The following is a 72089-nucleotide window of genomic DNA, read 5'->3' as shown; positions in this document are numbered from 1 at the left end:
ATCATTAAAAGGGATGTGCTAGGCGAAATGTCAATCAGCCATGAGCGAGAGACGAGCCAATGACCTTTTCATATATAGGCCGAGAGGCGCGGTGTACAGTCGGTCAAAGGGGAAGTTTTGCTGGCGTATGCCCTCCCGAATTGAAAGCGATCGGATGCAACCAGACGGAACAAAATGAAAACTTTTCTTCCGTTATTTGACTTTCTAATTTAATACTTTTCATCTATTGTTTGACTTTCTAAGTTACGAATTGGGATGCACAAAAACAAATCTAAAGTCGAAAGAGGGAGATGGTAATCTCCGAAATAAAACTACCAACCGAACAACTTTTCTCAACAGGTACCTTTCGAGAGGTAGGCAGCCTCTTTAAATTAAATGCAAAAATCAAACCAATTATCCGTTTATACCTACCTGAGAGGATAGGTATTCAGTAGGAGTTACCCATACCTAATACACGAGGATGCTAGTAACCTCATAAAATAATTACTAGAACCGAATATTAACATACAGACAGTCCTCATCCTAAATTTGGCATTTCGAGTAGACCTTACATATATCTCACATGATAATTGGCTGAATGGGTAGGCACACAACCTATCGTTAAAAAGCAGGCTAAATGTCGACAAGATCGTCGTGTGTTATCTATGTATTGACCTAGAAAGGGATGTAAATCCCCGACGGCGTGGGAGTTACAACGTTTTCTAGAGGTGGCACGTAACTTAGGACCTTGCGTGTCACATTTTCGCGACTAGATTCGTGACAAGGGATGTCGTGGTTTTCCCCTTCTACACTCAGTAAAGTAGATTTTCCTGGAGGTGTATGAGATTGGGGCAATTCTGAAATTGGTGATGAGACCTGGTTTTCTTTATTCTGGCGTGACGGTTGCCGATTTGGAACAAGGGGAGACCCGGCCGGTTGTGATATCCAGACACGCAGATATCGATCGCCTTGCTCAAATTATCATCCATCAGTTTTGTTTGGTAAGAGGAGGAGTCAATCTTAGCTTGAAAAAAATTCATTTCCTTTCCTCTCCTTCCCCTCCTAAAATATATACATGGATGGCGCCGACAACTAACACCATAAATTTATCGTATGTATATCACATATATAAAATCTAACACTTTATTATATTCACATTACCCTACGATAGGTAGAATCGAGTAGCTAGTGGGGGGGGGGGGGAGCAGGCGACTTAGAAGATAAGGTTTATAAAATGGTTTTAAAACACAGCGGTAATGGATTCAACTCACTCTATCTCAAAAGAACCAAGGGATACCACACATACATAGATAACTAGGTTTCTAAACCGAGAAACAAAAAACCAACACAACGTTCGGTGAAGCCTTTTTATACTGAACCGTCACGTGAAATGAGTACGTTCAAGGTCGTACGTCACGTAGACAAACTAGGATGTACACTCTTGAAGGGGTGTGTAATAAAGAAAAGACGGCAGGGAGGACCTTCCCTCCCCGGATATATATATAACCAAAGCCTTATGGAAAAGTTACCTACGGGACTTAAGGAAAATTTATCGTAGAAAGAAGAGAAGGAAAAGTTTGAAGTAGAAAGGGCGGATCATTACAAGGTCTTGGCATGCGCAATGCGCATGTGTGTGGTATTTATGCTACTGGGGTAAAAGTGCCATTTACATGGACTTTTTATCACTGTCAGACTTACCTCTTTTTTTATAGAAAAAAACATTGAATTTTATTGTTTTTTGCTTTTGATACTCTCACTAGGCCCTTTTCAGATTTTGATTTTCCCACGTATCTCATATGAAAAGTAAAACCGTATTTTATAAGCAATAATTATTACCTTTTGTGCTTTGCATAAAAAATCTTGTCTTTAACATTAGTTTACCAAAAAAATAATAATTAAAACTGTATCATCGGCAAATAATATTTTTTTTTCCATTTTCAAGGTCTATTTTGCATAAATCGTTTATGTAAGCATGAAAAAAGTATTGGTCCACGCGTAATGGCCCTGGGGTACTCCGAAGGATTTTTTTTGCGAGTTACTTAATTTATTATAATTTTTTACCACTTGAGTTCTTTCCGAACTAAACCTTTTCCAAACCATGCGAGTGAGATGCCTCTCACACCCTTAATTTCTAGTTTCGTCAATTGATTTTTTTGTGATATTGAATCAAACACTTTCTGTAAATCTAGAAAGATTCCTAAGCATTTCATACCTGCTTCTATATTCATCGCCAGATATTCTGTTATAGCTTTAATCGAATTTTCGATAATTTTTTTCTGTTGGAAGTCGAATTGTTGTGGTGAGATTAGTTTGTGCTTATTGAAAAAAATCATTAATATTACTTTAATGAGCTTTTCAAGAATTTCAGAAAGACAACTTCGCTATCGATATCGGTCTGTAATTACTCGGAGAAGAGGGATCTCCTTCGAAATAGCTCAAAATACAAATGTATAATAGAGGTATTATTATACGTTATTTGCATTTCTTCATGAAATTTGCAGTGATTCCATCTATTACAGGTGCTGAGTTGGGTTGCATTTCAGCGCTGTAGTTGAAAATTAGTTGTCTTTCTGTTGTTTTCATCTTATTTTGGGACGTGTGGGCAAGTGTCTGTCCAATTATCGAAAAGTATTTGTTAAAAGTGTGAAGTCTATTATATCAGGGTCGGTGTTATTTGTTGAAATTTGCTCCATCTTGATTTGCGAGATGTCTGTGATTTTATTTGGGGCCATGTTAGCCTAGCATTTCTTTGAGTAAGTTCAAAATTTTCTTTGGGTTCTGTGAGTTATTTTTGATTTTCCTTTTGTAATATTCCTCTATTACACAATGAATGGTTTTTTTTACATATATTTCTAAATCTAATATAATTAAGTTTCATGGTATAATCTTGTGGCTGTGTTTTACATTGTATGTGTATATTATTTCGTTTATAATACATTTTACTCAGCCTATGTTAATTCATGGTTCTAGTGCTTTATTTTTTATTTTTTGTTGTTTTATGGTTCGATGTTTTTTTATTGTGTTTTGGAGAGTTTGAGAAAAATATCCATTTCAAGATTTGCGCTGATGATGTCAATATTGATGACTTTATTGGTTTTTTCAAAATTCAGAAGTATTATATATCGCTAAATGATTTGTGATAGCAGTTTTGCAGACAATCGCATTGCTTCTTTTACGAGATGTTATGATAATGTGGTCCCTTGAATGAATGTTCCCTTATTGGTAGGAGAATAGCACATTAAGGGCCTTTCTCAGTCATGTATATATCATATATAGTATATCCAGCCAGTTGACGGGTGTACTAGACATTGTATGGATTGTTTTTGTGTTCAATTCGTTTTTGTGATTTATTGAGAAAGTATTTGCGGAAATAGATTTTTCATTCTGTGGTGTGTTTTCATGTCTGTTTTCCCCCTACTTGAAATGGTAATGTCTTCTTAAATGTTTAATAATGACGTGACTGCTATTTATTTAAATGCGTTATATTGTTTAGGTCTTGTGAACTTACTAAATGGGGGATAAATCATTTTCCTTACTTTATTAATTAATAATAATAATATAGTTCATTGTAATATTAATTTCATTGTTTGAGCAGGATTAAGAGAATGGATTGAATTGAATAATAATATCTATTTTAAATGAAAAGTGTTACTTTATTTAGTCTTTACATGAGCTTAATTAAATGCTGTTCGCGAGCGCGCGATTCGATTCAGAATGACTCACATCAATGCACGAGCATTGCCGAGGATTACCGAATCGCGCTCGACCCACACACCTGCACAGTTTCTACCTAACCGTGCATCCACACATTCGCCTACAGAAACATGCAGAACTCAGTTCGCCTTAATACTACCGCCGTTCGAGTGTTTCTCATTTCTCGTTACCATATTTAGCTTATAGCATAGATCCTGGAAACGGTCTCGCGGCAGCGCCTTCGTAAATATATCTGCTCTCTGATTTGCAGATGGAACATATTTAACTACAATTTCTTTATCATTCACTTTCTCGCGGATAAAATGGAAGTGTATGTCTATATGCTTCGTTCTTTTGTGAAATACTGGATTTCTGACTAATTGAATTGCACTTTGATTGTCAACGTAAAGCGTTGTTTCTTCATTACATGGACATCCGATGTCCGATAACAGCTTTCTGATCCAGACTACTTCCCGAGCTGCTGCCGATGCAGCTACGTACTCGGCTTCCGTTGTACTTAGCGTCACCAGTCTTTGACGTTGTAACGACCACGTTACGGCCCCGTTCGCGAGACAGAAAACGTATCCTGTTGTCGACCTTCGCGTTTCTACATCCCCGGCGTAGTCAGCATCCGAGAAACCTATCAATTTTGGTTCACTACCGCCGCTTTGATATTCAATACCGTAATCAGTTGTGCCTTTTAGATATGCAAATATTCTCTTTACTGCTTGCCAATGCGATGAATTGTGCTCGTTCAAATACTTGCTTACTGCATTTACTGCGAACGCGATGTCTGGCCTCGATACAGCCGCTAGGAAAACCAGAGACCCTACTGCTTCGCGATACGGTACATTTTTAGTTTTATTGTTTTCCACAACTGGAATCAGTGCTGCGTGCGGATCCGCTGGCACGCACACTGTTTTCGCATCCGCCATTCCGAATTTTTCAATTATTTTCTGCGTGTACGCGCTCTGATGAATCATCAGTTTACCTCTCTCTCTATCCCTTTTTATTTGTAAGCCGACAAAAATATTCGAGTCCTCGACTGTTATTTTAAATGTTTCGCTTAGTCGTTGAATAATTTCCTTAAGGGTCTCTATATTGTTCGAGGCTACTAGCCCATCATCGACGAATAGCGCCAGATATACTTTGTTGTTTTTAATCCTTCCAGTAAATACACATTTGTCTGCTTCGCATTCTACGAAGTTGAATTCGTTCAAAAACTTGTTGAATCGTTGATTCCAACATCTTGGGGCTTGTTTGAGCCCGTAGAGAGCCCTCTCGAGCTTGCATGCGACGTTCCTTTTGTCTTCTTTCAGCTTCAGTCCTTCCGGAACTTTCATGAAAATTGTTTCTTCTAGTTTGCCATACAGGAATGCAGTTTGAACGTCAAATTGCATTACTTCAAGATTTTCCGCGGCTATCGTTGCCAGCAAAATTCTCAGCGAGTCATATCTCACCACTGGGGAAAACGTTTCCTTGAAGTCAATCCCCTCTCTTTGCAGGAAGCCCCTTGCGCACAATCGAGCCTTGAAACGATGTGACTTCCCGTCGACATCCGTCTTTACCCGAAACACCCATTTCGAGTCAATTAGTCTCATCTCCGGCGTTTTCTTCACGAGTTCCCACGTACGATTTTCTTCATGAGCTTTAAATTCGTTTTTAATAGCACCCGCCCACTGCGCAGCTTCAGTGCTAATCGTCGCTTCTTCGTACGTTAATGGGACTATGTACTCCGCCACATTTGCATTGTGTTGATATCTTCTAGGAGTTTTAATCAGTGCTCGATCTCGCAGGATTCTTCGATCTTCACAGTCTTGATCGTCCTCTTGTTCGTTTTGGTCGTTTTCCTCGTGTTGATACCTTCTAGGAGTTTTAATCAGTGCTCGATCTCGCAGGATTCTTCGATCTTCACAGTCTTGATCGTCCTCTTGTTCGTTTTGGTCGTTTTCTTCGTTGTTGATCACATTGTCGTTCACGTTCTCGTTCTCTCGTGCCTCGTTCTCTCGTTCCTCGGGTCGTGAAAGAATTGTTTCGTATTCCTCCTCCTTCTCGTTTTCTTTCGCCACTGGCGCCCCGATTTTTTCGTTGAACACAACATTTCGAACCACACTGACCTTTTTCTTTTCAGGATCATACACCCGGTAATTCGTCGATTCTTCCGTATATCCGACGAATATCTTTTTGCTCGCTCGTGCATCGAATTTTCGTGTGAATTGTTTGGGAGTGTGCACATACGCGTCTGATCCAAAGATTCGAAGATGTTTCAGATTCGGAGCTTTTCCAATCCACGCTTCGTACGGCGTTACTGCACCACTTGTCCACACTGTTCGGTTGAGAACGTATACGGCACAATTCACTGCTTCCGCCCAAAGGGTTAATGGAAGATTCTTCGCGATTATCATTGTACGAGCACTTTCAACAATCGTCCGATTGTCGCGTTCAGCTTTGCCATTTTGCTCCGGATTGTATGGCGCTGTTGTCTCTCGCCTTATTCCGCATTCTTCGAGGTATTTATCCATCTGGTCATTGCAAAATTCTCGGCCATTGTCGGAGCGAAGAGTTTTCATTTTTCTTCCGAACTTATTTTCGATCATTTTTTCGAAGATCTTGAATTTTTCGTACACCTCGGATTTCGTTTTTATGAAGTACACGTGTCTGTAGCCGGTAGCTTCATCTTTAAATGTCAAAAAATACCTCGATCCTCCGACAGAATTCGTTGACATCGGCCCACAGACATCTGAATGCATTTTCTCGCCTGGCTTTATTTTCTTATTTCGCTCCAGTTTCTTGTTGAAGGGCAGCCTGTGCGATTTCCCAAATTGGCACGGTTCACAGAAGACGTCACTTTTGTCTGAAAATGTTACTCCACTCACGAGCCCCTTTTCTGCTAATTCACGAATCGCTCGTTTCCCGACGTGTCCCAATCGCTCGTGCCACACAGTTAAATTTGTCGTAGCTACGTTAGCTTCTTCTGTGCTTCCTTGTTTCGTGACCTTGAAGAACATGCGATACACGTCATTGTTTTGTTTCATTCCCGTCCCGAGCACTTCACCGTCGCGATCCACAATAACCCGATTATTTTCGAAACGCACTCCGAGTCCCTTCTTTGTACATACTCCGACGGAGAATAAGTTTTTTCTCAATTTCGGAACGTGTAGCACTTTTTCAATTCTCGCATCTTGCCACACTCCATCGATCAATTTTTTAATTCGCACCGTGCCTTCACCAGCGACGTCGCATATCTGATTGTCACCAAGCGATACTGTAGCGCCCGTGTTATCCGGCTTGTAGTCAGTCAGCCAGTCACGTCGGTAGGTTAGATGTTTCGATGCGCCGCTGTCGATCAGCCAGACCTCGCTTTGATCGATCGCCATTACGCCACTCTCCGTCCACGGTATAAGCGCGCTATTTTTCATGCCCGACGCGATCGAGCTGCCTGTCTCTCCTACAAACGCGCAATCACTTGATGTTTCGCCGTCGTCACGTGGCTTCCGCTTATTCCGACACTGACTCGCAATATGTCCCATGCCTTGGCATTTATAACACTGCACTTTTTTCATGTCATTTTCAGCACTTTTTGTTCCTCGCCTACGACGATTTTTGGCTATTGCAGCCAGCGCTTCCGACGCTTCTTCTTCTTCGCCGCTGAGCCTCGTGTCCTCTCTTATTAGCCGTTCCTGGAGATTATCAAGAGTTTGTCGCGCAGGGTCTACGCTGTCCCACGCCACCTGCAGCGTGCTAAACTTTTTGGTGAGACTCGCGAGTATTTTTGCCATTATCGTAGCGTCTGATACATTCTCACCGACGTCCTTCAGTTGACTCGCCATATTCATCACCCTGGCCACATGCTGAACCGCAGTGTCTGCTTCGCTCATCCGATAAGCGTGAAATCTTTGTAGCAGACCCAGCTTGTTTGACGCGGTTTTCTGCTCGTGAATGAGACACAATTTGTCCCACATCTCTTTCGCAGAGATGCACGACAACACACACACTTGTTGAGCCTCGTCAAGATTTGACAGAATTATGAATTTTGCCGTTGCGTCATCTTTCACGTTTTTCTTCAGCGCGGCCGCATGTCCATCGCCGGCAGCAGGCTTCTCTCTCGTGCCATCGACGACATCGAGAACATCGTTCATCACAAATAGTGCACTCACTTGAGCTTTCCAGCCCTGGAAGTTTGTTCCATCGAAAGGCTTCACACCCTTCACCGAGATGCCAACCGACATCGTGAATTTTATTCACACTTCACGCTCGTTTTCAAACAGTTAGCTCTGACACTAAAACAATGGCCGACTTCCGTTCCGCACCACGTGAGACTTGTCGAATAATTTCACTCGCGTTCTCTTAATTTTTAGTTATACGTTAACTGGGCCCATAACCTGTTTGAGCAGGATTAAGAGAATGGATTGAATTGAATAATAATATCTATTTTAAATGAAAAGTGTTACTTTATTTAGTCTTTACATGAGCTTAATTAAATGCTGTTCGCGAGCGCGCGATTCGATTCAGAATGACTCACATCAATGCACGAGCATTGCCGAGGATTACCGAATCGCGCTCGACCCACACACCTGCACAGTTTCTACCTAACCGTGCATCCACACATTCGCCTACAGAAACATGCAGAACTCAGTTCGCCTTAATAATAGTAGCAGAAGTCGAGGTTTACTGATAATTTATGGGACCAAGGATGAGTTGAGTTTGCATTTATTGTTTTATCTTATGTAACTTCCAATTATTAGATTAACATTTTCGAAATCTGTCTTATACTGAGGGAGGAATCACATTTATGAAAGTGAATTCTGATCGAAACCTTGTACTGTAGTACAGCCCAGCATAAAATGTGATTTTTCTTTAGTAAACATGCTCATTAAAGAACATAAATATATACTATCAAATACCGGAAATTCCGTTTTTGTTAAATTTTCCAATTATGACCTAAATCCTGTATCTAAATTTCGCTAATAAACAATAAACAGTGTTAATCTCATGTGACCTACCAGGTAAGTATGGTACTGTATATTATCTCCATATATAGTTAGTAATAACATAGATCTTAGTAGAAATGTATTATATATTTGTACAACGCCCTTGAGGTGATTTTTCACAAAAACGGCGCTAAACAAATCATCCAAATATTATTATTATTACTATCGGCAAATGGTGGGTTTCTAAGTATTTCTAAGGTACGTCTATTATTACTTTTACCAATTGTTAAAAGGTACAATCCAACAATGTGAAGAAAAACTCGGAAAATTTAATGATAACATTATTAAATTTGATTTAAATTAATTTTTTTTAATGACACAAATAAAAAAGGGTATACTAGAATTCACGACCTCAAAACTGTTCCCCAAACTATTCCTAAATCCTCTAGCAACGCCAGGTGCACGTCAGCTAATAAATATAATAAAAATTTGATTGTTTTCAGATATGAACATCATCATTACGTGAGGGTTGGTTCCGCAGCTCACAACAGCGGTGGTCAAGTGATTGATGTGGTCGATTACATCTTCGATGCTGACTCTTCATTGAGATTTATTTTGCTGCTTGTATTGGAGACAAAGATCACTCTCAGTTCCTCTGCTTACCCAGTTGCATTGCCTTTTAGTAATTCGGTATTCCCCTATGGAGGAGACGGCACCGTATCGGGATGGGGATATTACGATGTAAGTTTGTTTATTTATTATTCACTTATTGTAATAACTTTTAATGGATGTACACATTAATGTCATATTTAATCATTCAAGATAAATAAAATATTAATAAATCAAAAATGAAAGAGAACAAGACACAGTAAATAAAAAGGGTAACGGTCGCAAATGAAGATCGAACCCAAGACCTTTGCCATTTTTGTTTTTACAATAAGCCCACACAGGAGGACCTGAGGAAAATAATTTCCACTCAGGGCCTATGGAATCTTAGGGGATGCTGGATGGAGGGCCCTTTTTAAGGAAAGGGAGGAGAGAAAGTTCTGGAAAGGTAAAAGCTATTAGGGTTGGGTAAGGATCTACGCATTTGTGTGTCCAGAAGTGACGGACGTATGAATATATCCTCCCAATACGGCGCAAGACGATGGGTTGAGAGACCAGTTGGAGAGGTCAAAGGGTCTCCCCATACCAGCATCTCCCGGTCTGGCACGCCACGCAGCTGGTGGGCAGGTGCATCCTGAATACAAATCTTCTTCTTTATACGAGTAAGCCTTCTGACCCCGAAAGTTTAGACTGTCCAGTGTGTCCAGTTCTGCCAATTCTTGCAGTTCTCACCATCCGAAGCAATTAGATCTCGTTAGTTCGGCAGCCCGTTTCATTTGTGATGTTTTCTGTTCTTCTTTTGCAAACCAAGGATACTGAAAAAAATCTAAATAATCATATTTTGGAAATGTTGGTTGGTCTTTTGATACATTTATTTATTTGTTTCCCCAAAAGAAGATACCACGGTTCCTTCGTAGTTCTTGTAATGGTAGTGTTCATTTTACAACATTAATAGATGAGGATGTTTACACTCGACACTAGACTTCTAGTTTTTTGTTATCGTTGAGGTATCTTTATCTTTTTAAGAAAAGTTGAAAAGTTTTCTAAAGGCGGCCCATCCCGTTTTTGTTTTTTTAAATTTCACCTGTCAGGTTTTATTATACTTGTGTCCTTGTGTAGTGAAATTGTTACATGGATTTAGCTGTTTTTTCTTCGTAGAAAGTTCAATGTTTCAATACATATTTTATTACTTAATACTTTACTGCATTATTTAATTTCTACCCGGTTAAAAATACGGCTAGATCCTCCGCTAGTTCTGTGGATTTTTTTTTGCTACGCACACCAAAATACTTGATTACTATCTTGAAGTGATTCTTAATGAAGCTACCCACATTTATACAAATTGATTTAATTAACACAATAATAAAACAGACATTGACAGAAGACTGTGTTTAGTAACTACCGAGCAGTATCCTACCTTATCAATAGATTAAAACTGCCATATCATATAATCAATGAAGTCTAATCAATGAAGTCTAAAGGATTCAGACGAGCTTCAAACCTAATATCATAATAATATAGAGGGCAATAGTAGTAACTTTTAAAACATAATTAATTGCTTTTTAAATGGTTCAATGGAACCACCTCTTAAAATAAGCAACGCCGGCCGTAACCGATTTTGTATGGTCACTTCTTGAGGAAGATTATCGATTTACTCTGGCCGGAATCACCAGCAGCCAGACTGTTCAATGATCTTCATTAACAAAGCTTTTTTTATGTTTGCAGGAAACTTATCAAATCTCAAGCAGCGTGAGACGCTTGAAAACATACATTTGGACAGTGAAGGAATGTACTGACTACAGAGAAAATAGTTTCGTAGACAGTTTTATACTGTTTTGCGCAGGGGGTTTGGGTGAATTGAACACCTGTGATTACGATGGAGGTGCTCCACTTGTGGTAGATGGAGTCTGGATTGGTATCGCAACTCTACCTGTTGGTTGCTTTAAAGGCATGACTTCGTATTACCTGTCTATCCCGAACCAAGTCCAATGGATAGAATCCGCAATTTCTAATTACACTGGGATATAAGCCATAAAACTATACCATTATCAATACAAAATATTCGGTGTTTGTATTATTTATATGAAGGAAAATGACATGACTCGTTGCGCTAGCTAATAATAAATGTGTTGAAATAGAAACCGAAAATGTGTTGTTTTTCTAATTCCCTTAATTATTAGTCAGGATTTACACTGGTAATCATCAGTCATAACCCAACAAACCATATTGAATGACACTAAATTTGTATAACAAATAAAGTGATTAGGAAGAGTTTTTCACTAAGTACTTTATCTCATTCTAGTGCAGAGATATGCAAAGTTTTCACCGGGCATCACCGACTTCTTTTACCATTCAAACCACCCTCTAAACACTTTTAACAATAATAAGAACAAACTTTGAAATTTTCAGAGAAATCGGTCCAGCGGTTTTTGAGTCTTTAGGGGACAAACAAACAAACACACAAATATTTATTTTTATAAATATAGATATATTATATTAAGATAAGATAAAGTAAGACAGATTTCTGGGGAAATTGAAATTTTCAAATATTTTTTTGCTGTACGGATAATCAATTTAATTTTTCTGATTTGAAGTTAATTACGTAAATTGGCACAAGGTTTTTTTTAATCAATGTAGAACACACTCGAACTGTTTTTTTGTTCAGTGACTGTATACATTATCTTTTTAATAATACTAATTAGATATCTAATCTGATTACAAAACATTCAAGGTATGTAGTATTTATTGTTTTTAAAGTTCAATCAAAGGATGAACAATCTTCAAATATGCTGTTTTATACAACAATTCTTTGCTGTTTATTTTCAATTTCTGGTGAGTTTGTTTTGGTAATTAAATTATAATTACATATTTTTTTACTTTGTTCGTAATGATTAATCTATGTAATTAAATAAAAAGGTAAAAGTTCGTTTGTTCAAAGTCTTAAATCTCCAAAAGTTCTTCACTGATTTCTTTTAAATTTTGTCACAATGTTGCATTCGAATACGCGTGTTTTTAGTACCTGTATAGATGTCACCAGTGAAACAGTAAGCTATGCCTTTTTGAAAAACAGCGTAATTTTTTGGGCAGACATGTTTTTCAATATTTTTTTTTAACCGCGCCATCTGTTGGACGTAAAAGCAAAATTGTTAATTTTATATGCACAGACAGACTGAGTTACAGCAATTAACTTAAAGTAAATAATTGTAATTTTGAATGTAGATTTGTGGATATCCATTATAAATAAATGAAACAGCCACGAATTTTTGTTTGTACCCCGATCGGTTTCGGAGCAACCGTTCCTTCCTCAAGGCAAAATATACCAACTTGACATTACAAAAAATTGGGTGAAAATAATAAATTACTAAGTGTTGAATTGGGGGTGGAGGCGTGACTATGGATTAGTGATCAACACTTATATTATGAACACTCAATGTAATGTCAAGTTATTTATTATTTATTTATTTTTCATGTTCTTCATGAAACGGTTATACACCAATATATCATGGAGAAGATTACAAATTAAAAGGTTTACACAGGTAGTTTTACTATTTTGTCACATGCGTTATAAGATAGTTACTGAATTGTCTGTTAGTATATTTGGTTAGTACATATATGAAAGTGTTGCGATTGATACAAAGTTACTTCGTTTATTATTAACTATATTTATAAATAATTTTAACCTCCATTTTAGTAAAAAAAACGAGTGAGGGAATATTTGGTTCCGAAATATATACATATACTTTTTTTTAAATAGTTCTAAAGCAATTTTCATTTAATTAAAATGGTATCACAAAGTGAATTTAAAATTATTATTTAAGTTCTAATCTATATATAATTAATATTCAAGTTCTGTACAAATCCTATTCAAGTTTTGTACAAATCCTATTCAAGTTCAGTTATACCTAATCTAAGTAATAGAAAAAATGGTCCGTGATGAAATAATAACAGGATTTGAATATAACTTGAATTTTAACTCTGAGATTTGAAGAAATGATCGAAATTCCGTGAAAAAAATCCGTTTTATAAATTTCTTCATCTATTTATATTTTCATAACAATATAATCAGCAATAGTTCTAACAGTAAAGTTCTTCGGGGAACTGAAGGAGTGAACATTCTTCAACGATATTCCCTGTAGTTTAGAATATGAATGTGTCCAAATTCATATAATACAGAATAATTGAGGTTCCATTTCATTCTACGGAAAGAGAACTCTGGAGGTTTAGCAGTTTAGTTTACTTTAAATTACTGGTTATTCTTCCATGACCTCTCAATACCTACAGCCTCCAATATTGGTGAAATATGTAAAAATCAATAGCTAATCCTTACTGATCCTCAATTTATCTCAATGCTTATCACACCTTCTAGTCAATTAATGGAAATTTATGCATACTTACATTTAATTTCAGTTGGAAGTCCTGCTATAGAAACGAACCAAAATGCGAGGATTTTCGGAGGATTTAAAATTGATATCTAATATTGATAAGAAACACCCTGGACGGTATCCATTCACGACACTGATTCTTTTCCAGTGAGTTTGGTCTGCGCCGGGAGTATCATCACACATAATCTAGTTGCGACTTCGTATTATTGTAGAACTCAGTGAGTATATTATATATATCACAACCTATCCTTTCCCTCCCACTTCTTCCAGCGCCTCACACGTATCCCAAATGGGGCTGCCATACCTACACCGGCTTCGGGAAGTTGAAATTCTTGTTCGGAATTTAAAAAATAATTCCAGTTTTCTCCTTACCTCATTTATGAGCGACATCACAAGGATGCCATTTATGTATTATTGATAAGTAAAAATACCCCAAACTAGACACATAAACATTAACACCCCTTAGAGCACATAAATTACCTACTGTTTATGAAAATTTTAAATATTCCATCTTTAGAGGACAGACGAAAAATAAACGACCTGACCTTTTCATTAAAATTTATAAAACTCTAAATTCGATTGTTATGAACTTCTGCGTTTAATAAATATACTTGTGCCTATACATTACACATACATCTCATTTCAACTATAGTTTGTGTAACGGACGTAGTTGACCACATTATTTAATTTCATAAAACTATATCATATTGTCACACTTTTGCGAGGTGCAGTCCAATCAAGGACTATGTCTCGCGACCTGAGGGTAAGTCACCTGGGGGATAGTTTTTTTCTGCCCTAATGCTTGGGCTGCCTTGACAACTTGGGGGCTTTAAAATACTATGATTTTTTGTATTTTATACTATATTTTTTGTATTTTCGACTGAATTTTTTGTCGGTATTAGTTTAGGATTTAACTAATCGAATACTATATTTTTTGTATCGGTTGTACTTGAATGTTCTTTTTTTAGAGCCAGCATTAGGGTGGGTAGATGATGGATACTGGGTGGGGGTAGGAAGGGTTTTCGTAAGGGCTAGGTTTACCTAGGCACGAGATGCTAGGGTTCGGATGGGAGGTTAATTTTTTATAAAATGGTATGGCTAAATCCACCATGTGTTTGCGGAGTGGGGGGATATTCGAGCCTTTATTAATTATGCTGTCACGTACGAACCAAGGGCTTTTGGTGTACCGTCTGAGTGAGGCATTCTGGAATTGCTCGAGTCGCTTTGTGTTTCCGCTGGCCCATATAGGGCTAGCGTAGGTAATGATGGGGCGGATTTGGGATTTGTATATGAGGAGTTTATTGGATAGTGAGGTTTTTGAGTTTTTGTGTAGTAGTGGTGATAAAGCGCCGGCGGTTTGCCGGGCTTTTGTTAATGTGTTTTTGATGTGGGGTGACCAAGTTAATCTCCTGTCTAGTGTGACTCCAAGATATTTGGCGGTCTTTTGCCATGGTATGACTTGGCCGTACATCGTGATGGTCCCTCGCTGAGCTGTAGTTCGTCCACTTCTGGAGAAGTAGACGGCTACGCTCTTTGAGGGATTGACGTCTATGCGTCAGCGGTCATACCACTCTTGGAGTCTGTTTACGTCTTGCTGAAGGCGATGTGTAACCATCCTGGGCGAACCGTGGGTAACCATGAGGGTTGAATCGTCGGCGTAGAGCATTACTTTTGAGTTTGGGTTGTCCGGGAGGGGGATATCATGAGTGTAAATGTTGAAGAGGGTGGGGGACAGCAAGGAGCCTTGGGGTACTCCTGCTGTCATGAAACGTGGGGATGAGATTGCATCGCGGTATTGCACTTGAAAAGTGCGGTGCCGAAGAAATGATTTTAATACACCAAGCAGTTGGGGATCTATATCTGTTTGGTGGAGTTTGAGTAGTAGGCCGTTTATCCATACTTTATCGAAGGCTTTGGCTATATCCAGGAAAATGGCGCCTGTAGATCTATTGGAGTTGAAGCCACCGATGACTTGCTCGGTGACCCGTAGTAGTTGGTGGAGGGTTGAGTGCTGGGCTCTGAACCCGTGCTGTTCGTCGGGTAGTGTGGATTTTTCGTTAATGTGCTTGATGAGCCTAGTGAGGAGGATTTTTTCATAAATTTTCCCAATGTTGGAGTGGAGGCTGATTGGACGGTGGTTTTCGCAGAAAAGTGGATCTTTGCCCGGTTTGGGGAGAACTATGACGTGCGCGTGTTTCCAACTTTTGAGGAAATAGCGCAGTCTGAAAGTTGTATTAATAAGGTTGACTATGGCTAGGATGCCTTTTTGGGGGAGGGCTTTAAGAGCGAAGTTTGTGATTTCATCCGGGCCGGGGGCTTTTTTGTTTTTGCGGCCTTTTATGGCGCTGCGTACCTCGGCCGGGGTAGTGAAGTGGATGTTGTCAGGGGGGAGGGTGTCAAAAATGTGGTTTACGTTGCGGTTGACGTCGGCGATGTGGTCGGGATCTGCGTGTTTGTAACTGGGGCTAAACTGTTTTTATAAACTGTCTGCGAAAGATTCGGCTTTGTCGAGTGCGTCAAAAACTAGTCCGTTTTCACCGTGTATTGGGTGGTTTGGGGTCGGTGTAGATTTGAGTTGTCTTGATAAGCGCCAGAGGGAGCCGTCCTTTGGGTTAATTTCTTGTATTTTTTTGTTCCAGGATAAGTTTGTGTTTTCGGAGAGTCTTTGTCTAATTTGTTTTTGTAGTCTATTAATGGCAGTCTTTATTCTAGGGTCTGGAGTTCTAGTGAAGCGTCGTTTGAGAAAGTTTTTGTTGGAGATAAGGTCGGCTATGTCTTTTGGTAAGTCGTCGGTCGGGCTGTAGGGGAGGCGTACGGGTAAAGGTTTGGATGCGTCATTTATGGCGGTGCGTATTTTGAGGGCTAGATTGTCAACCGCAGAGTCAAGTTCGTCGGTGCTATTAATGTTTGATTTTATAGTGATGTTTTCGTCCACTTTCTGCATAAAGGCCGTCCAATCAGTTTTTTGTTTGGCTTTTGAGGGGGGGGGGGGGTTGGTGAATTTATGTAGGGTTAACAGCACGGGGTTGTGGTCGGAGGAGAGTTCGTTAATGGTTTGTATGCTGTACGCCCAGGATGATTTGTGTATGAGGGCGATATCTAGTACGTCTGGGGTGTGGCCGTGTGACGGGAAATGTGTGGGAGTCACGGGGCCGGCGACTACTAGATCGGGATGGGAAGCGGCGAATTTGTGAAGGATTCTTCCGTTTTTGTTGGTGCGCCTACTATTCCAGTCTGAGTGCTTCGAGTTGAAGTCCCCGGCTAGAATAGTAGGGGTTGGGCCATCAAGAAGCAACTCGAGGTCTTTAGGATCAATTTCTTTTTGGGGAGGGTTGTATATTGAGTTGATTCTTAATGGACCGGAAGATTTTGTGAAGATGGTAATGGAGGTGCTCTCTAGTGTAGAGAGGGTAGGTGTAGTATTGTGTTGGTGTGTGATTTTATTGTTCACGTAGATGGCTGTGCCACCACCTCGTGAGTGTAACCGGTCATTTTTGTACAGTGTGAAGTTGGCGATTTTTGGTGCTTGTGCGGCTGTGAAGTGTGTTTCGTTTATGAGTAGTATGTCTAATTTGTGTGTGTTGGTGAATAGGCGAGCTTCGAGCAGGTTTTTGTCGAAACCATTGGCATTCCAGAATGCCAAACGGAGCGCGTGGGGCTGGGTGGTGGTGTTAGCCATAATTTAATTTGAAAAAAGGGCAATAATCTGGGGGGCTGCAGAGAGCAGTATACTGATATAATCTGATGGATTTTGAGCTGAGAGAAATTTTGGTAAGAGGTCGGCGAGGAGTTCGCCGATTTTTTGTAAGTTTAATTTTTTAAGGAAATCTGTAAATGAAAAGGGTGCTGAGTTTATTGGGGGGGGGGTGTTTGAAGAACCTGAGGGGTTGCGGGTGGGGGGCGGGTTCATGGACTGGGCATAGGAGATGGAGGGGTTTGTGGGCTTGGATGTAAAGGTGACTTGTGGGTTTACCTCAGGTCGGCGAGCGTGGCGGGTGGAGGGTGCGGGGCGCTTTGGGCAGCCCTGGTAGTTGGCGGGGTGGGGTCCGCCGCAGTTTGTGCAAGTGGCGTCACCGTCCTCCCGCTTATGGGAGCAGGTGGCTGAAAGGTGATTTTCGGGGCACTTAACGCAGCGGGGGGGCAGGTGACAGCCCCTCGCGGAGTGCCCGAAAAGCTGGCAGCGGTGGCACTGGGAGGGGGCGGCTTTCGGGTTTAGGTATTCCACCTTGATGCGTAGCTGGAAGAGTGTTTCCAGCTCGAATATTTTTCGTCCAGCTTCGCCGTGGTTTAACTGAACGAGGACCAAGGGGGCCGCAACTCTGTTGGGTCCTGAGCGCATGCGGGTGACGCTGATGACAGGGAGGTTGAGCTCTTCTAGCTCCTCTTTTATATCCTCCGTGGAGGTAGACGGGGGTATCCCGCGCAGGACTGCTTTCGTCGTCTTGTCTTCATAGAGTTGGAAAGTGTGGAAGGGCACATGGGATTCTTCGAGGAGGCGGGTGGCTGTGCGAAAGCTTGTGGAGTCTTCTGTGTTTAGAACGTAGCCTGTAGGGATTGCCTTCAATTTGGCGACTTTCACACCGGCTGCCTGAAGTTTTTGGCGCATCGAGTTCCAGTTGGTAGTGGTTCTGATGATGATTGGAGGGATTTTTGCCTTGAAAACTTTCGGGGCGGCCGCGGCGGTGGGGTCTGAGTCTGTGGTCTTTGAGCCTGCAGTCGTGATCGTGTCGTTAGTCGTTGAGGCTGGGGGTGCGAGGGCCTCAAAACGGTTTTGAGAAACGGATGCGACGGGAGAGATGGGGCGAGGGGAGTTTGCCTTCCTCCTTTTGTTGTTTGTTTTCCCGTAGGGAGTGATCCAGGGTGGCGGCGGTAATCCTCCTGGGTGGTGACACGCGAGGCCTGGGACGGGAAGAGGGAAGCTACGTCCCCGATGTTGAAGTTTTTTATTTATTTACAAACATTTCTTTTTTTTATCGTATCTCGACAAACAAAAAATCTAGTTGTCAAGATACACATTCTTATAACTACTATGCATTTAAACTATGTAATTGTTATTCATGTAAGCGTTCAAAATCTTTTCTAACTCGCAAATTTAAGCGACTACTTTCACCAGTGCTGCCGACAAAATGAATATGCAACATTTTGTCGGGGCCTATAAACTCATTGTTGGCGCGGGTACAATCCCCCACCACTTTTGGGCTCCCAGCCCAATGTCGGGCGCGAGTCAGGCTAATCAAATATAAGCAGCCACATAATTGAAAATAAATTAGTTCATCTTTACCACCGAAACCAAGCGTTTTATTATCTACAAGTGACTCCTGCCCAACATCTGCCTCACCTCGCCAAGTCTTCTGCTCCAAGATCTTCTGGTGTTACCTCTTAAAGACCAGCCGGCCCTCCTCTGGAAAACCGCCAACGCCAGAAGCGAGCAGAGAAGAGAGCACACCCAGTGCCCACTATTCACCAAGCCTGGGTGCGGGAGGCAGATTTCATCAAATATACTACTATCATCATCATCATCGGCCGTAAAGGAGCATTCTCATCGGTTGAAGACACGGTTTGGACCCGGCGCCTAAATCTACAGTCTTGTGCGGACTCCCGTCCAGTACAGTTTGCACTCTCCAATAAAACGCTTACGTATTCTTGGTAACAAAAATTTAAATGATGTGGATGTGTTTGGTAATAATTTGAACTTATCAAACTTCAAGCGACGTATGTATGAACTAATTCTACCCAGTATATCACTGTTAACAAAAATTTAAAAAAAATATATGATAGTTTATTTTGAGGACATTGGCAGATGATCTATTTTTACGCCAATGATTTATATTTTATTTTACTTATTTTTTGTTCGTTGTAATATTTCAAAAAAGATCTATAAATTTGAAGCCATTTTGACAAAAAAAAAAATAAAATGTAAACATAATACGAATAAGAAATAAATATTAACGAATAAATATTGACAATCCGTGAGAAATAGTTAGGATGCAGGCGAATTCTCAAGTTATTCTTTTATAAAATTATCTATTAATTACTGTCTGTATCTGTGTTTTCTAATAAAATAAATTTAAAAAAAATCGACGATGTTTTAAAATTCACAATAATATGACCAAAATAATAATTATTTGTCATCTCCGTTTCATTATTTGGGCATCTGGACTCAGGATTGGTGGCTCGGTAACGGTAGGCAAATCAGGAGAAGTCGTGTTGAATAACTGCAGACTCTGAAATATCTGCTTCTCTAAATCTAGTCTTCTTCGTATAATTGTATCCTTCACGTTCTCAACTATCAGGGTCGTCTCGAAGTCAGGGTCGATCGATTATGGGGTTAAAGACGGTATAAAGGGTAATTTTTTCGCCGATTTTCACATTATATATTGTATAAGCATTGTTAGTATAGTTATGTCTTATTGAACATTTAACTTTTCAGGAATGAACAACTCACCTATGTCAGGGTAGGTTCCAACAATCACGACACCGGAGGCCAGATCATCAGATTACAAAAATACTTATACGATGACGACGTGAAGTCGCAGTTCGTACTGCTACTTCTACTCCAAGACAGCATCACATTTGGACCCACGACATATCCAGTAGCCTTACCATTCAGTGATGATACAGTACCATATGGAACAAGCTGCGAAATTACAGGATAGGGAATATTCGAGGTAAATAATTAATCAAATTGGAGGAAAATAGACTTCATCAACTTGGTTTAAAATTATCGACCCTCCTGCACTTATTTCCACGGCATTTGTATTTTGACAAAACTAAGTTCATTTTTCATATCAGAGTTAATAATACTCTTCTTGTGATAATTAAAGCTACACTTCAGCAACTCGTAAAGCCAGCAGAATGTTTTGTGACTCATGTTTATATATTATTGGCGTTAAACGTATAAACAATTGATTACTCCAGATTTTGAGCAAATTTGTAAATAATGAAAAATATTAATAACATTCAAATAAAACTAAATAGTAAAAATAAAGAAAACAAGACTCCGAACCTACCTCTACCTGCGGATGTATCTTGTAGTTTTACTACCAATACAAATATTCTTTGCCGTTTTTATTAATCTCATAATTTTTGAAAATCATTGGCTTATTTATGCAGTTTATGTCTAATTTCACATATTCAGCATGATACCAGCCAACTTTCTGAAAATTTGAAAGTCTTGAGAACGAATATTTGGACACTGAAGGATTGCAAGGACTACAGGAATAATCCCAACGTTGAAAATGAAGTGTTTTTCTGCGCTGGAGGATTGGGCGAGATGAACACTTGTGATTATGATGGTGGAGACCCGCTAGTCATTGATGGAGTATTGGTTGGGATTACTGTGTATGCTCTTAGTTGCCAAACCAACGTGACCTCATACTACCTTTCTGTCCCTAGCCAAGTCCAATGGATAGAATCTATTATTTCCAATCACATCGAAACACAAGGCAGATAACATTACAGGTACTGTTTTTCAGAGGGCTTCCGAAAAGACTTTGATCACGATTTAAAAAATCCCAAAAAGTGCTACACATCGTTTGCCATTTACAATAAATAATGTTGGTGGAAAATCAGCTGTAGTGAAAATTGGACTGCACTACAGAAAATGATCAATATTTAGACCAACAATTTTAATATGTCATCGTTTTGTTTCGACTGAAATTGAAACAAACAAACCAATTTTTAATATTTGTTAATAAATAAATTAATAAAAATATGCTTATTATTTTTATTGTTATATAAGAGGGTTTGAAAGGTAAAGATAATGTTTTATATTTATTACACAATGTCTTGCGTCATGATTACATTATTATTTTAGTTCAGCGAGGATTTACACTCTTACGTCATGATTAAATTCTTATTTCAGTTCAGCTAAAATTTATACTCTTACGTCATGATTACATTCTTATTTCAGTTCAGCAAGATTTATAAGACATTCAGAATTCATATAACTTTGTGTAATATGCATTATATTACATTCGTTTTACCTATTTATTAAATTGGTAAGATGATCTATTAGCTACTATAGGATTTAAAGATTAAATCGCCAGTGGCGTCTTTAGCATATGTTCATATCCATTACAAAATAATTTAAAAGCAATGAAGGACACCTGTTTGTATACAAATTGTATAATATCTACTTTTTGTACATTTATATAAATTATTTACACGTTTATTATTTATATCTACAATATACGTTATGAAGATAATTTATATCAACACGTAGATGATGTATCTTGTTTTAAGCTTATTTTTTCCACCAAAAAACATTTGGACCCTACGTGCATTAAAATGCAACAAATAATCTTCTTGTCGGTTCTAAAATCGCCTTGTCGATCTTGTCCCCAGGACAGAAGCCCGCGATAGTGTAAAATAGGAAGAAGCTTTTCGGATGAAGACTCCAGCTTTATAAAATTAATTATTATTAATTAACACCAGCCAAAAGGATGACTACTGCTCTGAGCTGTGAACAAGGAACCAATCCTGGTTCCATTTGATCTCCTCAGATTTTGTGATCCGATCGCATGTGTGGCAACCGATGTGTTCCAAAAAAATCCAGGGTTGGTAATCTAACCAATGCACAATACGCCAATTATACGTTAAAACACTACTAAAATAAATTTTTGATAAAAAAAAAAAATTTCAACGTACATAAAATAACACTAACAAACCAGTTAGACAAGCGTACAAAGAAAACATAAAAACTCCGACAGTAAATTCAAGCTTTGGACAAAGACACTACCAATACCATGCTATAAAAGCTTTCAACAGTGTAAAAATTGAAATTAAAATTGAGGAAAATATAAATAAATTCACCCACAAAATTACAAAATGGATTAAAGAACAAAAAAGACAATATTACCAAAATGTCATAGCATAAAATAAAAATAAAACCTATACGTAACACACAAAACCAATATAAACACACATCACTCACAAACACACAATTTTTTTATTTTTTTATTTAATATTTGAAAACATATATTTTTATATAGATAAGTATACAGGATAAAAAAAGATATAAAACAATAGAAATTAAAGTAGCCTTTCCTCACCATAAAGAGACAATGCTCTTGTGTTTGGTGAGGGAATTCTAGTTCAATTATGTACATGTCAATATTAAGGTAAATAATTTATAAAGAAACAACACAAGATTTAAACAATATTACTTCTAGATGTAAGTAGTAAACGTATTTTGGACTTATAATAGTTTAAGGTAATTTTTTAATTTAAGGTGAAATTCCTGAATATTTTCGATATTTTTTAAATTTAATGGAAGGTTATTAAAATAAATTATGCCTAGATAAAGATGGGTATTTTGAATAAGCTTAGTGTTAAATTTTGGGATTTTAATAGTTTTCTGGTATCTTGCTGATGTATTGAATTGCAAGTTATGAGTATTTGACTGCATTTCTTTGTAAATTTGAAGTATTGAATATTTTTGATACATTTTGTCTACTGTAGGTACTTTGAAATTGTAAAAAGAATTTCGGTAGAAAATTTTGAACAAATTTTTGTTTTAGAAGATTATATATATATATATATTTTTTTTTTTTTTTAACTTTATTTATTTTCATTTCTTTACACATATTATACATATCAATAGATAATATAAAATAACATAATATATAATACCAAATAGTTTACAAAGAAATGAAAACCCACTAAGGCACTGACTGCCTGAGTGTGGGTAATATAAAACGATTACTATATTTCAAGTACCTAAAGTATAATATACATTAGTAGAAAAAGTTTTTTTTTGTTTATAGTTATTATAAAAAGTAAAGATATTAAATGTATTATTTTATCTTATATTGTAGATTGTATTTAGATTATATTTTCATATTATAAAAATGAAAGCCTCAGTGAGGCCAACATTACTGGAAAACTTTGAAATGTAAAAAAATATTGTACCAAATAAAAAAAAAAATAAAAGAAACAATGGTTAATGCGTAAATACTGGAGGTGCCACATACCGAAACAATCAATTAATCTATAAGATGGGTCGAGATAGTCGGGCTAGTCCGGCCTCTCCTGATCCGGTCCACCACGCAGTTGGTGGACCCAATAAACCTGGGCACCCCTGCTAAAGCAACAAATACATCAAACTACTTGAGGTGACCTATGGCAGAGTTGTTGGTCCTCCAATAAATGGTTTCTAGTGCGGCGGCACCCATACACGCGTCCCAAATGGAAAGATGATATTAAATAAAATTATATTGAGTATTCAGGGTTCTTTCCGACAGTTATTTTGCTTGACCGCCCTAGCGTATTACTTATGCCTAAACATTGGAATAATTACCGCCTAAATTCCCAATTAATAATTCATCTTGAGGTAAATTATACAACTAATTCTGTGAGTCTGGAAACTAGGCGGAAAGCAAACCTAGCCATTATATCTTTCAAAATTTGGAACAATTTTATTGATAGCTCATTCCTCTTGGGATGCTATGATTTATATGTACCAGACCACTACAGCCGAAGTCGATACCATGACTTATTCAGAGTACCAAAAGGCAAAACCGACGTCCTGGCAAAGCATAGCATGACGAGGGGAGTGGTGCTGTTGAACAAACTAGCAAATAATTTGGATGTAAATGACTGTTCTCTAAACGACCTAAAACAATTATTGAAGAGTCACTTACCCAAATGCTGATAAGATGTAAAATTGTACTGTAACTGGAATGAATGTTCTGTTGTACAATAAAAAAATGAGATTGCGTTTCTTTGTTTATTTCATTGCTAGAGAGGTAATTGTGAATCATTTGTCATTTAATGTTGTAATTTATCTATTTATAAATTCACGCCCGGCAGGGCTTTTACATCTTATTTTTTTACAAAGAACACAACAAAATCAAAAAGAAAACAAAGTCAAAGTAAAATCAAAAAACAAAATCAAAAAGAAAATAGAAGACATAATAAACAACAACCTATTAAACAAAGACAATGTCAAAATGAAATAATGTTGAGCTACTTAGTTTCAATAGTTAAATTATATTATATTTGATATACACTTGGTAATCACTCTTGATTACGTAAAAATCATTTGCAAACATGTCCTCAAACGCACGATTCAATTTTACTTACCTGTTTTAGATTGTGATCATTAGAGTAATGCATCACACTAGAAGTCGTACGATACAATCATGAACTCAGACAATATTGGATTATGAAATAACATTTACAGTATGTTTCGAATATTTCTAGGGGAAAAATGAATAGCCAGATTGATATTTCAGTTTCAGCATTGTACATCAAACCTAACGATACAGTCTGTAACACACGTATCAAGAAGTTTGTCAGCAGCAATAAAAGAACACTGTATTAGACAGATGGATTATAATTTAAAGAGAACTATGGCAGACCATGAAACCAAATACATAAACAAAAATGCACTTCCAGCTATAGAAAACAGATCAGTTGCAATAATAAATTAATATCTATTAAAAAGGAATTTTTCCGCATTCATTGAAAACTTTCATTATAACACAAGTGCCCAAAATAATAATGCAACAAATTTTGAAAGCTTCAGACCAATAAATAGATTACCAAAATGTGAACAGCTACTAAAAAGTTAAAGGACAGATGAGTAAATTTATTGAAAAAATAAAATTCTAGTATAACAACAATCCAGGCATAGAAACTAACATTCTTCTGAAACAGCATAAAACAGTAATAATTATAGATAGATAACATGTATAAATCAGAAGAAGAGCACAATAGCCGGATTTTATAGGTGTTTTTGAAACGATCAACGATGATAAAACAACAGCATCACTCAAGCCCCCCCATTAAACAGAAAATATCTGGAAGTGTTCTACACTGTTTTGAGCAAAAACAAATTATTAGCAGCTTTTAGGAATTTTTCAAATAAATCAAATAAAAGATCGGCGAAAGAAAAATAAACACTGCCTCAAAAGGCACCCTGTACAAGTAGCAGCAGCCAGTGGAAGAAAATTGAAGATAAACACGATTAAAGCGAAATGGTGATAATGAAATAACTATATATTAGAGCAATTCGCCAAATGTATCAGTATTAATTTTGTGACAGTGCTTTCTTCAAAATGTTGATTCCTTTAATTTCGTTAATCTTCCTGCACTTAGCTGCTTGTAAGTTCCTACAGAAATGTAGATTTAATTTTCTCAAATAACTTTTTTAATGATCGACAGGCTTTCAAATTCAAAAACCACAGAATCAGCGCATTTACTCCTGTCCTTTGGCAACGCCGTCATTTTTTACAATTAGAATTATTTCTCTCACACAAATCTCTTCCCAGGTAGAACTGCTTACGTCCTGAAGTCTGTCTGTACTGCTGTCATTATATTTTTCCCTTTCTCCTGCAAGGATCACCTTGATACTTGTTTTATTTCTCGTAGGAACCTAAAATAATTTGTTTCAAATATACGAAACATGTCCTAGAATACCTGTATGTACCAAAAACAATAAGTTTTAAATAAATATTGGATGTTTTCCCTCCTCAGCGGCGGCGGTGATTCCATATGGTTCATTTGAAACCTCGGTGGCAGAAGTCAAAACAGCTGGTTTGGCTATTGACATCATCCAGGCACCTTTTAACGTGGCTGTCCTTGAAGTTATCGACACCATCATCCGCCATCACTGTGGTGGAGCCATCATCCGACCTGACACCATTGTGACATCAGGATTCTGTATTTATTAGTAAGCTACTTTCTGATAAACTGTTTCAGAATATCAATTATTTGTTAAACTACTTTACTAAAATAAACTACTTTACTAAAGTAAACTACTTTACTAAAGTAAACTACTTTACTAAAGAAAACTACTTTACTAAAGTATTTAGTAAAGTAGTGTAAGTAAGGTGAAGGTTCACAAGAAATTTCAGAGCTTTCTCTACCTGAAGGAAAATGGCTTCCAGGCGTTCAAGCTTGGAATGAACCATCTACGGGTCAGAAGGGATTTGCATTTAGCTTCTCATTTCTTCTCTCCGATTCGGTAAAGATTTGAATTCACGGGGAGCATTAATTTTTTTATTACCGATGGTTATCTCTGTAACCGACAGCATGGACTATTTAATTTCCCGGCCTGCAGGTCTAACTTACCAAAGGTAATGGCGGTGGGGAGAGCTATCTCTTTGTTAACTAGAATCACTAAAAATCATTAATGATTAAATTAATGAGAACATGTAGATATGTACATTTTTGACAGATCATCTGTCAAAAATATAAGCACTATAAATATTGATTTTAAAATGTAGAATTATTACTAATGTAAAATAATGTAAGTAACTAATTTATCGCTTGATTACCACAATCAGTTCCAATATAAACGTGAATAATTACTTGGGAATATTTATCACTTACCTCATCACAGACAATATAAATTAGTATGTTGATGATTGAAAATAAATGCACCGTTATAAGCAATTCATATGTGTGCCCCGTTCACATTTTTATTCTAACGAATTCAAATGAGAGGACATTTAAAATTTCTCCCTTAATAAGTTGAAAATGACGCCTCCGTGGTTAAGGGGTAAGGCTCTCGACTAGTAAACTGGAGGTCGCGGGTTCGAATCCCAGCGTGCGCCGGATTCATTCGTTATTTCGCAAATTACTTAATTAAAAAATATATTAAGTGTATTTGAGTAACGTCGTAGAGTTGAAGATACTTTCAGTATCGTCATGGTGTAGGATCACCATTCAGAATTGAAAAGTTGCGTAAAATGGCTTTGGCCGTGTTTGGTGACCTTTCTCTTTACCGCATCTTTCCCCTCCCTACTTTCAGCCTCACAACATACCCAAAATTGGTGATGCCATAGTCTAACTGGCTAAAGAAGGTTGGGAGCAGTTGGGTCTATTGTGCGGTTTTACATTAAAAAAGAAAAAAACCTTAAATCCACAGCTCTCTCTCCCCCTCTGAATATCCCCATCGACTGATGATCAAGGCAGGGACAACCTTCTTTGGATTCGGAGGTCAGCAGATTTGGGTGAAGGAGACGCTGCTCCATCCAAACTTTAACCACGAGTCTTACCAGAGCAACATTGGCATCATGACTCTGGAGAGAGATATCACCCTGGGATCAACAGCATCCATTATTCCATTGTCTAACAGGGACAATGTTGACATTCCTAGCGCTGAACTTACCGGATGGAGCAAAACCGTAAGAACCATTTTCTTTTATTTAAGGGGACAGTTTAACTTTTTTATACAAGTAAGGAATGAACGTACTGTTCAGGAAGGAACAAGGAAGTAGTAAGAATAAATCTAAAATATTTAAATGCAAGCTGACGTGTAGCCGGCGCTGCTCAGGTTTATGAACAGGATCGTCTTAAACTTTGAAATTAGGGAGTGCCTATGTTCGTACATACATTGGGATTTAACGTTAGAATTTAAAAAAAAGTATTTTCACAGTACCGTAAAAAATGTGTTGAACATTGAAAGTTTATTTTTCTGATTATTCAGAAACGGTTTCATCTAGCTACAACGTCATTGTGACGTAGAAATCGCCACTAGCTGCTAAGTCAGCTATCACCAACGTCGCCCGGCGTGACGTAAACGAAGCCGAATTCATTAATAAAAACGAAAATTGCACATTTTAAATCCTAAAAGATAATAATTGATTATTTAATCAACATAAAAATGAAATCAAAAAGCTTTAACTATCCTAATATTTTCTCATTTTTTTTCGAGAATTAAAAAAAAAGTGCAAATACACTATTAAGTTTTAGTTTGCTTTAAACATAGATGTGGTTTAATGCATTTATAATCAAATACGTTGTTCTCAGTTAATGACTAAAATAATTTTATTATTTCGCACACCTAGATAAAGGGTAGCACAACTCGAAATAATTCAAAATGGAGTTATTGCGATTTTCGGAATCTGCGTCGAAAACTACACAAACTATAAAGACACCTGTTTTAAAATCTCCATCAATAATAATGTGATGGCGATGTAAGTTAGTCTTTCTGAGTTGCTCCACGTACACCCACCACCAACAACAGTAACACATCACCAATTACGACATACCAGCAGTAGGGGAAGGTGCTGTCAATACGCACAAAGACTGGATTATTTCGACTTAGTTTTGTATTCGTGATTAACTGCAGTTATAAAGCGTGAATTATTTTAGTTGATTTGGTATTCGTGATTGAACCTGTCTTGTTTCTCGGGCGTTCTACGTATCAACTCCACATACTCCGGTTTTGTTTACAAAAGTAAGTAATTTTAATTTTACTAATTCATAATAGTTGATTAATTTGAGTTGATAAAATTATTAAACAATGATTTAGTCACGAATACTAAAATAACACGAAATTAATTAATAAACAAGTGATACGTGTATTTAATGATAAGTAATTGAGCAAATAAATATCCTAGTAAAATAACATACAACATTATATAAAAATATTTTTAATCGGTCACATAAAAATCGAGTAAAATGTTTTTTGCTGTTCCTGAAAAAAGAGGTATTTTGAGTTGTACTACTCTTCATCTAGGTGTGCGATTTGTATTTTTTTTATTTTTTATATTATAAAAACAAACAGTACCTACATGATTTACAGAGATGAAACAATATACAGGATTAAGATACTTCATGTTGTGTACCTATGATATGTTTCCTTGTAATGTCTGCTAAGTGGTATGTTTATTCCTTAATTACAAGGTAACTTGTGTAGTTTATAGGTGTGTATTATATATTATATTTTAGAGTTCTGAGTAATTAAATCTCTAAATACCTTTTACGTAGCAGCTCAGTTTGTGCAGACCTTAGTAAGATGATGTTTTAAAAATACATTTTTATTTTTTTTTCATGGATTTTCACATTAACTTAAGTCAGTGTAGTTCTACGAAAATTAGCCAGTCCATTGCATGAAATCAAGAAGTTATTGTGATCATCGTATTTATGATGGTTTTTTCTACGTTCTGCAAAACAGTATCCATATAAAAGACCATCACAAAATCAGCCATTTTTGATTTAGCCATTTAAGCATAGTTCTATAGAATGAGGTTAGTCCACACAAAATGTATTCAGAGAAATAAGCATTTTGGGATGAGGTGGATTAGTTGTATCTACATCTACCAAATAAACTGTAGTTTGTTATTTAAATTGAGAAGTTATCATCGATCCATGTATTAAATCCTTACGGAGATTCCAAACCAACTTTAAGAGAATTTAGTTATTTAACTGGCTGCTTTTTTTCTAATAATGCGAATTTCGTAATAATAATATTTATGCAAATTAAATAGTGATTTTAATTTAAGTCTTAATGGTACTATTTTTATAATAATATGTATATAAATAAGTATAATATTTTTAAAACAAGCTAATCGCTGGTTAAATAAATGAAAAAACAATTGCAGTCTGCGGGAGGCAAATCGGAGAACCTCCAAAAGTTTACGGTTCCGCTGGTGGCGCAGTGCGTCTGCAGTCAGCTTCACCCCTCAGACGTGATCTGCGCCAAGGCCGGCGAAGATCTGCCTGGAGACCTGTGCTACGGGGATGTGGGTAACCCTCTGGTGGTGAATGGCACCCTCGTCGGAATCACCCTCTGGAGCTTCGACTGCGGAACTCCTTTCTCACCCTGGATCTTTACAAGCGTGGCTCCTTACGTGGATTGGCTTAATCCACCGATAAAAACAACTCAAGAGATTGATTAGAGGAGGAAGTAATGACTACCGAATGGTTGAATTACGAGACCAATACACTGATATATTAAAACACCAATTTTTTGTATTGATTACAAAATAAATAAACTAAGATTATATTAAATGTTGCTAACAGATAATAAAAAAGGTGAACACTGTCTTTATTAATTGCACCGTGTGTATAGGACGCTATTAATACTGAAAATTTTATTTCAATTTATTATTAAAAACTGTACTTGCTTTTGTTTAGGCAACGTGATTCAATAAAACGATTCAAAATTCCAATGAGCGCTCGGTGGTAAAGGTAGGAAATTTCAGTTGATAGAAGGAAAAAAAATAAATATTCCCTGCTTGCACATTTATTTAAATTTAATGGGATTACCGAATAACCGCTGAAAACGGCTGCAAGAGATTGAATGGGGAAGGTTGGGAAGTGCCTACTTGTAAATTCCGACCCTATCACCTGCTATATTAAAGATATTTTTGATTTTCATTGTAATGAATCAAATTTCTGTATGGTAAAATGTGGCGTGTGTGATGAAAGAAGATAGGTGTAAGGATGATGTAATATGTGAAAGTTACTGACTGAAAAAGTCGAGTATTGCCGAAAAAGACATTAAATTATTAATGAAATATAATATAATAAATTAATGAAATTTTTATTTGTAGTAAAATGTGGCGAATGTGATGAAAGAAGAAAGGAGTAAGCATGATGTAATACCTACGTGTAAGTGACTGACAGTCAGAAGTCGAGGATTCACGAGGAAGATATTACATGATCATATTCTTATGTGTGGTAAAATGTGGCGTATGTGATGAAAGAAGAAAGGAGTAAGCATTATGTAATACGTGTAAGTGACTGACAGGAGAAGTCGAGGATTCACGAGGAAGATATTACATGATCAAATTCCTATGTATGGTAAAATGTGATGAAAGAAGAAAGGGGTAAGTATGATGTAATTCATGGAAGTGACTGACAGAAGAAGTCGAGGATTCCCGAGGAAGACATGGCACGATCGAGTGAAACAAATACTTTTAAGAAGTTGGTTTCTCAAAAATGCCCGCAGTTTTCAAGTAAACTAGAATTCACAACCTCAACACTTCACGGATAATATCAGGAAAAACTTATTCCTCACAATATTTTAAAACTCCATGGGGGGGGGGGGTGGTGGCTAGAGAATTTTGGAAATAATAATTCCCTACATTTTTTTCGTGACCTCTGATCCGTTAGGTTAGGCTCGTATAGCGAGTATTGAGCATTTTCAAGTATTGTGCAAGACGCGCAATATTCGCAAGATGCGCAATACTCGCAAGATGCGCAATACTATTTATACGCAATACTACAAATTACTCGCAAGATGCGCAAAACGGGCAATACTCGTAAGACGCGCAGTACTTGCAAGGCGCGCAATACTCGCAAGACTCGCAATACTTAAGAACAAATACTAAGTACGAAAGTATCTTTACCATATCTGTTCCAAACATCTGTATAACATATTGCAAATATATGCGCTTCACCTCTACTCCAAACCATTAATAAACCCGAGCATTCCCGGGTACACGTGCAGTTGAATATATAAAATATAAACTATGTAATTATTAGGGTTTTTGGTTTGTTGGTAAGACAAATAAGTTGTTTTTGTCCATTTTTTTAGGATTATTGAAGCCTATAAACTTCATCTTAATATTTAATTATTGAAGAAGACAATATCAACAAATCCCAAAGAAAATAAAAAAAAAACAGATACCTTGGAAATGAAGTAATGAGTAAATCATTTTAGGTAATTAAATATTAGCAGTTTCATTAGTTAATTAGGCATAAACGTCGACTTATTAATAATTATTTTTTTTGGCAAACGAGTACAGTCTTGAAATATTATTGTCTATCACGAATAATTTGTTTGTTTTTCGCTGTCGTCAGCCTCCTAACTTAAATGAGAACCTCCAAAAAAGTATTTTTAAATTAACTATAATTTTTCAAATAAGAATGAATTGAAAAAAAAATTAAAACGATTTAAAAAAAAATATATTGAAAAACTTAGGCGGAAACATAAGTGTCCCGGCCCACAGTGGGCTGAAAATCGCTTTGATCACTTTGAGGATTTTAAAAAAAAATCGCAAGTTGCACCACAATACGAAGTATGTCAAAAAAATAAAAATAAATAGTAGTATATCTGTGTTTAAGGATATAATGGCCAACCTTATGATTCCAGAGATAGCCTCATTTTAATTTCAGTGCCATACAAATTTTTCTTAAAAAATGATAACTCCTTCATTTGTACACGCAATTGCTTCATACGAAATTTTATAGCATATTAATGATCAGCAGAATCCATTACCAGCCAAAAAAAATACCCTTGAAAATTCAAGTCTCTATGTCTATGAAAGGCGATTTTCAGCCCACTGTGCGGCCTTGTGATTAGGAGGTTTTGATATAATCCGATATTTTATTTATGAAATAAATATAAAAATTCTTGAAATGCTGTTAGAGTGTACCTACTCACAATGTTTTATTTAGTTTACAGTTTCAGATTTTACACTACTTAAATATTACCCAAATACGATTACATGATATAAAAGCCAAAAAATGCAAAAAAAAATCTTTTTCAACTGTCCGAATAAATAAAGACGTAGTAAGACAAAACCAATCAAACAGGCCTGGTATTCCGAATTTCTACAGAAATATAACATTTAACACTTTACCGTTTCAACCTGTTTTATATGAAATTCCCTTTTTTATTTTTTTTATTTAGTAGCTATATTATACATTTTTTAAAAATTTTTATATGAATATATATATAAAAAATAGATGTTGATTATATTCATAGTCCTCCTCACTAGGAGATCCTGTGCTGAGGGGGACTAGGTTTTGGATAAGTTATTCAGCGACTTCTATGGTATGGCTCCATGTTTTGGGTAAGGGTTTCCAGAAACTTCTACGACGATGTTTTAAATATGCTAGTAAGTTCTTTTTCCGGTAATTCCTTAAGCCAAGATTTAATGTTCTTAATGCAGTTGTTTTTTGTTTTGATTTGTTTGATACTAAGTGGGAGTTTGTTATATACCTTTACTGCTAAAAATTCAGAGCTTTTTTGTCCAAAGGTAGAGTTACACTTTGGTATAGTTAGTATCTCTGTTTGTTTGGCTCTTTTTTTTTTTTTTTTTTAATATTTACTCCACACAGGAGGCCCTGAAGAAAATAATTTCCCTCAGGGCCTATGTCATCTTTGGGGATGCTGTGTGGAGGGTAAAAGAGGGCTCTGGTTTTATGAGTATGTGAGGTGTTTTCCTGAGAATTATTTTTGAGGTGTGGTACCAAAATGTTTTTGGCATAGATTTTCTGTATGCTTGGAACGTCAAATTGTTTAAAAATTTCTGTTGTTGACGTCCTTATGGGAACCTTTAGTATGGTCTTTATGATGCAATTCTGAGTTACCTTCAGCTGTTTTATATGTTTTGATACTGCTGAGCCCCATCCTATTATTCCATATTCCAATTTGGAGTGGCATAAAGCATAGTAAACTCTCTTTAAATCCCTAGCTGACAAAATGTTCCGTAATTTTTTGAAGAAGTAGATGAGTTTAGTTAACTTTTTTGAAGTTCGATCAATGTGTGAATCCCAGTGTAGTTTATCGTCAATTTCAATACCAAGATATTTTATGCTTTTGGTTAGAGTTATAATCGAGCAGGAACATTGAGGAATTTTTTTTTGACATTCATGTAGTTTGAGTATATGCTCATTCATTGGTTGTCCTCTTTTGTTTTTGGAGAAAATTAAATATTTGGTTTTATTCACATTTAATGTAAGGGAGTTTGCTTTAAGCCAGTTTTGAAGAACAGTTAGGCCATGTTCAGCCTCCTTATATGTGCTTGTCCAATCACGTTCATGGAATATAATTACAGTGTCATCTGCAAAGCTCATTATGTTTCCTTTGATGGGAAGATTCATAAGGTCATTTATGTAAATTAGAAATAGTATAGGTCCTAATACGCTTCCCTGGGGGACACCGTACTTAATTGGTAGAGTTTTGCTCCTTCTTTTACCAATTTGTACAAATTGTTCTCTTCCCGTTAAGTAACTTCTAAGTAGGTTTAGGGTTGTTTCGGTTATTCCATTTTTTTTTAGTTTTAAATACAGTATTTCGTGGTCAATGGTATCGAAAGCTTTTTGAAGATCAATGAAAACTGCTAGGCATTTTTTGCCTTCATCCAATTTTCTAATAATTGTATTTGTTACATTAGCTATAGCGTCACCAGTACCCAGGTTTTCCCTAAAACCATACTGCGTACCTTGATACATAACATTGTGAAAAACACATTTGGTTCTGTTTTGTGTACATGTTATAGATATGAAAAAATCACAGTGTTTCTTTAAATGTCGTAAAGATCCATAAAATTATCGCTCGATATCACCATTAACAAATATAGCAAAGATGAAAAGGTTGTGAAAAAAACAAATTTGGGCATTTTTAGAAAATAATAAATTGTAATCAATTTGGCTTCAAAAATAACACAAGCAGGCGTTCGACAGTATATCACATAAAAAACTAATGAATAAATTAAAATGCATTGGAATAAGTGGAAAAGTCTTAGCATGGATAATTTGTTTAGTTTAGTTAGATAATTAATTAATCAAAGACGCCGAGAATTTAAATGAATTGATCAAGTTAGTGACTCTGAATATAGTGAATTCTCAATACCTCAAGGTACACATTTAAGCCCTTTGATATTTATCGTTTATGTTAACTATATATTTAATGTCTCTAAATATTGCAAAATTATTTCATACTCAGACGACATAGTACTGATAATAAAAGCTAATACTTGGACGGAAATTAACAACATGGCTAACGCAGATATGAACAAACTAAAAAATGGTTTGATATAAATTAATTGACACTAATTTCGGAAAAAACTTATTACATACCATTTAGCACTGAATAAAAAGAAACGCCTAAGGAAATACACATTATGATCCACTCTAGGACAAATGCACAACAACATAACTGCAATAACTAATGTTTAGTAATAGAAACCAAAACCGAAATAAAATTCCTAGGTATTACAGTAGACCAATGCCTAAAATAGTCATTTTACTAGAATATGAATTCCAAAAAGAATTTTCAGGATCAGAAATTTTATATTACCTCATTTGTACCGTTTATATAAGCATTTACTGCATTGTAAATAATGGTTAGAACCAAAAGTAAAATGAGATGAGTTACGTTCTAGAATATATGTTTTGGTTTCCTCCCGACTTGTAATTTCACACATTCCTGAGATTTTCTTTCTTTCAAAAATAACGTGATCGAATATAAAATTTTCTTATTATGATGCAGAACCATCTGCTTTGTATAGATTGTAAAAATATGAACACTCACTTTACTTCAGAACCATCAAGGTGCTGACATTTAAGTAATTTAAACGTTATTAACCAATTGTCATTTTCCTCATCATTGCATACTACCTATGGATTGCACAACAACCATGTATGATGATATCGTTTTTTATCAAAATTGTGGATATGGCTCGTAAAAACTTCAAATTGAGACCGTTATTAATGTTAGTCAACGAAAGTATAAAAAATTAATTGTCTACAAAAATCTAGCATGAAAAATCAAAAAAAGATTTGTACGATGAAAATCCCAAGAACGAGAATAATGTCAAAAGTTTTTAATTTAAAAGTGAGAAAATGTCTCCCCCCCCCTCCCGAATTACCGGTTTGTAAAATACTATTATTATCAAGCACTGACACCAGAGTGGAGCGCAGTTGACGGATTTTTGAGGAATGATTTGTTTTATATAGGTCCTACCTATACCTACAACAGAAGGACTGATAGTTTAATCAAATAATTAATTTTAGAAATTAATGAAATGGCTTATAGCTGTCTTCTGCTGAATTCCAAATTGATGCATTGTTTTTAATTTTGTGGATTATTTTTTAAGGAGAATAAGATAATTTTATTTTCTTAAAATAAGAAGGTACATTGCTAAACACTATAATTATTATTTATATTACATTATCTTCACAAGGTCAAAGGGCAAGCAATAAACTTTTTTATGTTTTGCCGCCCAAAAATCCCAACTGCTCCCAAACGTCTAGATCTAATGAGAATATGGCACCTCCAATTGGGGAATATTTTGAGGTTGAAGGTAGTGGGGAGAGGAAGGAGGTGGAAAAGAGGACGGGATTTGAACCCTTGATCTACAGCTTGTTGGTCGAGATCCTTACCCCTCGAAAACGGAGCCCGTCAACTAAATCTGTTTCCTTTTAACCATCGATAAACTTATAAATCGAAGCTTTTAACTATTGATTTGTTGACCAACAGTAAAAATAGAGCGTTAACGAAACGATACGAATGTACCACCAACTGATTATTTAGGGCTTGGAATACGTCCTCTAAGGATAGAAAGGAGGTAGGAGTATAAGCGACTGGTATAAATCGAAACCTAATAAGAGTAATAAGACAATATTGGAATTTAGGATGGGCAGAAATAAAGGAATTGATTTAGTATAATGTTTATTTGTTTGTTTTTTTTCCCTTTAGTTCTTCCTTCTACTTGCTTCTTCTTCACACTTCCTGGTTCTTCTTATCTCTACTTGTCTCTTATTGTATCTTCTCTTCTCTTCTTGTCTCTTCTCGTATCTTCTCGTCTCTTCTAGTCTGGAGCTGGATTTAATGACTCTCCATTAAAGGGGAATTTTTCCGCAATCATTGAATACTTCCATCATAAAACCCGTACCCAAAAAAGTTAATGCAAAAAAGACTTAAGACCAATAAATAGATTACCAAAAAATGAAGTTAATTTCACAAATGATTCATAATTACCTCGAATCACTTAAATCTTGTTATCAATATAATTAATTACGTAAAAATTTATTAAAAATGTGTCTTCAAACTCCAAAATCCATTACACAATTCAATTTTACCTGCGTATTTCAGATTGTGATCATTAGAGTAATGCATCACACTGGAAGGCCATGCGATACTATCTCGAACTCGGACCATCTTGGATTACGAAATATTATTTATAGTGTGTTTCAAATATTTCAAAGGGAAAAATTAATTGCCTGATTGTAATTTCAGTTTCAGCAATGTACATCAACTTTCCGATAAATTTTGCAACCCACTAACGACAAGTAAAATTAGTCAACAAAAGAATACTCTATTACGGATTATAATTTATATAAAACTAGCGCAGACCATGAAACCAAAGGCATAATCAAAGGTGCAGTATGAATTTCTATTAAAGAGAATTTTTCCGCATTCATTGAAAACTTCCACTATAATACCCGTGCCCAAAATGTTGAAGACTTCAGACAAATAAATAGATTACTAAAATATGAACAACTACTAGAATCCATAGTTAAAGAACATATGAGTGAATTTATTGAAAATAATAACATTCTAGTAAAATAAGAACCCCGGTTTAGAAACTAATATTCTTGTTAAAAAGCAATAAATTGTATGATTAATGAATGGAAAACGTGTATGGATCAGAAAAAGAGCACAATAGCCGTGTTATTGGATTTTAGAGGTGTTTTTGAAATGATAGACAAAGAAAGACTCAAAATGAAATTGAAGGACGAAAGAATTTATGGCAATGAACTGCAGTGGTTTATTGATTACCTGAAAAGTAGAAAATAAAGATTCACAATTGGGGATGCTATCTGTGAAGATTTAAAATTTACAATAGGAAAAACAATAACACAGGGTCATTTATATCTTGCCTGAATCTTTCCCAAAATTTTTTGTAATTTTGAAAATCCAAGCAATTCAGTGTTCTAGATTTCATTTAGCCCGAATTGCATATAGACATAGGGACACACCATAGATTATTATTTTGAATAATATGCAACGTACTCGTAAGGATCGTTCTGGCTCCCCTATTGAACAGAAACTATTTTGAAGTGTGTTCTACAATATTTTGAGCAAAAGATAAGGTCTTAGAAGTTTTTAAGAATCAACCAAACGAAACGAGTAAAAATAAACCTAGCCTCACAAGGCACCCTGTATGGATGCATTGTGAGGCGGTTGAAGAAGATTGAAGATAAACACGATTAAGGTGAAATGGTGATAGTGAAATAACTATATATTAGAGGAATTCACCAAGTGTCTCAGTATTAATTTTGTGTCAGTGCCTCCTTCGAAATGTTGATTCCTTTAATTTCGTTAATTTTCCTGCACTTAGCTGCTTGTAAGTTCCTACAGAAATGTAGATTTAATATTCTCAAATAACTTTTTTAATGATTGATAGGCTTTCAAATTCAAATATTACAAAATCAGCGCATTGAAAAAGGACAAGAGTTCCATTAATTTTTCCCAATTATTTTTTTCCAATTAGAACTATTTCTACCCTACAAATCTCTTCCCAGGTGGAACTGCTTACGTCCTGAAGTCTGTCTGTACTTCTGTCTTATATTTTTCCCTTTCTATTGCAAGCATCCCCTTGATACTCGTTTGATTTCTTGTGAGAAAATAAATTTTTTTTCTTCCAAATATACAGACCATTTCTTTGGAAACCACTTCCTCGGACCATTCCATTTCGGTTTGTACCAATAATAATAAGTTTTAAATAAATATTGGTTGTTTTCCCTCCTCAGCGGCGGCGGTGGTTCCATATGGTTCATTTGAAACTCCGGTGGCAGAAGTCAAAACAGCTGGTTTGGCTATTGACATCATCCAGGCACCTTTTAACGTGGCTATCCTCGAAGTTATCGACACCATCATCCGCCATCACTGTGGTGGAGCCATCATCCGACCTGACACCATCGTGACATCAGGATTCTGTATTTATTAGTAAGCTACTTTCAGATAAACTGTTTCAGAATATCAATTATTTGTTAAACTGACATTTTCTCAGAATGAACCATCTACCGGTAAAAAAGAATTTTCATATAGCCTCATGTTTCTTCTCTCCGATTCGTGAAAGATTTTATTTCACGGGGAACATTAATTTATATATTACCGATGATTATCTCCGTAACTGACAGCATGGACTATTTAATTTCCCGGCCTGCGGTTCTAACATGCCAAAGGTCATGCCAGTGGGGAGAGCTATCCTTTTGCAAACTAGAATCACTGTGGACATTTTATAATTGTAATTTATAATGTTTTAAAAATAATGTAATTGAACCGTCATATTTCAAACGACTTAGCACTTTATCTCTATTCCAGTGCTGCCCCATATTTCTCGTAGCTTATCTATGGCACTTCTCATATTTTTTGGTTTCATCACCTATGTTGTCTTCTAGTATAATTCAAGTATGTGCCTAGTAGGAATCAGTTCTTAAAGTTGTGCAATTGATTTTATTAAAATAATAGCGCAAACAAGTGAAAAAATTATGGGATTTTATAATTTTAGATTTTGTGAAGCTAAAAGCATTTATAAAAAAATTCCTCAGTCTCACCAGTTATGAAAAAAATAGATGTAATCAGAAACTTAGCATTTGAATGAACCATTAGTAAACGTTATAAATCATTAATGATTAAGTTGTAGATCTGTCAATTTTTGAAAGATCATCTGAAAATATAAACAAAAGAAATGTTTTATTTTAAAATATTGAATTATTATTAAAGTAAAATAATTTTGGTAACTACTTTGTCGTTTGTTTTCCACAATCATTTCAAATTTAGAAAACTAAAAGTTTATTGAAAGTGAATAATTACGCGGGACTATTTCATATCACGTACATCATCACAGACAATACAAATTAATATGTTGATGATTCAAAATGAATGCTCGGTTGTAAGCAATTCATGTTGATGTGTGCCCGTTCCCATTGTTATTCTAACGAATACAATTGAAAGGATATTTAAATTTTATCCCTTAATAAGTTGAAAACGACCCCTCCTTACATTTAGCCTCACAACATACCCCAATTTGTGATGCCACAGTCTAACTGGATACATAAGGTTAGGAGCAGTTGGGTCTATTGTGCGGTTTGACATAAATAAAATAAAAACCTTAAATCCCCAGCGCTCTCTCACCCCCTGAATATCCCCATCGACTGATGATCAAGGCAGGGACAACCTTCTTTGGATTCGGAGGTCAGCAGATTTGGGTGAAGGAGACGCTGCTCCATCCAAACTTTAACCACGAGTCTTACCAGAGCAACATTGGCATCATGACTCTGGAGAGAGATATCACCCTGGGATCAACAGCATCCATTATTCCATTGTCTAACAGGGACGATTTTGACATCTCTAGCGCTGAACTTACCGGGTGGAGCAAAACCGTAAGAACCATTTTCTTTTATATAAGAGGTGCAGTTTATTTTTTAAGAGTTTACAGCGAAGGAACAAGGAAGTAGTCAGAATAGGGAAAAACATATTTACATACAAGCTGACGTGTACCCGGAGTTGCTCCGGGTTGTGAAAAGGGTCGTCTTAAACTTTGTATTTTTGGCTTCAGTTATAAACGTCTTTTTTCCTTTATTTCTTTTTAAATCTAGAGAGTTCATATGTACGTACATCGGATTTAACTTTAGAAATTAAAAAAAAAGAGATAATTAAAAATAACAGTACCTACCGTTAAAAATGTGTTGAAGATTGAAAGTTTTATTTTTCTGATTCTGATTGTTTTAATAATGTGAAATATTAGAATTTTCATTCATAATTATTGATTTTAAAAAGCGCACATTCAGAAACGGTTCCATCTAGCTACAAAATATTTGTGACGTTGTAAGTGAGCTATCACCAACTTCGCTCAGCATGACGTCAATGCCGCCGAGTTCACAAATAAAAGCGAACATGTCGTTTTGTCGGCAAATCGAAACTGCGCACTTTAAATCGAAAGAAAAAAAAATATTGTTTAGCAACATAAAAATAAAATGAAAATACCATCACTACCCGATTTTTTTCTTAATAGTCTTAGAAAATAAAAAATTGTGTAATTACACTATTAAGTTTTAGTTTGATTTCAACATGAATGTGGTTTACGATATATTTTAATCAAAATACGTTGTTCTCAGTTAATGACTAAAATTATTATACTTTATTTTATATTTCACAGTTCTAAGAAATTGAATCTCAAAATGCCTTTTCCGTAGCAGCTTGGTTGTTGTCGATCTTAGTAAACTGTAAGATGATATTTAAAAAAATATTTTTTTTGTGGATTAACATATTAACCTTAGCTTCAACAATGCATATGACGTAATATATTCATGCAATTAAAAAAATGGTTTTGTTTTAAAAGTCTTGTATTTATTACTCGTAAGTTTAATGGTACTAAATAATGGTGGTTAAATAAATCAAAAAACAATTGCAGGCTGCGGGAGGAAAATCGGAGAACCTCCAAAAGTTCATGGTTCCGCTGGTGGACCAGGCCATCTGCAGGCAGGTTCATCCCTCAGATGTGATCTGCGCCGAGGCCGCCGAAGATCAACCTGGAGACCTGTGCTACGGGGATGTGGGCAACCCTCTGGTGGTGGATGGCACACTCGTTGGAATCACCCTCTGGAGCTTCGACTGCGGAACTCCTTTCTCACCCTGGATCTTTACGAGCGTGACTCCTTACGTAGATTGGCTTAATCCACAGATAACAACAACACCGATAACGACAACTCAGGAGCAGGGGGCAGAAACGACTACGGAATGGTACAATCCCGAGATTACTACTACATACAATTAGAAGATATATCAAAACACAGAATTATAAATGTTTTTAATTGATTACTAAATAAATAAACAAAGATAATAATGAAATGTTATTATTATTTAGACATAATACAAAGGTGAACCGAGTCCTCATTAATTGTGTCTTGTGTCTAAGGGAAGCAAATATTACTGAAAATGTTATTTCACTTTATTAGGTAACGTGATTCAATAAAAACAAAAATTCTGATGAGTGCTCGGTGCAGGTAAAAACTTTCAGTTGGTAGAAAGATTAAAACAAAAAATTCTCAGCTTACACATTTATTTTAATTGTATGTGTTACCGAACAACCGCTGAAATCAGCTACATAAAATGGAATGGGCAATGGGATGTACCTACTTGTCTATTCGGATGTGATCACTTAACATAGCGAATGCCATATTAAAGTATGTTTGATTTTAGATCAAATGAATCAAATTCTTAAGTGTTGTAAAATGTGGCGTGTGTGATGATAGAAAAAAGGGTAAGGATAATGTAATACGTGGATGTGACTGATAGAAGAAATCGAGGATTCTAGAGGAAAACAAGGAACTATAAAATTAAACACGTAACACACAAAACCAACATAAAACACACATCACTCACAAACACACAAGATTATATTTTAAATGTATTATTTTCTCTTTAAATGTATTATGTAGATTATATTTTAAAATTATAAAATGAAGGCATCAGCACGGGTAAGCCACCCAGTGAGGCCAAAATTACTGAATAACTCTGAAATATAAAAAAATATTGTACCAAAATAAAAATAAACAAATTCTAACTTAAAAATGGTAAGGATGATGTAATACGTGGAAGTGACTAACAGAAAAAGTCAAGGATTTCCGAGGAAGACATGCCACTATCAAATTAAACAAATTCTAACTAAAAAGTGGTAAGACCCGAGGAAGACATGGCAAGATCAAGTGAAAAAAATACTTTTAAAAAGCTGTCGTTTTTAAAAATGGCAATTCTTTACAATAATATTATTTATATATTATTTTATGTACTATTCAAGTAAACTGGAACTCACAAATCCAGTACTTTTGTTTGTTGGTAAGGCCAATAAGTCATTTTAATCCAATTTATTAGGATCAACTTATTGAAACTTATAAGCTCAATTATAATATTTAATTATTGAATAAGATAATAACGGTCGCATGTAGGAATAAATAAACCTAGTAAATAAACTCATTTTAGGTAATTTGTTATTGATTCAATAGCTAATCAGGCAGAAAAGTCAGCTGATTAATAATCTCTTATTCTTTTAGCGAACGAGTGCACTCATAAGAATATTTTTACGTGATTAATTTGTTTTTTTTTGCCTTATCTCGTCGCATATAATCTGATGTTTTATTTATCTTTTCTTGAAATACTGTGACTGTGTATCTATTCATAATGTTTTAATTAGTATACAGTTTCAGAATCCACACTACTTAAACATTGCACCACAATTACGTGATATAAAAGCCAAAATAATACAAAAATATATATTTTTTAATATTCCGAATAAATAATGACGTAGTAAGACAAAACCGAGCAAAAATATCTCGTTTTCCGAATTTCAACATAAATATAACATAATTCCCTTAAACATTTTAAGGTTTTAAGCTGTTAATAATATTTATGTTTTTTATTTACATTTTCTGAGTTGAAAAAATAATTGTCTGAAATTCCCTTGACGGAAAAAAAATAATCGAAATCCGCTCACCAAAAATTGTAAAAAATCACATTTGGTTCTGTTTTATGTTCATATAATAGATATCATAGTGTTTCTTTAAATGCTACTTGACATTTGTCGAAAGATTTTTGCTCTACTTTATGTTATGTGATGCTTTTTTCATTTTTTTTAACTATTATTGTTATTTTAAATTTTTTGTTTTCACATTTTATCTCCCCTTCAAACCATCTTTTTCTACTTTTTTAGCGCTTATTATAGAGCATTAAAGTTCTTACCAAATATCAACAGGTAGAATAATAATAATATTTGGATAATTTGCAAAGTGCTGTTTTTGGGAAAAATCAAAGGCGCTAATAAGTGCAGAAAATCATTGATACATTAAAAACGATATTACATGTTGACAAACCGACAAATAACTTTTATTTAATATTTTATTATTTGCATTTATTTACTTTTATCTATTTTTTATTTAATTGACGATTTATTTATTTCTCAAATAAAGTTTGAAATTTTTTATTGCTTTGTAATGGAATTCCTCAACGAATTTTCAATATCAGAAATGGAATAAGTACCGTAGTTATAAGGATTTAGTGCATGTGAAATTGTGGTAAGAACCTAAAATAAAATGAGATGGAAATATTGTATTGATACGTTCTAGCATATTTTATGTTTTGGTTTCCTCCCGAATCTGTCAATTTGACTTATTCATCCGATTTTCTATCTTTGAAACATAACAAGTTCGAATATTAAATTTCCTTATTATGATGCAGAATCATCTACTAAATTCTTAACACTGAATGTCCAGATATAGATTGTAAAAAATATGAACTTGCACCGTAGTAATTATTTTATAAGCAATAATTATTAGCCTGAAACACTCATCCACATTGAAAACTCTCCTGATAAAAGATACATGACGCCAACGGGACTTAAACCCGTGTCCTTTCGATTTCCGGTCGACAGCTCTGACCACTGAGCTATGGCGGCTTATCTCTTATCCGCGAAATAATTCAATATATACTAGTGTTTCATTCAACAATTACTGCTTGTTACATTTTTTCACCTGAAACAACCAACTTTATTTTTATATGAGAAAGGCATTGTAAGTGCTAACTCTCTCACTAGATGGCGTCGAGACAAATTGTCTACATTTTTTGGTGAAGATACTAAAACTTGTCATCTATTAATTTTTTTTTTTTTGGTAAACTAATGTTTAAGACAACATTTTTTATGCATATCGCAAAGGGTAACAATTATTTTATAAGCAATAATTATTAGTCTGAAACACTCATCCACATTGAGAAAAATCTCCTGATAAAAGATACATGACTCCAACGGGACTTGAACCCGTGTCCTTTCGATTTCCGGTCGACAGCTCTGACCACTGAGCTATGGCGGCTTATCTCTTATCCGCGAAATAATTCAATATATACTAGTGTTTCATTCAACAATTACTGCTTGTTACATTTTTTCACCTGAAACAACCAACTTTATTTGTCGGGTTCAAGTCCCGTTGGCGTCATGTATCTTTTATCAGGAGATTTTTTAATGTGTATGAGTGTTTCAGGCTAATAATTATTGCTTATGAAATAATTGTTACCCTTTGCGCTATACATAAAAAATCTTGTCTTAAATATTAATTTACCAAAAAAAAAAAAATTATTGCACCGTAGTGTTATTTTGTTCAAATTACACTCTTTCTCAACTACGAGTATCATGGTGCTGCTCTTTAAGCAATTAAAACGTTATTATACAATGTAATTATAATTTAAGAAATACATAATTTTCCTCATCGTTTCCGTCCATGAAACGAATTTATAACGCCATTCCTATAATAGATGTTTGCGTAATGGTCATCATAGTTTCCTTCCAAGCAATAGATCGGGGTTCGATTCTCGGCCGTAAAATAATGATGATATTAAAAAAAATCTCCCAAAACTCTTCAAACTATCTGTTTGTCCCAAAAATGGCTTCTCAAAGGCACTCGAAAGCAGAAAAATGATTTTTGATTGAAAAAAGATATCTGCACGTAGTGTTCACTTCAGAACCCGTGGAGGAAAGCGTGTAGGCTCCACACATTACCATTATGGGTATCGACTGTGAACAACATTTTTTGTTTTTGTTTATCTCCTACTTGCTACGATATGTCCCAAACAACGCCTACATCCGAACATGCGAGTAGTGGTCTTATTCTGAATGCTCACAGGTAAAAATGACATTATATAAAGATATATGTTCATATTTTTTTGATCATTTATTAACAAAGATTGATGCATATACATTAAGTATAAACCTCCTCACGTGGCTGTAGTTAAGGTTTTCCGATGTGGCAGTAATTTAATCTAATAATTAATAGCTCACCGGAGAAGAAAATATGCATTAAGAAATTTAAAAAGATAAATAGACATTAAAAAAATAGTTTCAAAAGAAATTGTGGTTCAAAGTAAAATAAATTTTAAAGCAGTTTTAATCATTACGTTGGACGCCAATGTAAAACAGATTTTACGTTGCAGTTTTTAGCATAACCCCAGTTTGGACTCCAGTTTATAACAGATTTTACGTTACAGTTTTTAGCATAACCCCAGGTTGGACTCCAGTTTATAACAGATTTTACGTTACAGTTTTTAGCATAACCCCAGGTTGGACTCCAGTTTATAACAGATTTTACGTTACAGTTTTTAGCATAACCCCAGGTTGGACTCCAGTTTATAACAGATTTTACGTTACAGTTTTTAGCATAACCCCAGGTTGGACTCCAGTTTATAACAGATTTTACGTTACAGTTTTTAGCATAACCCCAGGTTGGACTCCAGTTTATAACAGATTTTACGTTACAGTTTTTAGCATAACCCCAGGTAGGACTCCAGTTTATAACAGATTTTACGTTACAGTTTTTAGCATAACCCCAGGTTGGACTCCAGTTTATAACAGATTATACGTTACAGTTTTTAGCATAACCCCAGGTTGGAAACCAGTTTATAACAGATTTTACGTAACAGTTTTTAGCACAGCACAAAGTCTGTTGTAAATTGGCACCCAACGTGGGGTTGTGATAAAAAAAATGACGTAAAATCAGTTATAAATTGGCGCCCAACGTGGGATTGTGATAAAAACTATGACAAAATCTGTTGTACATTATACTAGATTAGTCTAATAGGTTACCTATTGATGGCACTAGCTGTCAAGTATTGTAGAGACCGAGGGGATAGTTAATAAGGGGGTAACTTCTTGGCAGGTGTGAACACAGTTATATATTATTCCAGCTACTTGCTAATTAAGATATCAAAACCATTGTAAATCTATCACATTAAAAGTATAGTGTTTTTTGAGGCTGGATAGTTATTTAGTCAGAGAGTTTGTGAGAAAAACATAAACGAAAAAAGAGATACAAATAAATGATAAGAAAAGATTAGTAATAAAAATATAGGTGTGGAGTGCGTTATTATTTAATAGTAGAAGATGTTTGTCCGCAATAGATAATGCCTTTGTTGGCTATCCTTGGGTGAATTTTTGTTTTCGTTAGGTTAATGTATAATGTTTAAATATTTAAAAATGGTGCCAGATTATGGTAATGTCTTTGTCCATAGGTGGAATTTGTCTTAGTTGATGTCTATGTCTATTTCGTAATTGTGATATGCAGTATGATGGTTTAGTTTGTCTTTATGATAATGTATAGATAAAATTTAAATGTATATTTGACGGATGTTCAGTACAACAAAGTCATTTAATAACTGTACTGTCGAGAATCTAAAAATTTTTTGGTAAATGCTTTAATCTACCTTTGGCTTTATTTTATTTGCATATTGTTTTAAAATATCATCACAATCTTCAACTTTGAGTGTAACTATGCTGGGTGCGTAGCACGACTTATAGATCTACATTGAAATCACAATATTATCGGATGGCATTCTTATATGGGGAAGAGAAGCGGGAATGCGAGAAGTGATGTCAGCCATTCTCTTCATCCAAAACGATGTCAGCCATTCTATTCACCCAAAGATGGGTCGAAGAGCACATTGAATGAAAAACTCTCTGGAGATATTTGCTGAACTGCCTGGAAGTGACGTATAGAATGTAGATCAGTGATTCCCAAAGTGGTCTATATCGACCCCCAGGGGTCTATGACAACCTGCAAGGGGTCTACGTCAGCGAAAAAAAAAATTGGGGGTCCATAAAATGAAAATGGGGGTCCACGATAGTGGATCTCAACATACACTGATACTACCTATTTACTTACACTTAACCGACACTAAAGGTGAATCAATATTTAATGTTTTGAAGGATTACTTCATTGAAAAAGCAATCCCTTTATCAAATATAATATCAGTAGCTACAGATGGAGCACCTGCCATGGTTGGACGTTATCGTGGATTTATAAGCTATTTAAAACAAAATGTGCCAGGGGTGTTAGCAATACATTGTGTCATCCATCGACAACATTTAGTTGCTAAAAATTTGAGTGTTAGATTACATGAATCTCTTCAATTAGTCATTGATGCAGTAAACCGAATCCGAAGCAACGCGTTTAATACGCGGTTATTTGCGCAGTTGTGTGAAGAAAATGATGAACACTTTCATCAATTACTCCTTCACACTGAAGTACGCTGGCTGTCGAAAGGCTTATGTTTGACAAGATTTTTTGCACTTTTTGAGACTATTTTAGAATTTCTGGATACTAAAGATAAAATTTTAAAAGACAATTTAATGAAGTTGAAAACAGACATCGCCTATTTAACAGATTTGTTTACAAAATTTAATATGGTTAATTTGCAGTTACAAGGCGACAGTCTAAATTTGATAACAAAGTCCATCTTATCAGCGTTTCTTGCCAGAGCTAAACTAATGAAGCAAAATATTGGACGGGGCGAATTTTCCCAGTTCCCCAATTTGTCACAGACAAACTGCCAGGAAGACGACGTTTCAACCTACTTTCAACATTTAAATGGTCTCTATTCAGATTTTGAAACTAGGTTTGAGGATGTTTTGACTATGGTAATACCATCGTGGATAATTAAACCATATGGTGACATAGAAGAAACGAATGTCATAAAACAAGAGGAACTGACTGAAATAAGTACAAACGAAGAACTTAAGGTTCAGTTTAAGCACGGATATCAGCACTTCTGGCTGCAAAAAAACATACCCGTTACTTATCCCGTATTATGAAATATAGCGAGGAAATTTTTAATTTCCTTTCCATCGTCATACCTAGTGGAAAGGGGGTTCAGCGCTGTTACCAATCTCCTAACGAAAAGAAGAAACAGACTGGACATCATTAGCCGAGGAGACTTAAGATTAAACCTTACAAAATTGACGCCAAATGTTGATAATTTATTATTAAAGCATCAGGTTCACCCTTCCCACTAAAAATTTTTACTTATTGCTTAGTTTATTTTATGTTACGTTTATTTTATATAACAGAAACAAAATTTTATTTTGAGTAGTTTTAATTTAAATTCAATTAATAAATGTATAAAACTGAACATGTGTCTTTACTTTAAGTTTTTAACACTAAACTTCACTACAGTTAGAAATTTACCAAAAATCAATATCAGGTAAGTAGGGGGTCTACCAAAAACAGAAAAACATGGCAAGGGGTCTACGACACAAAAAAGTTTGGGAACCTCTGATGTAGATGGTCAATGCAGAATCGTTAAGCAGTTGAGTGGCTTTGTTGATTGACATGTTCTGAAAATCAGAAGTCTTTGCCTTCGGACCCTAAAACTGCCAGAGATCTCCCCCATTGCATTTTCGGAACATATATAAGCTAACTTCTTTTGAAATAATTGAATTAAATATATTTCCAGAGATTAACTCTAAAAAAATGGAGTTGTTGAAATCAAGCATTCTTGTTAAGAACAAAGTTATTGGATAATATGTATATTCCCTCTGTCATGTATAGGTAAAGGATAAACTTCTTTTAATTTGTATATTCCAACTAATGTGAGTACAGAATAAGACCTACGATAGTATCCGAGGTGAGTTACTGGAATTCATTCATAAAACTACACCCACGTGATTCTGTGTTGATTCTTCTTATATCCGGTCCATTAATAATATAAGTAATTGAGCACCGAGACGACCACTTGCCGTAATGACGTCGCGTGGGTACTCGAGCGGCCGAGAAACACAAAACAAGATGTCCCAATATAATCAACAGCAAATAATTACAAAAACAACAAATAAGCGAGTACAAGATACACTCCAACAAAGCTTATAATCGTTATAGTATTCGTACATGCAGGGAGAATGATCCTAGACGGCCTCCGTGGTTAAGATATATCGCTGGTTCAAATCCAGGCGTTATTTGATGAATTTGTGATATTTCACAATTTAATAATTTAAATACAGTATACTTGTGGCACATCCTGAGTGAAGATACTCTCAGTACCGCCCTGGTGTTAGACCACCATTCCAAATTGAAAGATTGCTTGAAATGGCCCCATCTCATTCCCCTCCCCAATACCTTAAGTCACACAAAATATACCAGTTGGGGATGCCATGGTCTCATTAGCTCCAGACGGTTGGGAGCAGTAGGGATTCTCGTGCAGTTTTACGTTAAAAAGTCTAGGGAAGGATTTTTTCACATTCCAGGACCTTGACTAAGGAAGGTTTTTTTCACACTCCTGGACAAAGACTAAATAAGGGTTTTTCACACTCCTGGACAAAGACTAAGGGAAGGTTTTTCCACAGAATTTGAACGATTCATCAAGTTAAACTTTAAGATCTGTTCAGATCATCACGGTCCGATTGTTTTTCAGTACTTGGATAATAATAGAACTTGAATATTTTCTTTTAAAATTGATGAATTTTTCAAATTCGGTGAAACTCGTCCCAAGGCAATTAGTTATCAAAGATATTTGTTGACGTATGCTAGAAAACTGAATTAATTCAATCAAAAATCTATGACATTATTATTATTATAAGCTGCGTAACAAGAAAAAATAATTTTTCACTGTCACTAAGTTCTAGTAGTTCACTAGTAACTGTGAACAGTAAAACTCGCGCCTAAAAAAGTTTGTTTCTAATTTTCTCGAAACCACAATTTATTCTGAAAAGATATCGAATACAATATACAATATCATTGTTTGGCCAAATAATATTACTCTGTTCTAAGAAACTAATCAGACAAACGTTTAACTAAAATATGTTACTTGATGATTTTTTTCAAGCTTTCTAAGAATTCAAATTAACCTGCAAATGACATTAAATTTATCAGCGGAAATACATTCTTGCAGCCATGATTTATTTTATTTGATAACGACTTACCTAGAACCTAATCATTACAAGAATATTATTATTTTGAATTGATCTGGTTAAAAAGAAAAATTATAAAGAGACATTTATAAATAACTCCCACTTAACACAATAATATTTTACAAGTCGATAGGTACATCAATATAAATTGGTACAATTAGATACTACATGAGGGTAAGATGAAAACATAACAATTCACATATTAATCAACTTACAGTGACGAGTGAAAGAGCACCAAAGGCATAAAGCAATTTTGCTCAGTTGGTGGTGCACCGGCAAGGCAAGGGTTCGAGTCCTAGATTTGACCATATCTTTTCTGCTTCAAACTAAATTTAAAATTGCCAATATTGTCTTCAATAATTAAAAATCGAATATCATACACGAAGTTTTTAATGCTTGAAATAACGTTAAACTGAAAATGAAGCAATATTAATAAAACATGTAATAATACTACATATTAGACAAATCATTAAAACTATATTACCAACGTGTCTATAATTTGTAGGATTTAACAAAGTGCTGTTATAGATTACGCTGAATTCTATATATGGAGTCTGATATGTCAATAGTACCCCAAAATTTTTGCCTATATCTTGCAGCCTATTGGTTAGTAAGTGTGTTTGATAATGTGTTGCAGAAGAATGTTGCATTTTGTCTTGTGTTCCTAGTCGGAACATGGAATTTAAGAGTAGCAACAATGGCAGAACTGTCAATTAAGTTTTTACTGCCTCTACAATTGATTCATCAAGCTGACATAATTAATGTATTCAATTGGAATTTTGAGCTTAAAATTTACGTATCTTAGAAATTTGTTCTGAACTCTTTCTAAATTGTGAACTTTATACAAGGGGTCAAAATAGGTGAATTATATTCCTCGTGTCTCGAAAAACAAACAAAATAAAATAAAACAAACAAACAAAAAAATAAACAAAACAAAACAAAACCAAACAAACGTTGGCTTATATTTGGTTGTATTTTATTCTTTATTTTCTCTTTTTTTCTTCCTATAAAATCTGTATGTTGAACTAATTCATTATGCGAAGGAAACACCAGTTTACTTACATTATTATTAAATTTGTACATACCTAACTTTTTTTAAAAGAATGCTTAAAAAACGGCTGTTAACTTTGTGTTTATTTCTATTATTTTTTTTATTATTTCTCTTCTCTTTTTTCACAAAATATATATGTTGACCATAATATGCAATGCAATCTTTATGTGTTAATCCATTTCATTGAGCACATGTCCCTCTTATTTTATTATTTTAATAATCAAGCTAAATGTTTTAATATTTTTTTATTCTTCGCTATTTTTTTTTCTTTTTTTTACAAAATATTTATTCTAATTCATCCAATTTGATTGTCCCAAAACGGAAATTCCTCCTAGTTGGACATTCAAAACAAACAAACAATATGTAGGTAACTTACCAACAAATATTATGTTAGTAAAAAGCAACATAAGTGTTAAGTACAAATTTGTAAGTTGATATTTGGACATATGTGCGTATTGTCCTAACAGATATAAAGAACAGTGGAAATGGAAAGAATTTTTTAAAAACTAAAATTAGATATATGTATATAAATAAATTTTTCTTCTTTCAAATACAGACAGAAAACCCAAAAACAACAACATACAACGTTTATTGCATTACAAAATTTTCAACAAATCCGTTGCATAATATGTTTTTTTAAATATCAAACATTATCGTTATCTACAATTATTAAATTGATAAAGCCTGTGTCTGCCTATTTTTCCGTCTGTTCTTTGAAACGATTATCTTTATCAATGTTGAGTATTTAGGTGTCGTCTTTTAAGTATTTATAGGAGGAGCTCTAGATACAGAATTGAAGAAACAAATATTTTTCTAGTAACGATGTTAAGTTTTACTTTATTAGCGATTTTATTCGCTTGTGCAAACGGCAAGTACAAAAAATCATTCAAAATATTCCTTTTCATTTAGTGGTTAAATATATTACTGATTAAAAGTGTATCTTCAAAGGCAAAGTAATCTGTCATTAGTTTCAATAACATAACATGCGTATACTGTACGATTGGGCAGAATGACTTTTCGTATCACTAGATAGTAGATATTCATAACGATAGATAGTTTGCTCAAAAAGAAAGACACGTTTTGTGAAAATGAGTTTAAAAATTGTGGATAACTGTGAAAGTCTGTGTACAGCGGATAATCTAATAGTGTAATAACTAATTATTTTCATGGAAATGTGGAATGTTTGAAGTTGTAAATGTTGTGAGACTGAAGGATGTATAAAAGAGAAAACATTAACTATCCTCTAAACTATGAACATAAAGTTCTACCAACTCATTCTATTTTGTCACGGTTTTCTAGCCGCCACCCTGCCCCGAGTCAAAATAGTAGGAGGTACTCCCGCTGATATCAATGATGCTCCCTGGCAGGTAGCGATCCTCAGACTGGGTACCAATAACGACTATAACCATGTCTGTGGAGGTGTCATCATTACATCAAGCTCAATCCTAACAGCTGCTCAATGCACCAGTGGGTAAGCCACAAACTCTTTCAAAACCCCAAAAAATCTAATATGTTTCTAACTTTTCTGTTGCACCCTCGATTGGAGATTGGCTATCATCAGAGAAATCTGTACCATAGAGTCTAAGGGTGAAGCCCAAAACATAAACAGCAAACTGTCGCTTATGTTCTAAAATCTTATGTTACGGTTGCTCCATCATTCTACCCCTGGGTTTGTATTTGCGCATAAAAGGCAAAGGTTGTAATTGTCTAGTTCTCATTAGTTACCTCATGAACCCATAATAATATTGCTTCAGAAAGTAATAATACGACAGAAGAACTATTTTGTTTTGACCCCGGTCATTCTGTTGTCGAAGACTTGTCGATATGTTCCCGACTTTCGAACTTTGGGAATATTCCGCATTAAAAATCACATTGGGTATCACGTCGCGTCGTAGTTAAGAAGAATTCTGATTATCTTCTGATCCCTTTCCAGAAATACTTAAATTTTTTAAGATTATTCGCATTTAAATTCATAGCACTTGCTCAGAATTTCAAATTTCTCATCAATTAAAAAAAAACAATAACCAAACTAGTAATAACTAACTAATTTAGCCAGTTATTTTAACCACTTCTATAATAAATGCACTCATTTTTCAGAACACAGGCTTCTTTCTTTAGAATCCGTTCTGGTTCTACTTACCACAATGTTGGTGGACAGGTCACCGCAGTAATCAGAAAAAAGGAACACGAATCTTATGATTCCATTACTTATCAGAATGACCTGGCTTTCTTATACCTGTATAATGACATCAACTTTGGAGTCTCTGCAACCCCGGCAATTCTTCCATCGCTGGGCCTCGTAGTACCAGATGGATCGTACTGCTTTATTACTGGATGGGGTACAACAAGCGTAAGTATTGCTTAATTTTATTTTGGATTGTGTTATGGGTTTTGAAATTTGCTTGTAAGAAAATAACTATCATATCAGCCTATTACTATTTAAGCTAGATTCAATGACTGGGTACCAATAACGACTATAACCATGTCTTTGGAGGTGTCATCACATCAAGCTCAATCGTAACAGCTGCTCAGTGCACCAGTGGGTAAGATACAAACTCTTTCAAAACCACCCGTTTCAGCGGGCGGAAAGGAACACTTAAAAATATCTCATATTTTTCTAACTTTTCTACTTTTTCTGGTGCACCCTCGATCGGAGATTGGCTATCATCAGAGAAATCTGAACTATAGAGTCTAGGGTACAGTCCAGAACATAAACAGCAAACTGCACTCGTACCTGCCGCTTATGTTATAAAATCTTATGTTACGGTTGTTCCATCATTCTACCCCTGGGTCTGTATTTGCTCATAAAAGGCAAAGGTTGTCATTGTCTAGTTCTCATTAATTATCTTTCAAAAGACTACCTTCTGGGTACAAATATAATCTTTAAAGGCTCCAGTTTTATCAATTTACCGACTTTTACCCATCTTTTTGATATACTTTTATCTTTCCCTACAATGTAGGGAAAGTCGGCATCCGTTAATGTTTGTCTTATTTTTTGGTTATTAGTTAAAATTAAATTATTTTTATAGAACCAGTTTATCCAGCAATTTTATTAACTTACCTACTAGTATTTTATCATCATAATGCTTATCACTGAAGTTTCGAATATGTTCATTATTCGGAGAACTAGTGTCATCGATTCCTTCACACCGAGTTCAAACGGAGGTAAGTTAAACGAATGTCGAATTTTTACATGGACTTTAACCTTTAAGAGGTTGAGAACTTTTTTGTGTCAACAGCTAAACTATAGGATGTTTTGCTGGCTTTTTTCTTTTTAAATTTTCTCCCACGTTCAAAATTGGATCCTCCAAGACCCAGGCGTTACATTTAATTTCCTTAAAAGACAAAGCGTCCTTCAGTACAATCACCGTCTTTACCTATCGCCTCAACTGCGAACCTTTTTGCCTGTTATACTTTATTTATGTTATATTATAAACGATAAAATATTTGTATCTTCCAGGTTGGTGGATCTAAGCCGTTCGAACTGAACAAGGTCACAGTCCCAGCCGTGAACCAGGCTCGTTGCGTCAGCGCATATTCCGGCATCCTCTCCGTCACTTCAAACATGCTCTGCGCTGGTAACGTCGGCACCGGGGGGATGGATGCATGCGTGGGAGACACCGGTGGTCCACTGACTATTACCAATGTCCTGATCGGCATCACCTCCTGGGGTGTAAGCTGTGGAACTGCAGACTATCCCGGTGTATACACCAGGGTGCCCATGTACAGGAACTGGATAGACCTCAACTTAGGAAACTAGACGATTCCTTTATCTGGGCTTATTCTTCTCTTAATGCCAAATGCCATTTTTTATATTATTTTTAACCCATTGTTAAGCTAAATAAACATATTGAAGAAAGAAACTCTTTTGAAAAATTGAAGAGCTAACCCCTTCCCGGCTCTTCGTAGTGTAAGTATATTTTAATGCAATTCATAGTAAATAACATAACCTACTAGATTTTCATTACAAAGAGTAGATTTGAGATCTTTGGCGTTGAAATTAGGCGTTTTGCTTCCATTTTTTCGTGAGCTAACGTTACCATAACAAGCACCCAATCAAAATTAATTGGAACGACGAGTTATCCATCAATATTTATAGGTGTCCAACTTTCAAAGGGAAACTCTAGGTAGTCCATTATATATGAAGGACTAACTTCTGTGATACAAAATATTATTTTTTTCATCCTACACATTTTTTGCCACAATGATGGTAACTTGCGAGGCTGTCAGAAACATTGACGAAAGAAGAAGTGACTATTTTATTATTCTGCTTTCAACACTTTTAGTTCGTGTCGCCATTATCAGTTGTTATCTTCTGCTGGGTGCCTTTTTGATTTAAATATCTGAAAGTGTAAAAAAATATTGCATATTGCTCAATTATTGGCGTTTATTAGTGCAAGAAAACTAAAGGCTGGTTTCGTATTTCCTCCACAGGTGGCCTTTAGATTAATAATTTTAATTTCCGAAAGATTTTTTGTTCGTGAAATGTAATTAGGTTGATTATTATCAGTTGAGATTTCTCATTTCTGAAATGTTTAAAATTACCAAATATTCTACTTGCGTTCGAATCCATAAACCACTGTCCAAACAAGTAATCATTTTTGGTTATCTGCCGGCAATAAATATTTGATTAAATTGATTGAGGCTATTTAAAATTTAGTTGCACGTTATCTTGGCAAATTTATTCACAGTGTCTACTTGAAATAGCATCAGCGTTGACTTTGCACTAGAAATAAAATGTTAAGTTTGCTTTTGTTGGTAGCTGCATTCGTTGGTGGAAATGGTGAGTCACTTTCATTAATTAATTAAAACTTTTTATTTATTTGTATTTTTTGCATACCTCATTCATTTGTGTATAGTATAATGATCATTTAACTATAATTTCCTCGAAAATCTAGCTCAGAACTGAACAATTTGTTTTTAAAATCTTTTTGTTTGTTTCTGTTATTCTTTGTGTTTTCTTCTTAATTCAAGTATTGTAATTCTGAAAATAAAAGTTTTATTATATATGGTAATTGTAACAATGATTTGATGAATCGGTTTGGAAAATTTAATAAAAATAAACAAATCAAAACGCCCCTGGCGTCATATGACGCCGATCGAGCGCCATTACGGAGCATCGAGGAGAGATTAAGAAGTATTATGAATTCATTTTGTATAAAATCGTTTTAATCTCTTTTCTTTTCAAATCGGGCTTGCGCGTAGAAAAGAACACCATTTAAAAAAAATCTTCACGAACATGAACACGGCAGTCCTAGGTAGTATTTTAACAGAAAATGGACAACCAGGAAGCCAAAAAATATAATCAAGCATATCATTATTTAACCTTACACTTACATATTTAATCTTATACGAAGAAATTGATTTATTTCAAAATTTCGACAGCATTGCAATATAACCAGTGAATCGCAAAAAACGGGATTTAAAAAATTTGTCCCATATTCAATTTTGAAATTGGACATCCGTAAATATTCCATATCCATAAAATGTATCCGCACATTTAAGATAGAAGTAGAAAATTATTAAAAGAATATACAAATATGATATGAGTTCCCTTATGATGTGTGGGATAGCTTAAGTGCAAAGTGACAAGATGATATTGCGACTAAATATACATTAACGTGCCTGACCAAAAAAGGACAATTAACAATCTTGACTGAACAATAGGTCATCAAAAAAGGTCGCGCAATAACTAGTCAACTCATCCTAATCTAAATTAAGTTTTCTAATCCCATTATTGTTACCAATACCAATACCAAACTTGTTTAATTTTGTTAAATATTTGTGTTTTCGACATATAAAAAAAATACAAAATTACACAGGATATCCTTAGCGAGACAAGCACAATAAAACATATGTGTAAACCTATATATATCTACATATCTCTATAAAATTATCAATAGCCTTATTGATTGTTCGCCCCTTTTGTCTGAGATTAATTTACCCGAGCTTTAGAACTAGAGATAAATCGCTTTTTCATCTTCAAAAATGTTCTACTATTCTCAGACAAAACGCTTTTATATTCAGAGCTTGTACCCTATACAATAATTTTTTTAATTATATTGACATATTTTCGTGTAGTTTTACTTGTGTTATTATATCCGATGTTATTTTTACTTTATTTAGTATTTTCTGTAAATATTTTTTACCCACGGGTACTGGACCCTTAGTTTGTTATTATAATTATTTTTTTAAGTGAAAACCTATCATTAGATATTATATGTATTTTTTATAAGTTGATTATTTAATATTGTAAAAAATCTGTTGGTTTTCCTAAATAAACAAAATAAAACCTTACTTATATTCATAGATATCCTCAATAAATAAATAAAATATATATGTTAGAGAATCGCAAAGACCTTGGCTTCTATGGTCTATTTTTGATATATATATATATATACCGGTCAGTGGTTGAGTGGGCATAGCGCTTGGGTCTCACCCGAGCGTCGCGTGTTCGATTCCTCGGCTGGCTAAGTCCTCCATCACAACACAAGCAACATTTTCGGATTTCTGTGGTGGTAGTAGGAGATTTTCGAACATTGTTGGGTTATTCGTAACCTGGGAATGTTTGTCTTTCTTTAAAAAAAAAAAAATATATATATATATATATATTTTGGACGCCATAAGTTTGCATATATTGCAGAAGTTTTGCCTTCATATTAACATTTAAAGGGTCTTGAAATCAAAATCTTCCAAACAGGCAAACAAATATTTGTTTCAGCGGCGGTTCTGTCACAAGTCAAGATAGTTGGTGGGACCTTGACCACCATTAGTGAGGCTCCATGGCAAGTGGCTCTCTTGTACGACAGTTCCAGCAGTGGCACCTTCAGCCAAGTCTGCGGGGGGACAATCATCACCAGTTATCATATTCTGTCAGCTGCACAGTGCACTTATGAGTAAAGTACAATGATTTATTTTATTATGACGACGATATTTATCACCGTTGATGAAATGATGTTCTCCAGGATGTTTCAAACTTACAATTTCCTTTTTACTATACAATTTCAATACATTTTGAAATTCTGCCCTTCTCTTACAATTGCCTTATTTTGATTGGAATGAATGAAAGTTTTATTGCTTTTAAGGACCCATTCTTCACAATGGAGAATACGTGCAGGGTCTTCCTTCCACAACTCCGGTGGGCAGGTTATCCAAGTCAGTAGTTTCCATGAGCTGGAAGGCTTCAACAACGTGAACCTGAAAAACGATCTGGTCATCCTCCGCCTGAGCAGGCAGATATCCCTTGGAAGTTCAGCAGCCACAGTGCTGCTTCCCGCACAGGGCATCTCGGTGGTGGATGGATCAATAGGAGTTGTGACTGGATGGGGTCGGCTTTACGTACGTACAATCATCAAATATAGTAAAGTCCCAATATTGCAAAAATATCAAAATCTAAAAGGGTTCAATCCAGTTTATTTAACATGTAACCCAAGATTTAATATTGATTTAATCAGATGAAAAATAGATAAACGCTTATTTTATGTGGGACGAAAGGTGACTCGCTTTCAGTTTTGGAACTACAAACATGCATTGAACGCCGCCTTTCATATTATTGTGTGAAAATAACAAAACTTTCAAGAAATTTATAAAAAGGATATTAATGTAGATTTAGCAAAGGACCCCAAGAGTAAAATCCATTGAATACTCCAGAAGAGACTGAAATTAATATTGTTCCACTAGTAACAAGTTCATGGAAGAGATATAGCACTCAGTTTTTCCATTCTATACGACAAAATTAGATGATATTAGGTACTATCTTTCTGCGTGTTACTGTTTCGAGCCTTGATCATTTTTACACAGCTTCAAATGTGACTACGTAGATTGCGTTTCACAGATTATTATAGATTCGGAAAGTCTCCAAAATTCTAGTTTCTCCACTCAGCATTCTCATGGTAAAGAAGTTCGTGCATCACATCTACTCCGGAAAGCCAGTTTCCGTATCACACTTGAAAGAAGATGAAATGTACTAACCAAAACTGTATTTGCTTCCGATTCTAGGCCGGGGGCATCGTTCCATCCCAACTCCTCATGGTGAGTGTGCCTATCTTCAACCAGGCAGATTGCGTCTCCGCTTATACCGGTTTCAACCCCGTAATCTCCAGCATGATCTGCGCAGGTTACTCGGGCGGGGGTGGGGGTCCCTGCCAGGGAGACACCGGGGGTCCTCTGACCATCAACAAGGTCCTCATAGGGGTCACCTCTTGGGGCAGAGGCTGCGGAGAGCAATCTTATCCTGGTGTCTACACCAGGGTGCCGATGTTCAACAATTGGATTACCGCAAATACTGCTGACTACCAATAAGCATGCTCTTTGTTTATCAAATTCTAAAATAAAAATATTGAAATCTTTTTTCCACGTGTTTCTAAGTGTTTCGATATTTTATTATTAGCCAGCTTTCATAAATCATTGTGATTTAAATAAATTTTTAAAAATCTATTGGTTTGTACACATTTTATTGTATTTTAAAAAACATTGAATTATTTACTGAAATCGTTAGAATTCTAGGAAAAATATTTACAGTTATTGTATTGTTAAAAGATTTTTAAAAATAGTTACAACCATTAACTCTTGTGCAGAATTTACATTTAAAAAATGTAATGAAGGTTTTGGTATATTATTTTCATATTTTGGGGTAATTTTTCACAAAATGAAAATAAATGCGATTCTTCAAAAGTCTGTGGCACTATTATAAACATAATACGTGTACAGATATTTCGCTTCATAAGATTTAAAAACTCAACACAAAAAGATTGTAATCCAGAATACGTCATTAGCTTCAAATGTAAGATTCTCTGTTATCAAAATAGTTTTTATTTTTGTGCATTACAGTTGACGAGATTTCTCTTAATGTATCTTCACAAACAAACTATTTAATTTAAAGGTTGTTGTTGATCCACGTCCTGTACATGGGGACTCTGGTGTAGACTCCGGGATACTGGGGCTCTCCGCAACCTCTTCCCCAAGAGTTGATTCCGATGAGGATGTTGCTAACCATCAATGGACCTCCGGTGTCTCCCTGGCAGGCGTCCATTCCTCCGATGCCGATACGACCGGCGCACAACATGTTCGTGGAAACCACGTTGAAACCGGAATAGGCAGATACGCATTGATTCTGGTTTACCGAAGGGACGGTCATCTTGTACAGCTGAGTTGGAGTGATACCACCAGCCTTAAAATATTAAAAATAAACAATTAATATATTTTACAAAAAATACATCATAAATAACAGGCAGGAATAAATAGAAGGAAATAGAAAGAAAGCTAGATAGATGAAATAACAAGAATACTGGAAGATAGATAGAATAGAGGAAAATATGTATAAATTGTACAGGCCATCGATTTAATAACTTATTGGTCGATTGTGGACGCACTATATGTTTTGTGTTGTATTGTAATGTGTTGGTACGGCATACGTATTTGTAGAGGCCATCGATTTAATAACTTATTGGTCGATGGTGGACGCACTATATGTTTTGTGTTGTATTGTAATGTGTTGGTACGGCATACGTATTTGTAGAGGCCATCGATTTAATAACTTATTGGTCGATGGTGGACGCACTATATGTTTTGTGTTGTATTGTAATGTGTTGGTACGGCATACGTATTTGTAGAGGCCATCGATTTAATAACTTATTGGTCGATGGTGGACGCACTATATGTTTTGTGTTGTATTGTAATGTGTTGGTACGGCATACGTATTTGTAGAGGCCATCGATTTAATAACTTATTGGTCGATGGTGGACGCACTATATGTTTTGTGTTGTATTGTAATGTGTTGGTACGGCATACGTATTTGTAGAGGCCATCGATTTAATAACTTATTGGTCGATGGTGGACGCACTATATGTTTTGTGTTGTATTGTAATGTGTTGGTACGGCATACGTATTTGTAGAGGCCATCGATTTAATAACTTATTGGTCGATGGTGGACGCACTATATGTTTTGTGTTGTATTGTAATGTGTTGGTAAGGCATACGTATTTGTAGAGGCCATCGATTTGATAACTTATTGGTCGATGGTGGATGCACTATATGTTTTGTGTTGTATTGTAATGTGTTGGTACGGCATACTTATTTTTGATATCCAAAGATCGGAAGAAATGTTTGTAGTGAAGCCAAGAGGTGGCTATAAGGTGTATATAAGGATAAAACAAAACAAAAAAAGTGGTCAGAAATAGTGTTAGTCAGTAAGTTTGGACGTCATGATAATATTCTAACAGATATTAATTGTAGCAGATAGTCAGAGTCCGAAGACCTATCGAAAGTTCATATACAGGGTGTCCGGGGAAAAGTGCACAAACTTCGGATACAAAATTATTTTTCCATAGAAATATATTAATTTTCTCAACAAAAACAATTCAACTTTTGTACCTGAAAACTACCTCAAAAAGTGAAAATTTCGAGAAAAGGCGATCATCTTCTTTACATTTACTATAATGTAGAATCACGGACGCCCTGTTTAAAAATATGCACGAACATGGTTTTATCAGCACACCGTTAAAAACTTACTACTAAGTAATACCGCGGTCATCCCAACTTTAATAACTTATAGTTTAAAATTATATCATTTTAATTTTACCGATAGTCTTCCCCATCCAGTGACAAAGCAAGCTGAGTTATCTACGATAGTCAGTCCTTGCGCGGGGAGGGTGGCGGTAGCAGCACTGGTTCCGAGGGTGATAGGATTAGCCAGGAAAAGGATGGCCAGGTCATTGGCGAGGTTCGCGGCGCTGTACTGCTCGTGGACTTTGAAAGCAGACACCTGGATCACCTCTCCCCCGGAGTTGTGGAATGAGGACCCAGCGCGAATTCTCCATTGATAAGCGTTTGTGCTAAAATAATATTTAAAAAATACACAGAAAACATTATTAATTTGCAATTCAGGAAAAGAAAGAATTGTTGAGTAGAATCAAACATCTGCTGAAGAAGCACTTAAAGCAAGCGTAGACCAGATAGAAAGTCCGATCCCTCCATCTATAATCTCATGATCATCTGCACCTTTTGTACGCATCTGGGAATAGCACCAGTTTTTTTCATATTTCTACAACAGTTTCTAAAAAGTTTTTATAGTCGTAATAAGAAAGCGCTTTTTGTGTGCGACAAATGAAAAGTGAGAACACTGCAAAGCGTTATTTTCGATTGAAATTTTTGATGAAGACCGTATTTTGCTTGAAAAACAATGTTTATGTTTGACTACAGTCTTGGGTTTATAAAAACAAATGATCACATATTAAAGTGAGATAGTGTATAAGAAAGATATAAAAAAACAAAGGTGGGGTAAGTACGTGATAAAAAGGAAAATTAATTTTCGGAGAAGACATTCGATGAAGCTTGATTGCGTTACGGTCGGCATCTATAAGCTCGTCTTATTTTCTCATGATCTATTTTAAAGATATCAAAATAAAACTAAATAGGTTGAAAACAGGAAATATTCACTTACTTGTAAACACACTGAGCAGCGGAAAGGATAGCAGTTCTACTGATGATGACTCCACCACAAGCCTGGTTGTAGAAGCCGGAAATGCTAAAGTCGTATAGCAGAGCCACTTGCCAAGGAGCCTCGGTGATCACCGCCAAAGTTCCACCGACTATTTTGACTTCTGGCAAAACAGCAGCTGAAAGAAAATAATAACGATAAAACAATTTTTTTTTGTAAAAAATATGGTTACTAAATAACCTGTGAAAATCGAAGGTCTAAAGAAAGTCATTCAGATAGGTAAAAAATAATATTTGTAAAAAATTTATAATTCGAGAGTAGTAGTTCACAATGAATACCAAAACTTTAGAAGTAGGCAAACAGTTTTCACTTGAAAAATAAATAAAACGCCTTGCCAAAACGATATGGATCCTCAAATGGTGATTATCTAAAACAACGTACACCTTTCCAGATCGAAATTCGTAATATGCATAAAATGATAACTTCAAAAATAGATTAAAACTTACCATTTGCAAAAGCAAAGCCAGCGATCAACAATGCAACACAAAACATTTTGGTGACTGTTTGAAGACTGTAGATTTTACGTGCTATTTATGGTGCCTCGGGATTAGTACATATATTGATAACCGTATTTAATTACATCGGTGTCTTATCGGTGGATTATGTACTACTGTCTAAATCAAACGGCAAGTCAGTTAAAATTGATAAAACTGTGTTATGATCAGACATGAGACAGCCGTAGCTCCGATTTCGGAAAATTACAGATATTTCAGAAAATTCTTACAAAAAAAAACAGAACGCAAACAACATTTTTATCTACAGAGTTTTGATTTATCAGTAAGCATTTGACAGCAAATAGACAGTTCAATCAAGAAGAAACTTAAATTCAAAGTTTGTTATCTTTCTTATTGTAGTGTTGGCGATATTAAAAATTAAGGGCTTGACGCATGCACGCGGAAAAATTCGACTTCTGCAAAACTGTATTAAACCTTTTTTGCTTAGTGGCCAAAGAAAATTTTTAATTGGCAGCTGAAAAAACATCAATTTAGACCCGTTGAATTCGAAGACCAACAATTTTTAATTATTTTCCAAACTCTTGCCTGGCTCTGAATACTCCAGACATTCAAATGGTATGTTGTTTTAAAGATTCTGATCGACATAATTATGATGTACTAATCAATTGCTGACACATTTTTTATCAGTTCGGCCGTATATCAAGAGATGATATAATCTTACAGTGTTCTTATCAGTTGAACTGCACTTAGCACCAAAATTAAAAAATTTGATAATCTCAGGATCTCTTAAATAGCTGGTGAATCGTGTGGTAATTGATCAGTTGTCAATATGTTGTGTGTTGTCTTATTGGTTGCTTGCTTTGCTTGCGCAAATGGTAAGTTTTCTGGAATCGTAAATTAAATAAAGCTAAATTATACGTGACAGGTCAGAAAAAAAATTGTTTTTTTTTTTTTACATAAGCAATAACCGGTAATCTCTACTACCACTACCACTGTCAGTATTTAACAGTGCACTTTGATCTATCTGTATTTTGTTTTTAATCTTATCTTTGTTGTAAAATGTTGATAAATCATCAAAATGATAATTAATCACATCTTTAAAAAGTTGTATAAAGTCATGGAAAGTGATGAAACAAAAACTTTATTAACTGGGTTAAGTAGTTTAGGTTAGGTTAGGTTAGGTTAAAAAAATAAATTTTTCATCGTTTTTAATGACTTTATATCACTTTTTAAAAGTGTGTTGAATAGTCACTGTGTTAGCATGGAACCGTCAGAATGTGTATGATTTTTTTTATAATAGGTCATTGATGCATTTGTATTTGCATTTAACATTCTAATTTTCAATTAAGTAAAATAAAAATTCGCTTTCGTTGAATGGGATGACATCCATTTACTAGAGTGGCCAGCGATCGCGAATAATTACCAAAATACCCTAAAATAGGTTCCAAGGCCTAGTTTTTCCCCCTTTTTTAAATGAATCGATACTAAGAATCTTACGACCTACCTTAAAAAATGGTTCTTTGTTCAGGTTTTATTAAAAAAAATAAAAACTAACCTAATTTCAAATCGTAACAAAATGGCCTAAAAGTAAACCAGGAGGATTTTGTCAAAATAAGGAAAGAAATTGTTATTTCTCATTGTAATTAAATGAAAACTATTATTTTTTAAAAATTTATACATATTAAAGATGAGGCACGTCCGTGTATATTTACCAATATTTCTTAGTTGTAATGTTAATGTTTCAATTTTCATTGTCTCTTAGCCCTGGTCCTTCCTGAGGCCAAAGTAGTTGGAGGGACTTTAGCCACTATCAACGAAGCTCCGTATCAAGTGGCTCTTCTGTATGACTTCTACAATACTGGATCCTACAATCAGGCCTGTGGTGGAGTCATCATCAGCAGAACTGCCATCCTTACCGCTGCTCAGTGTGTTGTTGGGTAAGCCAATATTTTGAATTTTACTATGAACATATCACTTACAAAATCGATTCGATATCTACGCTCTTTCTAATGATATAAGTAAGAAAACAAAAGAATATTTTGATTTAGACATTTACGTGTTGAGCTTAACAGTTTATGTGGTTGTAAAAGATGATTGTTCTTTTGTTGTTAGATCTCTTCCCTCTCAATGGCGAATCCGTGCTGGGTCTTCTTTTCACAACTCTGGAGGACAGGTTATCCAAGTAACGGTATTCAAGGTGAATGAGCTATACAGTCCGACGACCCTTGCCAATGACCTGGCCATCCTTTTCTTGGCCTCCGAAATCACTCTCAGCACCACCTCATCGACAGCTACCCTGCCAGCACAGGCTCTTTCCGTCGCAGACAATACACCATGCTTCCTTACTGGATGGGGAAGGCTAACGGTAATAATTTACTTGATATGCTTCAATAATTTTACGTCGATTTACTTAATTATTAATGACATAGAAGAATGTCCACTCCAATTAGTTTTTTAGTAACATCTGTGCTGAAGTTACTGAAATTACCTTTGCATCCCGTTAAAACCTCCTCTCCTCTACCACACAAAAAACCGTTTTTTTCTGAAACAGTCTTTTTGAAATAGGTATTTATGATAATCTTTTGCCAAAATAACAGAATATTTTCTATTTCGTATAACATTGGTACTTGAAGTAACAGAACAAACAAAAATTAACAATTGTTTTCGAAGAACAAGAATATCATAGTCTCCATGTTAGAAGCAATTTTCAGATAATAAATTGTGTAATCACAAGTTTCTTTCAAACACGTTGCTATAACGGTTTCAGAGATGCCTTTCCTTCATTAGGGATATATTTAAACTAACATAACGTACACAATACTCTTAAATGTGCATACATTTTTGGGTGTTGGAGTGACAGCTCAATAGTTTGTGACGTTGACAATACCAGTGATCGGTGTTAAGGAATCATTTGTTGTGATGAAAGCTAATTTATTGTAAATTACTATTTCAGTCTGGAGGCGTTACTCCAACCCAACTGTACAAGGCTACCGTTCCAATTGTTAACCAGGCCCAATGTGCCGCTGCTTACTCCGGGTATAACACATTGACCACGAACATGTTGTGTGCTGGTCGCCTCGGAATCGGGGGAATCGATGCCTGCCAGGGAGATACAGGTGGTCCATTGATGTACAGCAATATCCTCATCGGACTTACTTCCTGGGGAATTGGCTGCGGAGAACCGCAATATCCCGGAGTCTACACCAAAGTGTCAATGTACAGGAACTGGATTGAGAGCAACCTTTAATACGGTTCTGGCTTTATGTACATGAAGGACTGATAAGAATCCTCAATATTATAAATTAATTTATTTCCAAATAAAGGCACTTGTGTTCAAAGGTGTTTTCAAAATTTATTTTAATTTATGATTTTCTGTTATATCATATTCCATTTTTCGTACACGTAATATCTATAATACATTAAATTGGATTTGACTTGTCTATTTTTTGTAAAAGATTTAGATAAGATTTTGATATAACACTACGGATCCGGTTGTTTTTGTTAGATTATTTTGAAGAATATTTCACGATAAAATCCTCTTAAATGATTATCTTCACTCTTGATAAAAATGCTCTGATTCTATGCCAACATCTTTTGCACCAATTTTGCTTTTAGAGTTGTTGGAAATAGATAGATAGATAGTAGACTGTCCGATTAGGGTGGATTACCATTTTAGGCAAGCCCAGTGCAGATGAAATAAAAATAAATTTACCATACATAATATCATAACATGTTATTGTTTGTTATTTCTGATGTATAGTATTGTCGTTGCACATCAAATATGGGCTATGTGCCTCTGATTACATTCCAAGAAAATCGATAAAAACTGTTTATGAAAAAAATATATTTTATTCAATATGAGAATATATTTGTTGGAAATATGAATAATTTAATTCTAGGAAATTACATTTTAATGCGATTTCGTTACGTTGCTCATATTTTATTCACAGTTGTCTTCACATGGCCCATTTTTAAAACCAGCAAAATTTCATTCAAAATTATTCAAATTCGACACTTAGACCGTCTAGTGTCGTAGAAATATATTCTTTTATAAGGTTCTATTATCATAAAATATATCTGAAGGTTGTGTACATACCATAAAAATTGAATTGTGTAGTAGTATGCTGAGGACATGAAATTATTTCAACTTCAATATAAAAATAATTTTTGATTTGGGAGGCGGGTTTGGGTATCGCTGTCCCGGGAACCATTTATTGGATAACCATCACCTTTGCCATAGGTCACCCCAAGTGATTTGCTATGTTTGGTGATTTAGCAGGGGTGCCCGGGTTCATCGGGCGAGGTGTGTTTAGGATGCGCCTACCCACCAGCTGCGTGTCGTGCCAGATCAGGAGAGTCTGGTTTGGGGAGATCCTTTGACCTCTCTTTGACCCATCGGGTATACTCATCCGTCCGTCACTCCTGGACACACTGATCCCTAGATTCGTACCCACCCCTCATACATTTTTTGTTCCCAGAACTACCTCCCCTCCTTTCCTTAAAAATACCCTCCACACATCACACAGACCACAGAACGCGAGAAAAAAGAAGGCTGCTCTGGTTGGAATGATTCTTCAGTTGGCCGCAACAGCCCATGGGGGCTACGCGTCGCTTCAGGGTTGCAAGCTGACAAATCTTGCCAGAGCAAAAATTAAATACACGATGACAGTTCTTACATATCTTTGCACAACAATGCGAATGCACCAATTGTAAACATTTATTACACAGACACAAACATGTGCATACGGATCACAACATGCCTTGGGTAATTTTGGTATGTTATGATTTTACACATAAAACACAGCATCTAATAAGATAGTAGTATTTATTCGCGCCTTGATGGCTTTTACATGTACACAGTGATAGGTAAGTTGTTCAGAAGTACAATAATAATATAAGTGTATAGTACATAACATTATAAATTAAGTGTGAACGATATAAGCTGTTACAATAAAAGTTATCATAGGAGTTCAATTAATGTACATAATAACAAGAGTTCAAAATAAGTTGCAGAGAAATGTGAAGTAACTTTGTTGATATTAATTACAAATATACATGGACAGTTTATTGTAAAGAATGTTTGTATTTAGCGAACCTTTACTAAGCCACATCGTAGAAGATTGTCCATTTCATCAGTTTGAATCCCAATGCTGCCAACTAACTAAATAACATCAGCATTTTGATTTGACCTAACTGTTCCCCACTATACAAAGAAGAAAGTAAAAACTGAAAATTAATTATATTTTAAGCAATGCATCGTAAGTTAAGTTTATATTTAGCTCTTGACAAGGTTCTGATTCATCTTATTCATCGGTAAGATAGCTCTGGAGTCTGTATGGTAATGTTGGCGTTTTATATAGCAAGCTAGGTGCAAGCTACGTAGTGAGGTATTGTAATGGTATTTATTGGCCGGCCAGAGCACCTAGGGTTACTGCACCTATACTGGCACTTGCAATATACCACCAGGAGATGAACCTTGCCTTAGTACTTCAACCTATTCGATATAGCGTAAAGGCGGCTGGGTGACCAAAGTTTACTGTTTGGAATAGTTGATAGTTAACTTTGATACAGAAACAACTGATAATAATTTGCTAATGGAGTAAACATTGTTAAATATATTTTTGGATTATTGAAGACAATATTAGCGATTATTCATCTTCTTCGAAAAATCAAAAAAAAATACGGTTTCATCTAGGACTTGAACCTACGCCTTGCCGGGGCGATGCTCTACCAACTATTATTTTGTTTAATTATTGAAGACAATATTAGCGATTTCTAAACGAAAATCTGAAACAGAAAAATCAGAAAAGGATACGGTCACATCTTGGACTCGAACCCAGGACCCTTGTCTTTCCGGGACACTACTCTACCAACTGAGCTAATGGGACCCTATCCCCCTCGGTCACTTTAAACTGTATCATACTTCAAATAAGAACTACCAACATTGTCTTCATTTTTTCACCGCACATTTTTAATGGCAACTATCTAATATTGTCTTCAATAATTAGATATTACAATTTGAGGTTTTACTCAATCAAAGATGTTCTTCTAATATCTTTGTACTCAATAAAGTTATTCTGAAAAATAAATATTATTTTGTTGTTTCATAAAGTATATTTAGTTATGTTTATTGAGTGCGAATTTTATAGCCCACTAGCTGGTGTATCCAATTTGTAGAATAATTATTTTAACTCACCGTGGAAATGACATTCCAGGATTAAACTGATGTCATTGACCTGGGAATTCTAAAGGTAATGATTAATTGAATTTATAATTATAAAATAATACGTTCTCATGTAACATCTTCGTTCGTTCTCATCTACCGCGTATAAATATTGGGGGTGCGATTGGCGTTTTACTCGACTGTGCATTTATGCAAAAGGGACCAATGACTTTAGTTCCTTGCAGCGTCTTCTTGTTATTGACGGCCTCCATGGTCGAGGGGTAAGGCTCTTGACTAGCAAGCTGAAGGTTGTGGGTTCGAACCCTGGCGTGCTCAAGTAAATTTGATTTGATTAATCTGTGTTATTTCACAAATTGTAGAAGATACTCTCAGTCTCATCTTGGTGTGAGACCACCATTCAGAATTGAAACGTTACATGAACAAGTTAGCCGTGTTTGTTAACCAGATCTGAATATCCAGTTACTTCCCAACCTTCATCTTGCCCAACTCCTTCTTCTCCCCATTAGCTTCAGCCTCACAACATTCCCCAACTGGGGATGTCATAGTCTCACTGGCTTCAGACGGTTGAGAGCAGTTGGAACTCTTGTGAAGTTTTTTTATATAAAAAAAAAACTTCCATTCAAATGGTAGAACAAGGACTGCATTGCAACTGACATCTATGCGCTAAAATTGCATCCCGTTTGTAAATATGTCTGAATTTATCAAACGGACCGAATAAAATTTTGAAAAGGTTAACAATAATGTCTTAAAATTTCTTTTCAATCTCTAGTCTAAGATATGAATAGAAATTCGTAAAAAAATCAATCTTTAACCTGGACACACAGTACATAGACAAGCCAGAAGCAGCAATGCAGCTCACGGCCGGTGTACAATGTGCATGTGAAGTAGTGTGGTAGCTGTATGTAACATGAGCTAAACACCATAAGTGCATTATATGCAATACATGCACGTGCACAGTGCATACTTGGAATAAGATGCGCACTGCACACTACGATACTACAGAGTAGGCAGTACCTACCGAATGCAATCAGATTTGTCCTGCAAGCTTAGGTCTGATAGCGAGATCACAAGGACTATGTATAAAACACACAACTTTGCTAAAATAATTTTAGGGAGGTATGCCTTACCTTAATTTATACCTTGCAGAGTGGTAGGTACTCTCAGTATAGCCCTGTTGAAAGAGCAAGAGATGCTTGAAATTTCCTTAGCCATGTTTCCTCTTCTTAATCTTCCTCGAAATGTTAAACGAAAAAAACATGGCGATTTAAAAAAAAAATTCAATCCAACTGGAAAGACCGGACATTATTTTTAATGAAAAGTTATAGCGAAAAAAAAAATGGCAAAAATCAGTTGAAAATTATTGTAATCCGCTAAGTTAGAAACCAAAGAAAAGTACATAATATCTGTCAAAATTCTGACAGGAGCGGACACTGTGTTGTGTTTAATTGCATAAATATGGATTCTTTAACTGCCGTTGTAGGCCAGTGCAATTAGCGCCAAAAGGGGGTCGCGATCGTAATTCCGGTAGTAAGTTAAACTGATCTACCATTATTTTTAATTTTTGTTATGCTGACAACTTCACTAAAAAAGAAAATAATGTCAATAAATGTAAATTTTACGAAAATACCAATTTTTCTCTTTTTATGTACCTTATCATCTTTATTATATAAATAATATTAAATTTATGTTGTGATTATGTTGATGGGCATGTCGGACCTAGAAACGAGTATAAATGTAGTGGCTTGGCCTATTTTAGTGGTCTTCACATTTTGAATGTATGGCAACCGATATGCTGAAATAGGCCATCTACTATATTTATAGCTAGGTCTGATACAGGCGTGACGATTGTTGTCAACGTACATGTATATGTTCTTACAATAATAACTGTTAAAGAAAAATAAAATCAAGGAATGCCAAGTTTAAAACACTTCACCTCTGTTTCAATTTTTGGCCTGGTTTTGGTGGATAAGAGCTTGGATACGTAATAGAGATAAAAAACTTAAATAATATAGGTACTTATTTATTTTAAGAATTTTTATTTTCTACAAAATTAGTATCAATAAAATTTTCATGAAATTCTACTGGAAACGAGGTATTTACGAAAAACCAAAC

At 35.3% G+C, this 72089-nt stretch overlaps 6 protein-coding genes across 6 annotated transcripts in view; 5 read left to right on the top strand and 1 right to left on the bottom strand.

Annotated features, from left to right (window-relative positions):
• The window catches only part of LOC149423353 (trypsin-3-like), a 14339-nt gene extending 3010 nt beyond the window's left edge, over nt 1–11329 (top strand). Inside the window, exons 3-4 of the mRNA XM_089632964.1 lie at nt 9107–9344; nt 10935–11329. Of these exons, the coding sequence (XP_089489090.1) occupies nt 9107–9344; nt 10935–11237 (541 nt within the window). The 3' untranslated portion in view covers nt 11238–11329. The remainder of the gene's footprint in view (nt 1–9106; nt 9345–10934) is intronic.
• Nucleotides 11330–25575: 14246 nt separating this feature from the next.
• On the top strand, nt 25576–30360 carry LOC149423352 (trypsin-1-like). Its single transcript, XM_089632962.1, has 4 exons — nt 25576–25699; nt 26072–26267; nt 27468–27726; nt 29929–30360. Exons 1-4 carry the CDS (start codon nt 25654–25656, stop codon nt 30223–30225), a joined length of 798 nt encoding a protein of 265 aa, XP_089489088.1. The 5' UTR covers nt 25576–25653; the 3' UTR covers nt 30226–30360.
• A 7992-nt stretch (nt 30361–38352) lies between these two features.
• On the top strand, nt 38353–41861 carry LOC149423351 (trypsin-like). Its single transcript, XM_089632961.1, has 4 exons — nt 38353–38412; nt 38819–39014; nt 40195–40453; nt 41485–41861. The coding sequence occupies exons 1-4, from the start codon at nt 38367–38369 to the stop codon at nt 41845–41847; spliced, it is 864 nt and encodes a 287-aa protein (XP_089489087.1). The 5' UTR covers nt 38353–38366; the 3' UTR covers nt 41848–41861.
• A 10784-nt stretch (nt 41862–52645) lies between these two features.
• On the top strand, nt 52646–60142 carry LOC149423350 (transmembrane protease serine 9-like). The gene is made up of 6 exons (XM_089632731.1): nt 52646–53312; nt 53939–54191; nt 55302–55599; nt 58563–58737; nt 58927–59179; nt 59840–60142. The coding sequence occupies exons 1-6, from the start codon at nt 53092–53094 to the stop codon at nt 60140–60142; spliced, it is 1503 nt and encodes a 500-aa protein (XP_089488857.1). The 5' UTR covers nt 52646–53091.
• Nucleotides 60143–60330: 188 nt separating this feature from the next.
• LOC149423349 (trypsin, alkaline C-like) lies at nt 60331–63893 on the bottom strand. The gene is made up of 4 exons (XM_089632677.1): nt 63785–63893; nt 63282–63456; nt 62421–62673; nt 60331–61010 (listed from the first exon to the last, which is right to left on the bottom strand). The coding sequence occupies exons 1-4, from the start codon at nt 63828–63830 to the stop codon at nt 60717–60719; spliced, it is 768 nt and encodes a 255-aa protein (XP_089488803.1). The 5' UTR covers nt 63831–63893; the 3' UTR covers nt 60331–60716.
• Nucleotides 63894–64594: 701 nt separating this feature from the next.
• On the top strand, nt 64595–67605 carry LOC149423348 (trypsin CFT-1-like). The gene is made up of 4 exons (XM_089632678.1): nt 64595–64668; nt 65556–65730; nt 65906–66158; nt 66747–67605. Exons 1-4 carry the CDS (start codon nt 64623–64625, stop codon nt 67038–67040), a joined length of 768 nt encoding a protein of 255 aa, XP_089488804.1. The 5' UTR covers nt 64595–64622; the 3' UTR covers nt 67041–67605.
• The last annotated feature ends 4484 nt before the right edge of the window (nt 67606–72089 follow it).

This window comes from Hesperophylax consimilis, chromosome 6 (genome assembly GCF_061612785.1).
Source record: "Hesperophylax consimilis isolate HC1 chromosome 6, BYU_Hcon_1.0, whole genome shotgun sequence".
Lineage (NCBI taxonomy): Eukaryota > Metazoa > Arthropoda > Insecta > Trichoptera > Limnephilidae > Hesperophylax > Hesperophylax consimilis.
This window is presented reverse-complemented; position numbering and strand designations above follow the sequence as displayed.

Bases quoted from the DNA above. Each gene is read 5' to 3' on its own strand.
- LOC149423352 (XM_089632962.1), top strand. From the start codon at position 25,654: ATGTTGATTCCTTTAATTTCGTTAATCTTCCTGCACTTAGCTGCTT. The intron at 26,268-27,467 runs GTAAGCTACTTT...TTAAATCCACAG, and splicing joins TCAGGATTCTGTATTTATTA to CTCTCTCTCCCCCTCTGAAT. The intron at 27,727-29,928 runs GTAAGAACCATT...AAACAATTGCAG, and splicing joins TTACCGGATGGAGCAAAACC to TCTGCGGGAGGCAAATCGGA.
- LOC149423351 (XM_089632961.1), top strand. From the start codon at position 38,367: ATGTTGATTCCTTTAATTTCGTTAATTTTCCTGCACTTAGCTGCTT. The intron at 39,015-40,194 runs GTAAGCTACTTT...TTAAATCCCCAG, and splicing joins TCAGGATTCTGTATTTATTA to CGCTCTCTCACCCCCTGAAT. The intron at 40,454-41,484 runs GTAAGAACCATT...AAACAATTGCAG, and splicing joins TTACCGGGTGGAGCAAAACC to GCTGCGGGAGGAAAATCGGA.
- LOC149423350 (XM_089632731.1), top strand. From the start codon at position 53,092: ATGAACATAAAGTTCTACCAACTCATTCTATTTTGTCACGGTTTTCTA. The intron at 54,192-55,301 runs GTAAGTATTGCT...TGTATCTTCCAG, and splicing joins CTGGATGGGGTACAACAAGC to GTTGGTGGATCTAAGCCGTT. The intron at 55,600-58,562 runs AGACGATTCCTT...TATTTGTTTCAG, and splicing joins AGACCTCAACTTAGGAAACT to CGGCGGTTCTGTCACAAGTC.
- LOC149423349 (XM_089632677.1), bottom strand. From the start codon at position 63,830: ATGTTTTGTGTTGCATTGTTGATCGCTGGCTTTGCTTTTGCAAATG. The intron at 62,674-63,281 runs GTAAGTGAATAT...ATATTATTTTAG, and splicing joins GCTGCTCAGTGTGTTTACAA to CACAAACGCTTATCAATGGA. The intron at 61,011-62,420 runs GTAAAATTAAAA...TAATATTTTAAG, and splicing joins CTGGATGGGGAAGACTATCG to GCTGGTGGTATCACTCCAAC.
- LOC149423348 (XM_089632678.1), top strand. From the start codon at position 64,623: ATGTTGTGTGTTGTCTTATTGGTTGCTTGCTTTGCTTGCGCAAATG. The intron at 65,731-65,905 runs GTAAGCCAATAT...TTTTGTTGTTAG, and splicing joins GCTGCTCAGTGTGTTGTTGG to ATCTCTTCCCTCTCAATGGC. The intron at 66,159-66,746 runs GTAATAATTTAC...TTACTATTTCAG, and splicing joins CTGGATGGGGAAGGCTAACG to TCTGGAGGCGTTACTCCAAC.